At 38.9% G+C, this 72089-nt stretch overlaps 4 protein-coding genes across 5 annotated transcripts in view; 2 read left to right on the top strand and 2 right to left on the bottom strand.

The window, feature by feature from the left end:
* The window catches only part of casr (calcium-sensing receptor), a 13189-nt gene extending 189 nt beyond the window's left edge, over positions 1 to 13000 (bottom strand). The window contains exons 1-6 of the mRNA XM_057820987.1: positions 12816 to 13000; positions 9051 to 9357; positions 5372 to 6211; positions 4410 to 4637; positions 1022 to 1145; positions 1 to 947 (exon numbers count right to left, since the gene is read on the bottom strand). The exon at positions 1 to 947 is cut by the window's left edge and continues 189 nt beyond it. Coding sequence (XP_057676970.1) covers positions 1 to 947; positions 1022 to 1145; positions 4410 to 4637; positions 5372 to 6211; positions 9051 to 9357; positions 12816 to 13000 — 2631 coding nt within the window. The remainder of the gene's footprint in view (positions 948 to 1021; positions 1146 to 4409; positions 4638 to 5371; positions 6212 to 9050; positions 9358 to 12815) is intronic.
* A 7711-nt stretch (positions 13001 to 20711) lies between these two features.
* Positions 20712 to 32256, top strand: zgc:175280 (cationic amino acid transporter 2 family protein). Its single transcript, XM_057820886.1, has 11 exons — positions 20712 to 21081; positions 24685 to 24840; positions 24926 to 25082; positions 25214 to 25347; positions 26718 to 26940; positions 27053 to 27189; positions 27312 to 27414; positions 30415 to 30539; positions 30632 to 30798; positions 31152 to 31260; positions 31348 to 32256. Exons 1-11 carry the CDS (start codon positions 20712 to 20714, stop codon positions 31485 to 31487), a joined length of 1821 nt encoding a protein of 606 aa, XP_057676869.1. The 3' UTR covers positions 31488 to 32256.
* A 3250-nt stretch (positions 32257 to 35506) lies between these two features.
* On the top strand, positions 35507 to 61099 carry kif20a (kinesin family member 20A). 2 transcript variants are annotated; one of them, XM_057821908.1, is made up of 19 exons: positions 35507 to 35584; positions 37304 to 37475; positions 39338 to 39463; positions 39534 to 39653; positions 39811 to 39949; positions 41712 to 41887; positions 41951 to 42044; positions 42112 to 42324; positions 45072 to 45183; positions 45276 to 45350; positions 49733 to 49876; positions 49957 to 50125; positions 50205 to 50354; positions 53319 to 53458; positions 53543 to 53645; positions 56015 to 56207; positions 56299 to 56384; positions 56455 to 56592; positions 60350 to 61099. In XM_057821908.1, exons 2-19 carry the CDS (start codon positions 37308 to 37310, stop codon positions 60713 to 60715), a joined length of 2712 nt encoding a protein of 903 aa, XP_057677891.1. In that variant the 5' UTR covers positions 35507 to 35584; positions 37304 to 37307; the 3' UTR covers positions 60716 to 61099. The 2 variants fall into 2 exon arrangements, with proteins under 2 accessions (XP_057677891.1, XP_057677890.1); XM_057821907.1 differs by having other exon boundaries at positions 35530 to 35754.
* cdc23 (CDC23 (cell division cycle 23, yeast, homolog)) lies at positions 61016 to 70518 on the bottom strand. Its single transcript, XM_057821910.1, has 16 exons — positions 70381 to 70518; positions 66641 to 66713; positions 66314 to 66451; positions 66197 to 66239; positions 66023 to 66128; positions 65820 to 65952; positions 65574 to 65751; positions 65406 to 65503; positions 65251 to 65332; positions 64314 to 64467; positions 64124 to 64243; positions 63966 to 64041; positions 63834 to 63895; positions 61636 to 61714; positions 61444 to 61563; positions 61016 to 61348 (listed from the first exon to the last, which is right to left on the bottom strand). The coding sequence occupies exons 1-16, from the start codon at positions 70491 to 70493 to the stop codon at positions 61190 to 61192; spliced, it is 1734 nt and encodes a 577-aa protein (XP_057677893.1). The 5' UTR covers positions 70494 to 70518; the 3' UTR covers positions 61016 to 61189.
* Between the last annotated feature and the right edge of the window lie 1571 nt (positions 70519 to 72089).

Raw genomic sequence — 72089 nt, 5'->3', positions numbered from 1 at the left:
CACAGTGCCCTGTTTGAGTGTGGCTTTGGCGGCCACTTTGAAGGCGTGGGCTGCCGTGCTGCACCTAACTTCCTCTATGGTGTTCCTGGAAGATTTGAAGAGGATGATGTACACCTTATTGAAGAAAATACAGGCTAGCATCCCAAAGCTGGATGCTAGAATCGCAATGACCTCCACTGCTGAAACAAACTTGCCATATGTACTAAAGTAGGCGGGGATGAAAGAGATCCAAACAATGAAGAATATGAGCATGCTAAATGTAATAAACTTGGCTTCCGTGAAATTTTCTGGAAGTTTGCGGGATTTGAATGCAAAGAAGAAACAGATCGCCGCCAGGAGGCATGTGTAGCCAATGAGAAACGCGAGAGCCATCTCAGAGCCTTCGTTGCAGGTGATGAAAATAATCTCATCGATATCGTGGTTCATATAACTGGAAGGGGGAGCGTTGTAAAGCCACACAACGCATATCATAACTTGGACAAATGTGAAGAGGAACACCAAAAGGAACTGCAGGTTTAATCCCCACCATTTACGGTGGAAACTGGTCGGAATCTTAGCCTCGAAAACCAATAGCACTCTGTTGGTTTTGACTAGAATACAAGAAATGCAAAGAACAAAACTGACACCGAAAGCCGGTTGACGGAGACGACACATCCAATCGTGCGGTTGCCCGATAAAGATAAGTGAGCTGGAGAAGCAACAGATAAGCGAGAAGAGCAGCAAGTATGACAGCTCTCGGTTTGTAGCCTTCACTATGGGAGTGTTGCGGAACTTGACAAACACTCCTATCACAAAAGCTGTCAGGACCACCCCCAATACTGCGCATATGGCCAGTGCTATCCCAAATGGCTCAGTCCAGGACAGAAACTCTATTTCCTTCAAAAAGCAAGAAGTGTGGTTTCCACTTGACCAGGAGTTATTAGGACATTTGGTGCAAATGCTGGCATCTGTAAAAAATAAGATGAAATTGACAACTGCAACTTTTCAAGCATACAATATAAATCTCTGCTTTGAGTTGTACCTTTATGGTTACTGTATTCTCCATCTGAGCATTCAGTGCATTCAAAGCAACATGTGGGCATACTGTCTATAATGCCCTTTCTGGTACCAGGTTCACAATCCTCACTGCAGTTGGAGAACGGCACCTGATTGATTGGAAACAGAAAACAAATTAAGTTGTCAAAAGAGGCAAAAAACGAACAGATCTGAATATTCTATCCAGACCGATATACAGTGAAGAAAATATGTATTCGAACACCCTGGTATTTTGAAAGTTCTGCCTCTTAGAAATAATGGCGGGGTCTGAAATTTTCATCGTAGGTGCATGTCCACTCTGAGAGAGATACATCCATCCAGAAATAACAATGTATGATTTTTTTGTTGTTGTTTTTTACAATTTATTTGTGTGATACAGCTGCAAATAAATATTTGAACACCTGAAAAACGATTGTTAATATTTGGAACAGTTGCCTTTGTTTGCAGTTACAGAGGTCAAACATTTCCTGTAGTTTTTCACCAGGTTTGCACACATTGCAAGAGGGATTTTGGCCCAGCCATCACTCAGGTTTCCGGGCTGTCACTAAGAAACATGGAGTGTTAGCTCCCTCCAAATGTTTTCTATTGGGTTTAGGTCTGGAGACTGGCTAGGCCATGGTAGAACCTTGTTAAGCTTCTTACGGAGCCACTCCTTGGTTTTCCTGGCTGTGTGCTTCAGGTCATTGTCATGTTGTCAGTCACGACCTATCTTCAATGCTCAATCTGAAGGAAGGAGGTCGTTCCCCAGAATGTCACAATACAGGGCCCCAGTCATCCATGCGCAGAAAAAACTCCCAAAGCAAGATGCTACCACCCTCATGATTCACAGTAGGGATGGTGTTCTTGAGTACTTATCATTCTTCTTCCTCCAAACACGGTTAATGGAATTATGACCAAAAAGCTCTATTTTATTCCTATTTGACCACAAAACTTGCTACCATGAGTCCACTGCATCATCCAAATGGTCATAGGCGAACTTTAGACGGGCCTTGACATGTGCTGGTTTAAGCAGGGGGAACCATCTGTGCCATGCATGATTTCAAACCGTGACGTCTAGTGTACTCCCAACAGTAAATTTGGAAACGGTGGTCCCAGCTCTTTTCAGGTCATTGACCAACTCCTGTCGTGTAGTTCTGAGCTGATTCCTCACCTTTCTTCAGATAATTCAGACCCCACGAGGAGACTTACATGGGGCTCCACTCCGATTGAGATTGACCATAATGTTTAGCTTCTTCCATTTTCTAATGATTGCTCCAACAGTGGACCTTTTTTCACCAAGCTGCTTGGCAATTGCTCCGTAGCCCTTTCCAGTCTTGTGGAGGTAAACAATTTTGTCTATGGTGTCTTTGGACAGCTCTTTGGTCATGACTATGTTACAAGTTTGAGTCTTACTGATTGCATGGGGTGGACAGGTGTCTTTATGCTGCCATCGACCTCAAACAAGTGAATCTGATTCAGGATAATACATGGAGTGGAGGTGGACTTTTAATAGGCGGACTAACAGGTCTTTCAAGGTCATAATTCTAGCTCATTGACAGGTGTTCAAATACTTATTTGCAGCTGTATCGTAAAATCATGCATTTTAATTTTTGGATTTTTCTTTTTAAATGATCTCTCTTACAGTGGACATGCACCTACGATAAAAATTTCAGACTCCTCCATGATTTCTAAGTGGGAGAACTTGCAAAATAGCAGGGTGTTCAAATGCTTATTTTCTTGACTGTAAACTATTTTAGCATAAATATACAGTGCCTTGCAAAAGTATTCGGCTCCCTTGAATCTTGCAACCTTTCGCCACATTTCAGGCTTCAAACATAAAGATATGAAATGTAATTTTTTTTGTCAAGAATCAACAACAAGTGGGACACAATCGTGAAGTGGAACAACATTTATTGGATAATTTAAACTTTTTTAACAAATAAAAAACTGAAAAGTGGGGCGTGCAATATTATTCGGCCCCTTTACTTTCAGTGAAGCAAACTCACTCCAGAAGTTCAGCGAGGATCTCTGAATGATTAAATGTTGTCCTAAATGACCGATGATGATAAATAGAATCCACCTGTGTGTAATCAAGTCTCCGTATAAATGCACCTGCTCTGTGATAGTCTCAGGGTTCTGTTTAAAGTGCAGAGAGCATTATGAAAACCAAGGAACACACCAGGCAGGTCCGAGATACTGTTGTGGAGAAGTTTAAAGCCGGATTTGGATACAAAAAGATTTCCCAAGCTTTAAACATCTCAAGGAGCACTGTGCAAGCCATCATATTGAAATGGAAGGAGCATCAGACCACTGCAAATCTACCAAGACCAGGCCATCCTTCCAAACTTTCTTCTCAAACAAGGAGAAAACTGATCAGAGATGCAGCCAAGAGGCTGCAGAGATCTACAGCTGAGGTGGGAGAGTCTGTCCATAGGACAACAATCAGTCGTACACTGCACAAATCTGGCCTTTATGGAAGAGTGGCAAGAAGAAAGCCATTTCTCAAAGATATCCATAAAAAGTCTCGTTTAAAGTTTGCCACAAGCCACCTGGGAGACACACCAAACATGTGGAAGAAGGTGCTCTGGTCAGATGAAACCAAAATTGAACTTATTGGCCACAATGCAAAACAATATGTTTGGCGTAAAAGCAACACAGCTCATCACCCTGAACACACCATCCCCACTGTCAAACATGGTTGGTGGCAGCATCATGGTTTGGGCCTGCTTTTCTTCAGCAGGGACAGGGAAGATGGTTAAAATTGACGGGAAGATGGATGCAGCCAAATACAGGAACATTCTGGAAGAAAACCTGTTGGTATCTGCACAAGACCTGAGACTGGGACGGAGATTTATCTTCCAACAGGACAATGATCCAAAACATAAAGCCAAATCTACAATGGAATGGTTAAAAAATAAACGTATCCAGGTGTTAGAATGGCCGAGTCAAAGTCCAGACCTGAATCCAATCGGGAATCTGCGGAAAGAGCTGAAGACTGCTGTTCACAAACACTCTCCATCCAACCTCACTGAGCTCGAGCTGTTTTGCAAGGAAGAATGGGCAAGAATGTCAGTCTCTCGATGTGCCAAACTGATAGAAACATACCCCAAGCGACTTGCAGCTGTAATTGGAGCAAAAGGTGGCGCTACAAAGTATTAACGCAAGGGGGCCGAATAATATTGCACACCCCACTTTTCAGTTTTTTATTTGTTAAAAAAGTTTAAATTATCCAATAAATTTTGTTCCACTTCACAATTGTGTCCCACTTGTTGTTGATTCTTGACAAAAAATTAAAATTTTATATCTTTATGTTTGAAGCCTGAAATGTGGCGAAAGGTTGCAAGGTTCAAGGGGGCCGAATACTTTTGCAAGGCACTGTAGCTGTTGTCATGTACCTCCAAACTGTATCCATTCCAGAGAATCTTTGTCTTGTCAATGACAAGCTTGGCTCCCCTCTTGGCATGCATATTATAATATCCAACCTCTTCAAACACCACAGAACCATCTTCAGCAGACCTGTGCCAGTTGATTATGGTGTAGTTTGCAGACAAGTCAAAATCATCTAAATGCATCTTTCCTCCAGCACGGTTGGGATATTTCAAATGTCTGAGCTGCTTTAGTACCTGAGGTGCATAAATCACCAGGTTAGGTTGTAATTGGACATACCGTATTGGCCCGAATATAAGACGGCCCTGATTATAAGACGACCCCCTCTTTTTCAAGACTCAAGTTTGAAAAAAGACTTCTTGAACACCAAATTAATTTTCATACAGAAAATAATTACAGTACATCTGAAACAAATGAAAATAACAATATATTTGAGAGAAAAAGCATGTTATTTTGCCTCATTCAAATCTTAATATCTGAACATTTAAATATGTAAACTAAAGTGCCATCACATTCGTAAATGAATGGCTTCTGGTTTTTGAAATGTAAATAAACCAATCTATTGTGATAAAACAACAAAATTGCAATAACTGCATTTACCATCAAAGTGAAGTCTAACTGTAACTATAGTCTTGAAACAAATCTGAATTAGGAAAAACATCGCAATAAAATAATGCAAACTGGTTAAACGAGAGTAGCTGAGATCTGTCATGACAGATCATCGCTTCAATGATATCTGACGCCATCTAGAGTCGTGAATGGGGAGAGTAGCTGAGATCTGTCATGATAGAACATCGCTTCAATGATATCTGGCGCCATCTGGCGTCGTGAATGGGTATAATGTCTAGACCGCGAATATAAGATGACCCCCTCTTTTTTAGTCTTATTTCAATGCAAAAAACACTGTCTTATATTCGGGCCAGTACGGTATTTAGCATGTTTGTCTGTTGAATAAGTCTTAACGTTTTACCTGCCATGCTTCTATTTTCTTTATATCGGCGCAGGAGTTGTTTGCAAAAAGCCCATGTCCAGGTGTACAGGTTAATACGTTCTGCAGGGCCTGTGCAATGGAGTAAACCGCAACGTATACATTGTAGGAGATACGAAGGTGGGTGTAGTCCAGGTATGGTGTCTCCACACTTGTGATGTCTTCGTCACCAGTACACAAAGGCCTAAAACTTGTGCTACCATTGTCACTTTCTTGGAGTCTTGGACTGTCCTTCAGATAACAGTTGAAGGTTTCTTCCCAAAACTCCCTGACAAAGTCATTATGATTATCTTTCTTTGGTTGGACATGCTGCAGGAACTCTTTAAACTCGGGAATATGCCCCGCCTTTAAAGCAAAACCAACAGTACCTGCCACCACATCGAGATATTCAGGTTTAGCAATGAGGGATGAGCTCGCCCAAGCTTCGCTAGCGATCCAAGTACGATCGGTGATGTTTCTCCTGACCATCTCTTTAATTAGAGGCTCCATATCTGGACCACTGGCGAACACCACAATAACTTTGGCGCTGGAGTTTTCAATTCTGTCGGCAAGCGCTTGGATTTCGTGCTCCTCCATGTACTGTGAGATGAGTTCATTTAGATGAATGCAAATATCCCTTTCCTCCATCTCTTTTTCAAACTTCTCAATACCGGGCCGTCCGTAGTCATCATCTGAGGCCACGGCAATGACCCAGTTCCATTGAAAGTACTCAATTACATCGGCCAGTGCCGTAGCCTGGGACTCGTCGGAAGGAATTGTTCTCATGAAGGACTTGTACTGGTTCTTGTTACTTAGAAGGCGACTGGATGAAGCATAGCTTATCTGAAACATGACAGTTATTGATCAATGTTTAGTTTCATAATACTGTATGTTTTTACTCTAAAATTAATTAACCATAGGCGGAGTTTGACTTTTGGGGCAGGGGGGGCACAACATGTTGATGACCTCGAAACGCAGTGTCAGCAATAAAATTAACTTACAAGAATATTTATAATAATAAGTTGACAATGAGTGTTTTTTTGTTCACGATCATTCTTGAAGGGAATTCTAAATCAGGCTGCTTAGGCAATACTTTTAGCCAAGACCGTCATCCATTGAATATGGTACCCCCGCCGGTGTTGTGCCAATGTAGTTACCCCAGTCAAAAATTGTATCGCCTGGGCGGAGCCATATGGAGGAAGATTTGTGTCTTTATTATTCAATCAAAAAAGAGAAGCTTCAATTAAAAACACAAAAAAAAGTTGTTGCAATCCAAAAAATGCAAAAATAATTTTGAAACTCAAAATAATGCATGTGAAAGCTATTTTTCTTTGATTTTTTTTTTTTTTTTTTTTTTTTTTTGATTGGAGTCAAGTTTTTTTTTTTTTTTTTTTTATTGAGCCAACTTTTTTGATTGAAGTAATGTTAATTTGTGTTTGGGCCACATTTTGGCTAGGTTGTTTTTGTCTTTATTATTCAACCAAAAAATAAGTTGCTTCAAAAAAATATATTTTCAAAAAGAAAAATCACTTCAATGAAAAAAAAAAAAGATTTCAATCACAGAAATCGTTTTTGAATGCGAAAAAATATTTGGGATTGAAAAATTTGCATTTGAACACTTGATTTTTCGTTGAAAAAGTTTTCTTTGATTGAAGCAATCCTTTTTGTGTTCGGGCCATATTATGGGTAGGACATTTGTGTCTAAATCATTCAATCCCAAAATAAGTTGCTTCAATCAAAAAAAATATTTTCCATCAAAGAAAAAATAATTTGAAAAATAAAATTGCCCTACCCTTTTTTTTTTTTTTTTTAAATTATATGCAAAGCAAATGATCGCCTAAGGTGCTAGTCACATGATCTGTTCAAAAAAATAATTTTGACCCATTATAAAAATCAGGGCCGGCCCAGCCTATACTCAGACTATGCAGCTGCTTAGGGCCCCTGACCTCTAGGGGGGCCCCAATCTGGCAATTGTTTAATTTATATTCCATTTTGTTTACTACAGTTTGCTTTATTTGAATTTTGTGAGTTTTGATACTTGATTACAAGCTTAAAAAAATAAAAATTCTTCCTTAACCTCTTTCTTTCCTCTTTTAGAAAAAGGTTTGGCGCTATCTACTGTAAGTACTGACAATCATTTGGGGTGAGAAGTTTGAAGTATGCAGTGCAACAAAATCTGATTAATATACAAAATATGGACATATGAGTTGGATTGCATGTATGGGTTTCACAGTACACTGTGACGAAATGGTGGGCCAAAAATATGGGCCCCATTGCATTATTTTGCTTAGGGCCCCCAAATGGCCTGGGCCGGCCCTGATAAAAATGTATTATGTTGTTCATTTCATTCATTATTCTTGCAGTTTTATTGCTTTACAACTTTTATATATATAGGAAAGTCATTTTCATGCAATGACACTTTTCGGCCCCCAGGGGGGAGCTGGCGCCCCTGGCCCCCCCCTTAAAATCCGCTTATGCAATTAACCTAAGAGGACTTCATTTCAAACTCACTTGGTGAGTAAAAATATGCAGTGTACACAAGTCTCACATTTCAAGTTCTTAAATACGAATATTTAAGAGATTTATAGTTACTGATATGATTTTCGCAGTCATAACAGCCCTTAAGGGTAACTCTTAAGATGTGACTTTTTGACTTGCCAAATACAGTGGTACTCTATTTTTGAAATGATTTGGTTCTGGAAGTAGTTTCGTAACTTGACAATTTTGTAATAGAAATGCGTTTTCCATGTATATGCCCTAATCCGTTCCAAGCCCCCCAAACTTCAGACTTAAATCTTTAATAATGCATAAAAGTGCATCCAAACATGTAACAAATACATGTTACTATTAGATTACTGCACAGTAAACATTGAATCGGAGATGTGTTTAATGTAAAATGGGTGGCCGTGGCGCAGTTGGTAGCTTGAGTTGTCCTGGGTTCGATTCCCGGTTACGACTGCCCATTGTCAAAGTGCCCTTGGGCAAGGCACTGAACCCTAATTTGCCCCCAATGGGTTGGCCTTGCATGTCAGCAGCACCTTTGGTGTGTGAATGCTTGCATGAAAGGGTAAATGTGTGCTGTGTGTGAAATACATCCACACACCTAGGAGGAAACAAACCCTGTAAAGAGGGTCCCACAAAAAAGGAGGCGCTACTGAGCTGTGTAGCCACGCCCTTATTCAAAACCAAAACGAATCTTCTAATTTGGCCAGTTCAACCAAGTGTGCCAAATTTCATGGCTCTATCAAATGGCTAAATAAGTCCCTGAAAAAATCTACTTCCTTTAATAGCGAACATAGAGTCGTCACGGCAACAGACATGGGCCTTAAAATGTAGGATTACAAAAGGTCTTGTAACTACGATGAACGACCTGAAAAGAACTGGACATGTATAAGTAAAATAGGTGACTTTCTGTTGCCACTAGTTGGCGCTGCAAAGTTGATACAATAACCCCTTCAGGACCTTTTAGCGTACGACTCTTACTTACTTATCCTGAAATTTCTTCCTAACAAAGGCAATATTTTCCCATTAAGGCGTGTCTTAACCTGAAAATTCTGTATGTCGAGACGTTCGTAAGTAGAGGTACCACTGTATAGATACTAAAACTTTCTACTTTAAAGATCTTTATTTTCAAACTTTGCTCTTATTTTGATAAAACTTGACAGTGCACATGCAGACTCACCTGTGGAATATAAAACAGTCCCAATAGGTTTGCCACTGCTGTGGAGACAGCAGATCCAGCAGCTCCTACCACTGCGATAGTGGATGGGATGTGGTCAGTGCAGTTGCAAAATTCATCCAAATTCAAGGAGTCTATCTTATTCTGGGCTACAAAACTAAGAGTGGCCTCCAGGGCCTTTGATACAGCATTACACGTGTCAAAGATTCTGTAGCCCAAAGTGATGTTGGGCAGGAGAGTGCTGCTGTTGTTGATCTCCTCGATTGCAAATATCATAGCCTGCAGCCAGCGGAAACCTCGGAAGTTAAACCTGTTGGATGAAAATACTCATCAGACACTTGCTTCGGTACACTATGAACATATTGAGAATTGATCTTTCATCGAAATATAAATCTCATAGGTGTACAACTGTAATGTTGTGGCCAGCAGAGGTGGGTGGTAACGCATTACATTTACTCCGTTACATATACCTGGGAAGGTTTTGAAGTAAAATGTACTTCTTAGAGCAATTTTACCACGCCGTACTTTTTACTTTTGAGTAGATTTGTGAAGAAGAAACACTACTCTTACTCCGCTACGTTGAGTTACATTAGAGTCGTTACATTTTTCCTCTTTATTCTACACATTGACTTTATTTTTCCCAGAAATGCCGACAGTGGCTGTCTCAGTTTCACCAATGAGATGTCGCAACAATAACCACATAACCACATAACCACGACTCCATTATAGCAGTTAGAGGTAACAATGTTTTTTCACCACTAGATGGCACTCATATTCTTTGTACAGATGTGGTTTCATAGTGTTTTTCTGGTCAGAATTTGATGATTTTTTGGGGTCATCTTTTTGGCCTATTATGGTCATGTAATAAATAGTACACAGGTATGACGCCGCAGTCTCATCCGCTATTTTGTCTCCAGTCATTATTTTAGACAGTACCTTATTGTACCACACTGTATCTTATTTTTAACTTTATTATCATGACGTGTTCTGTCCTCACTAAACGTGAAGTTGTTCAATTTGACAGACGGCAGACAAGGCAATTGCGGTTTTTGAAGCTTTTTACTTCCTTCATTTCTGACAAGTTGTAAAGCTGTAACACAGATATATACACTGATGTTCAAAACGACAAACCTTTTAACAATAAAACTCCTGATACAAAACAATTAGTGTTCAAACGTCAATCACGTCTGATCAATATGTACATTTAGTAGATTAAATTAGCCTAATTTGCTTATCAAAACTTTGCTTTCCTAAATACTTTGAATGCTAACGTATTTACAATTCTCATAGCAAATCGCTCACACGTAACTCCACAAACTGTAACGCTAAACTTAAATTGCAAATGCATACACAAACATACATTAGCTAAAACAACTTACAGCCTTATGCAGGCCTAACCAGAGGGCAGCTGTCCTATATCCATGTCAGACGAGTCTCGTCCTCAGTCATACTAGCCAAGGCGGCAGTCCAGCCAGACCCAACGCTGCCACCAGAGGGCAATGTATCCTCCATCGTTAAACAAAATACAATACTTTTGGACATTTAGGCTAGTTATTTAGCGATTAAGAGGCATCGTAATGGCCCGAATGTAAGATGGTGTTTTTTGCATTGAAAATAGACTGAAAAAGTGGGGGTCGTCTTATATTCGCGGTCTAGACGTTATTCACGACGTCATTCACGACGCTAGATGGCGCCAGATATCATTGAAGCGATATTCTGTCATGACAGATCTCAGCTACTCTCAAGTTTAACCAGTTTGCATTATTTTATTGCAATGTTTTTTCTTTATTCAGATTTGTTTCAAGACTACAGTTACAGTTAGACTTCACTTTGATGGTTAATGCAATTATTGCAATATTGCTGTTTTATCACAATAGATTGGCTTATTTACATTTCAAAAACCAGAAGCCATTCATTTACGAATGTGATTGCACTTTAGTTTACATATCTAAATGTTCAGATATTAAGATTTGAAAGAGGCAAAATAAAATGCATTTTCTCTCAAATATATTGTTATTAGGGCTGTTAAACGATTAAAAATTTTAATCGAGTTAATCACAGCTTAAAAATGTATTAATCGTAATTAATCACAATTCAAATCATCTCTAAAATATGCCATATTTTTCTGTAAATTATTGTTGGAATGGAAAGATAAGACAAGATGGATATATACACTCAACATACGGTACATAAGTACTGTATTTGTTTATTACAACAATAAATCAACAAGATAGCATTAACATTAACATTCTTTCTGTGAAATTGATCCACGGATAGAAAGACTTGTAATTCTTAAAAGATAAATGTGAGTACAAGTTATAGTAATTTTGATAGTTTGTATATTGTGACTAAATATTGCCATCTAGTGTATTTGTTGAGCTAAACTTAATGTTTGAATAGAGTATTATTTTGCATAGCTGTTTTGATTGAGAATGCCAGATCACTTTGCATTGAGCGCTTTTCTTTTTGTGAACATTATTTTATTTTTGAGAGATAGGAATATTATTTTTGTTGTGCTTTCACTAAATGATACTGTAGCGACTTAAATGTTCTTAACTGCCCAAATGCATGATGGGAATTTGAGCAAGCATGAGTCACAGTGGTTGCTGCAAATGGTATATCTTCTCTGCGTTGAGTACAATACATGGTGTTAAGAAAAAGATCATCTCCAGTTATTCTTCCTCATGTCGCTTGCCACAATAGTTATAACAGTTGCGGAAGAGATGCCACCGCTTATTCCATTAAATAGCGCAGCTCCAACAAATGCCTGCGTTACCAATTCGCCCTTCTTGGAAATTGGCGGTGCTATGGACAGGCGATTCTTGTTGGCTCGTTGTCGTCCATTGGCTCGGTTCGTCCGATTTCTTCCTGAGGAAGATGGCGGCGTGCATATAATCACCGAGAGGCGTTGGATTGCTTTTTGTGGGTACTTTTATTAGCAAAACAAAAGCATGTGGGGGACGCAGTACTTGAGCCTGCGCTAACTGCGCACTTTCTCTACTCTCTCGCTCCCTCTCTTGCTGGACCACTTTCTTCCTGACTGCTCAATCTGACAATGCCGGTCACATTAAAAATAACAGCTGCCCGCTTGGCAGGTGCCGGTAACACCTGCGTCCACTCCACTTGCTTGTCTCTGCCCTAATCTCTCAATATACTTCAAACGACGCAATTGTAGTCTGTTCGCGGCAATGCATGAGTGGGTCGTTCCGCGCATGCGTTAATTGCGTTAAATATTTTAACGTGATTAATTTTAAAAAATTAATTAACGCTTTAATTTTGACAGCCCTAATTGTTATAATCATTTGTTTCAGATATACTGTAATTATTTTCTGTATAGAAATTAATTTGGTGTTCAAAAAGACTTTTTTCAAACTGAGTCTTGAAAAAGAGGGGGTCGTTTTATATTTGGGCCAATACGGTATTTAAAGGGTTAATTCCGATTTACATGGAAATTCGAGTTATGTCGCCAGCATAAGAATGGAACTCGTTCTTAACCAGGGGACTACCTGTATAGATTAAAATGTGCTAAACAAAAATATTCCTTTTTTTTTTTAACTCAGACATTGTAAGTAGTTACTCACAATGTTACTCATTACTTGAGTATTATTTTCAACTAATGCTTTTTTACTTGAACTTGGATAAATTTATAAGTGACTACTTTTACTTTTATTTGAGTAATATTGTTTAGAAGTAACACTACTCTTACTTGAGTCAAATTTTTGGTTACTAAACCCACCTCTGTTAGCCTGTTAATAGTAGGTCAGTCACCTGACGCATTGTGTGGACTCAGGACGTGCTGCCAGATCTTGGTCTTTGGAAGCCACCCCAAAGTGAATGGGGAAGAGCCCTCCCAACAAAATATCGCCGGTCATCTGTGCTCGTTGATAGGGCCCGTAGGTGGACAAGACGCTTGTGCGTCCAAGAAGCAGCAGATAACACAGAACAAATCGCATCTTTTCTCCCACAAGGATTTAGTCTATTGTCAGTCACGCCACTGTAGTTTTATCATTGCTGGTCATCCTGTTGCTTTGTGACCTTCATGTTGACATCAGAGAGCGTCTCTGACTATTAAAGGAAAGAAATGTTAAAGTTGAAGTGGAGACACACTTTAATGAACCTCCTTCCTGCAGCCTTTTGCTGTGTGGCCACTGAACCCAGACATCATGGAGAACAGCCAAAACCGGCTCACCTGCATCCCGCTAATACTGCTGGAAAAATGCTGGAGCATAGACGTGATAATGAAGTCATGGTCGCCACACTAGGTACATCCAACGAACAGTTGTTGTTTAGTGGGAATGTTTGTGTTGCAAAGGCCAATTGTGAAAACACTGCTGAATTTTAAATATTTTCAGTATTTCAAACTTAAGGATTTTTTGTTAACCAGCAATTTGTGTCATGACTATTATGGACGATACTACTAAAAATGATTCGGCTCAATGGCAGTCTTCAGCTTCAGATCCACAAATGATGTATTATGTATAAGCACACAATGTACGTATAAAGAAAGCTTATTGTTAAGAAGGGGTTATACATGGAAAATACATCATAGGCACAAATGCTCAGAGTTCAGAAGTGCATTTTCTCCTTACTGGGATGTCGCAAAAACCTATAAAAAGCATATTACACCAAAAAATATTTCAATTGCATTTCGATTATATTAATATAAGTTTTTTTTTTAAGTGTTTTGTGTGCTCAATGATGTAGATGAATCCGTAAAAACACACCAAAGTACATTATTCTGGATTTAACACTGTTTTCAATAAAAATGGCAGAATGTGGAAACTATACCAAACTGGAACTTACCTCTAAAACTCTTTGTTGTCACTGTAATAAAATTCAGTCAAAATAGTGCAGTCAGTCATTTGAAGGTGTTTAACCAAAATATCCTAAGTGCAGAATGAATTCAGTGGACAATTACTTTGTGAGCCCACTTTGTGGTCCAGATGAATGATTAACAGGGAGAAGGTTTGTCCATTTCCTACAGCTAATAAAGTCTACTCACCCTCCACTCCTCATCTGCATCCAATACACATTTAAAAATGTTTCAATAATAGATGAAAATTATATCATTGAACACAAAAATTCCATTGTTTTATTTGAAATATGATTCAGTCATTTCCGATTAGCATGAATAGATGTTACTGAGAATCCCTGGATGCTTTGGATTGCACCATTAGGTTCCTCAAACAGTGCCCCTTCTGCTCTGATGAACCACACCTCAATTTGTTGCTGAGCAGATGTCTCTGTTAGAAACAATTTTCTTTGAGCGTGTGTTCCTCGAAACATAGGCAAGCATTTGGAAATCGGCAAACTTTTACTACATTTCCAAAAAGCTATGAGTCCTCATGTCCATACAAAAAGCAGTTGTGACTGCAAAAACGTGTGCTAGACACATTCTGAGCCTGACTGGTATTGAAGATTGGGTATCAGTGGCACGAGAGGTGGGTAGAGTAGCCAAATATTTTACTCAAGTAATAGTAGTGTTACTTAAAAATAAATATTACTCAAGAAATAGTAAAAGTAGTTATCCAAAAAAATGTACTCAAGTATGAGTAAAAAAGTATCCAGTGAAAAGAATACTCAAGTAATGAGTAACATTGCGAGTAACTGCTTATATTTTTGCGGGAGTTTTTTTTTTCCTTTTAAACAATGGTATTTTTTTCCCTCAGCACAAACTTATCTATCTGTTGTTATAACGATACCGTACAATAAGCCATTACATAACCACATTAAGCCAAAGAAATAGTAATAAAAATAAAAAAAAACGAGAGAAAAAAAAAATCAAGAGATTTTGAGTGAAAATCTCCTTCCATCAGCAAGGGCATTGAAGATGAGACGTGGCTGGGTGTTTCAGCATGACAATGATCCCAAACACACAGCTAGGGCAACAAAGTAGTGGCTTCGTAAGAAGCATTTCAAGGTGTAATGCAGTCATTTGGTTATTGTTCTGATGTCTCATTGGTGGGACATCAGAACAACAATAGTGGCCTAGCCAGTCTCCAGATCTCAACCCCATAGAAAATCTGTGGAGGGAGTTGAAAGTCAGCGTTGCCCAACGACAGCCCCAAAACATCATTGCTCTGGAGGAGATCTGCATGGAGGAATGGGCCAAAATACCAGCAACAGTGTGTGAAAAGCTTGTGAAGAGTTACAAAAAACGTTTGGCCTCCGTCATTGCCAACAAAGGGTACATAACAAAGTATTGAGATGAACTTTTGGTATTGACCAAATACTTATTTTCCACCATGATTTGCAAATAAATTCTTTAAAAATCAAACAATGTGATTTTCTGTTTTTTTTTTCCACATGCTGTCTCTCATGGTTGAGGTTTACCAATGTTGACAATTACAGGCCTCTCTAATATTTTCAAGAGGGAGAACTTGCACAATTAGTGGTGGACTAAATACTTATTTGCCCCACTGTAATTTACATCTACTGAATCATCTGCATTGTCCCTCTAGGGATGATGAATGATTTTTTTATTTTTCATACGCCAGGAGTAAATTTCCAAAGCCTCCAAACAAACAACATACTATTTACATACTGTTCCTGCACACAATCTGAGACATGCCTCCTCACCACCCCCAAAAGATTGTACTTCATTAATATTCACTTAATTAAATGGATGAATGTTTGACATGCCAGCAGCAAATAATTCTGACCTTCTCTTTCGCCTTTCCCCCCAGAAATGGCACTTATGTCTGAAATGTAACATAATGCATCAAAAATTCCTTGCTATGAAGCGTTCACAGTGAAGAGTTTGACATATCTTCACAAGTGGTGTCGTCTGAAACGCGTTGAAAGTCACTCACATCCCGCAAAGGTAAGGGACTATCTTTTGGTACGAGGAATTCAACGTGATTTATTTTTTTCCATTACAACTAATAATAACTTAGAACCTTCCAAAGGAGTCAAATTTAAGCCATACATTTAAGTAAAAAGAATAATAAGTCGACCAGGTAAATCATGTTAAATGTTCTTCTTTTCATTGTTTTATGGGGACAAAGGCATGCTCGGACAGTGACGCGAGGACCCTAAATCAGGTTCTTAAATGTAAATATCATGTACAGGCCATATTTTGGGAAGAATTCAAATACGGCTGTTCAGCAGGGTATCACAGAACTGTTATATAAATTCAGGGGTGAAAGTGGCTAGAATTTCTTGCCGGAACTCCCCGATGCGAAGGTCACCACGGAGCCAGAAATGTTATTTATGTTTTTATTTTTTTCATTTTTTTTGGGGGGGGTCAAACCTCTTAAACTACTGAAAAGCAAAGAAAACTGTTTTAGCACAGTTATTTCTATAACACATACAAAAACTGATTTTCATTCAAAATTGTATTTTTTCAATGATTTGCAAAATAAAAGTTAACAAAAACAGCAATAACCCCAAACTCCATCTCCTAATTTTTAGGGTTAATCTCAATTTTAACTAATTAAGAACATAAGATATATATAAGATATATTAAAATTGAAGTTAATGTAAACATTTACATTTTTTTAATAATAAAGATATAAGTAACATACAGTGCCTTGCAAAAGTATTCGGCCCCCTTGAACCTTGCAACCTTTCGCCACATTTCAGGCTTCAAACATAAAGATACAAAATTTTAATTTTTTGTCAAGAATCAACAACAAGTGGGACACAATCGTTAAGTGGAACAAAATTTATTGGATAATTTAAACTTTTTTAACAAATAAAAAACTGAAAAGTGGGGCGTGCAATATTATTCGGCCCCCTTGCGTTAATACTTTGTAGCGCCACCTTTTGCTCCAATTACAGCTGCAAGTCGCTTGGGGTATGTTTCTATCAGATTTGCACATCGAGAGACTGACATTCTTGCCCATTCTTCCTTGCAAAACAGCTCGAGCTCAGTGAGGTTGTTGGAGAGTGTTTGTGAACAGCAGTCTTCAGCTCTTTCCACAGATTCTCGATTGGATTCAGGTCTGGACTTTGACTTGGCCATTCTAACACCTGGATACGTTTATTTTTGAACCATTCCATTGTAGATTTGGCTTTATGTTTTGGATCATTGTCCTGTTGGAAGATAAATCTCCTTCCCAGTCTCAGGTCTTGTGCAGATACCAACAGGTTTTCTTCCAGAATGTTCCTGTATTTGGCTGCATCCATCTTCCCGTCAATTTTCACCATCTTCCCTGTCCCTGCTGAAGAAAAGCAGGCCTAAACCATGATGCTGCCACCACCATGTTTGACAGTGGGGATGGTGTGTTCAGGGTGATGAGCTGTGTTGCTTTTACGCCAAACATATCGTTTTGCATTGTGGCCAAAAAGTTCAATTTTGGTTTCATCTGACCAGAGCACCTTCTTCCACATGTTTGGTGTGTGTCCCAGGTGGCTTGTGGCAAACTTTAAACGAGACTTTTTATGGATATCTTTGAGAAATGGCTTTCTTCTTGCCACTCTTCCATAAAGGCCAGATTTGTGCAGTGTACGACTGATTGTTGTCCTATGGACAGACTCTCCCACCTCAGCTGTAGATCTCTGCAGTTCATCCAGAGTGATCATGGGCCTCTTGGCTGCATCTCTGATCAGTTTTCTCCTTGTTTGAGAAGAAAGTTTGGAAGGACGGCCGGGTCTTGGTAGATTTGCAGTGGTCTGACGCTCCTTCCATTTCAATATGATGGCTTGCACAGTGCTCCTTGAGATGTTTAAAGCTTGGGAAATCTTTTTGTATCCAAATCCGGCTTTAAACTTCTCCACAACAGTATCTCGGACCTGCCTGGTGTGTTCCTTGGTTTTCATAATGCTCTCTGCACTTTAAACAGAACCCTGAGACTATCACAGAGCAGGTGCATTTATACAGAGACTTGATTACACACAGGTGGATTCTATTTACCATCATCGGTCATTTAGGACAACATTGGATCATTCAGAGATCCTCACTGAACATCTGGAGTGAGTTTGCTGCACTGAAAGTAAAGGGGCCGAATAATATTGCACGCCCCACTTTTCAGTTTTTTATTTGTTAAAAAAGTTTAAATTATCCAATAAATGTTGTTCCACTTCACGATTGTGTCCCACTTGTTGTTGATTCTTGACAAAAAAATTAAATTTCATATCTGTATGTTTGAAGCCTGAAATGTGGCGAAAGGTTGCAAGATTCAAGGGGGCCGAATACTTTTGCAAGGCACTGTACATTCAGAAATATAAGTAAATGACGCAGAGTGAAATGGAATATATTTTGAAGATATATATTCAAACATTGACTTTTTTAAATCATAAGGAAATGGATAAGTAGCCTAACATAAATGAACAAATAAAACAAACAAAGTTCAAATTGTACATTGACAGCCAAGATGTTCTTAACCTCCCCATCAGAGTAAATAAAACTAAACATGATAAATAAACCTCCTTAACTCTTTCGTTCCTCTTAAAGATTTGATCCATTTTATGTTGCATTGCCCCTTTTTTTGTCGCATCAATTCAACGAGCTGTTTTTTTTTTTTTTTTTTTTTTTTTTTTGGCTGTTCAAGAAATCGTGCACATTTGAACCAATCAGAGCTAACCATCTCTGCTGATCACATGTCAGTATGTCAGCCAATTGAACGGATAAATGAGTCCAGACGTTTTGCTTTGCTGCGTGCATTCGCACACTGACGTGACTCATCATCGTCAGACTCGGATAACTGCAGCAGCTGGGGAAACCTCCATGCCGTCCGTGAAATAAAATCAATAATAAATATTGGTGGGAACGGATTACGCTACTCGAGCACTTAACTATGCTTGTTGTTAACACTTGTGTATAGAGATGTCCCGATCGATCGGCATCTCGGGTCCGATCACGTCATTTTCAAAGTATCGGAATCGGCAAAAAAATATCGGACATGCCCTTTTTTAATATATATATATATTTTAATTAAATCGTTTATTAATTGTATTTACGTTACAGACATAATTTGTTACACTCATCCAGAGTCTTTAGTTTAGGCTTAAGGTAGGGTTATCAAATCTATCCCGATAACGGCGGTAATTAATTTTTTAAAAAATGTATCACGTTAAAATATTTAACGCAATTAATGCATGCGCTGCACGACCCACTCACGCATTGTCGCGCTCATTCTGTAATGGCGCTGTTTTACCTATTTAGAAAGCTAAAAGGCATCGTAAAATGAGTGAATTTTGGCAGCTTTGGAGCCTTTTTTTAATTGGCTAAAGCCTTACAATCCCTCTCCCTATGATTAAAAATAACGTGGGAAGCAATGTGGGGAAGCAAGGTAATAATTGATCATTTTCTTAACACCCTATGTTATTTCCCAACGCAGAGAAGATATATCAATTGGTAGCACTACACACAGTCATGGTTGCACTTCCCATCATGCATTTTGGCATGGCTACAGTATAATTTACTGAAAGCTCAACAAATACACTAAACTAGATGGCAATATTTAGTCACAATATACAAAGTCACAAGTCTTTCTATTCGTGGATCCCTCTCACAGAAAAAATGTTAATAACGTAAATGCCATCTTGAGGATTTATTGTCATAATAAACAAATACAGTACTTATGTATGTTGAATGTATATATTCGTCCGAGTTTTATTCATTTTTTTCTTAATGCATTGCCAAAATGTATATGATCGGGAAAAGTTATCGGGAATGATTGGAATTGAATCGGGAGCAAAAAAAAAAAAGCAATCGGATCGGGAAATATCGGGATCGGCAGATACTCAAACTAAAACGATCGGGATCGGATCCGGAGCAAAAAAACATGATCGGAACAACCCTACTTGTGTATGTAAATCTGATGTTGGTAGATTGTTTTCTTCTTGGAGCTGAAATGCATGCTTTGCATTTTTTTTTTTTTTTTTTTGCATAGCGTTTTGACAGTTGCTGTCATATTTTCGGAATCAAAGCACCGTGTACTGGAACAGCATTCCAGCCCTGAATCTTTTACCGGAACAGCATTCCGGCCCTAATTCTTATACCGGAACTGCGTTCTGGCCCTGAATCTTATACCGGAACTGCGTTCCTGACCGTTCTGGCCCACTTTCACCCCTGTATAAAGTACAGTTTAACAGAATGTACAGAAAAATGTTCATTCAATTGAAATTTGCATCTTCCTAGCATGATGAATCATAATCCTTCTAAGTCATTGTTGTTCAACGTGACCTGGTTTGGTCCAACTATAGTTTTCTCTTTTTGACTTTTAAACACAACTAAGTGACATTTTCAAATATTTGTTTTGCTTTTATATCCCATTTCAGAGTTAGCAAACTTTTTTTTTTTAAATTTTATTCTCTTTGCATGACTGGCTTAGTATGCGGCGTATTTACCAGAGCCCTGGAGGAAATGTGCCGTCTTTTTATAAATTAAAATGTCTTTGATTATTTATGAGCAGACACTCCTAAATTCAAACAAGTCAAGTGTGGATACTTACCCTTAACACCCATTTAAACCAGTCTGTGTCAAACCGTGTGTATTGTCTATTATCGATTCAAACATCCAAACATGATGAAGGTCAGTGGGTTGATTCCAAATGTCATTATAATTTAATAAGGACATGTATAATTCTGTGAAACATTGTGATAATATTTTACTAAATTAACACGGCCAAGTAAAATCAAGCATTGTGCTAGACTGGTTGGCTTTTGTTGTTTACAATCATGACACTATTATATTTTATGTCTTAGTGTCTCACTAGGATGTCTGGTGCAAAGATCCTGCAATTCCTTCAGAGCCTATCACGCAGGAAACCTCTGGAGCCTGAAGGCGAGGTGTCCAATTTCCGCCGCTGCTTGACCACCCTTGACCTTGTGGCTTTGGGAGTGGGAAGCACTTTAGGGGCTGGCGTCTATGTGCTGTCAGGAGAAGTGGCCAGAACTGTGGCCGGGCCCAGTATCATCATCTCCTTCTTGATTGCAGCCGTAGCTTCAGTCTTTGCGGGATTATGCTATGCTGAATTTGGAGCTCGTGTTCCCAAAACTGGTTCGGCCTACCTCTACAGCTATGTGACAGTGGGGGAGATTTGGGCTTTCATCACGGGCTGGAACCTTCTACTGTCTTATGTAATAGGTAAATGCACAGACAGTATTTCGTCATCGTGGGGCTACTTCAGTTTGTCACATGTGAGCTTTTGGAACATTTTTTTATCATCATATCTACTCTCCCTGTGATTGGCCAGCAATCATTCCAATAATTACTGTACAGTGGTATGAAAAAGTATCTGAACCTTCTGGAATTTCTCACATTTCTGCATAAAATCACCATCAAATGTGATTTGAGCTTGTCAAAATCACACAGATGAAAAAATAGTGTCTGCTTTAACTAAAACCACCCAAACAGTTATAGGTTTTCATATTTTAATGAGGACAGTATGCAAACAATGAGAGAAGGAGGAAACATAAGTAATTGAACCATCACATTTAATATTTTGCCCCCCCTTTGGCAGCAATAACTTCAACCAGACGCTTCCTGTAGCTGCAGATCAGTCTGGCTCATCGATCAGGACTAATCTTGGCCTACTCTTCTCAACAAAACTGCTGTAGTTCAATCAGATTCCTGGGATGTCTGGCAGGAATCGCTGTCTTTAGTTTATGCTACAGCATCTCCATGGGGTTCAAGTCTAGACTTTGACTTGTATTTTGTTCTTCTGAAACCATTCTGAAGTTAATTTACTTCTGTGTTTTGGATCATTGTATTGTTGCAGCATCCATCCTCTTTTTAGCTTCAACTATCTGACAGACGGGTCAGGTTTTCCTGCAAAACATCCTCATAAACTATTGAATTCATTTTTCCATTAATGATTGCAAGTTGTCTAGGCCCTGAGGCAGCAAAACAGCCCCAAATCAGGATGCTCCCTCCACCATGCTTCATAGGGGGGATGAGGCGTTGATGTTGGTTCCATTATTCCTCAGCAGTTTTGTGTTCCTCCCAAACAATTCAACTTTGGTTTCGTCAGTCCACAATACATTTTGCCAAAACTTTTGCGGAGTATCCAAGTGCCTTTTTGTGAACATTAAACGAGCAACAATGTTTTTTTTAGACAGCAGTAGCTTCCACCGTGGAGTCCTTCCATGAACACCAGTCTTGGCCATAGTTATACATATAGTATATGTGTGCACAGAGATATTGGACTGTGCCATTGATTTATCTAAGTCTTTAGCAGACACGTAAGGGTTCTTTTTTACGATTCTGAGTATTTTGCTCTGAACTTTTGGCATCATCTTTGGTCGATGGCCACTCCTTGGGAGGACCCAGGTGAGACTTGAATAAAACCCCCAAACGGGGCTCGTTCCTCTGTTCAGAAGGACGTGCGAAACGCCACTGATAGGCTAATTAGCCTTGCTAGCCGCTGGAGCTAAGCCCAGCGCAAGTGTTTGGGGGCTTTTAGTTAAAGCAGACACTTTTTTGTCATCTGTGTGATTTTGACAAAGATCAGATCACATTTGATGTTGATTTTATGCAGAAATGTGAGAAATTCCAAAAAGTTCAGATACTTTTTCATACTGCTGTAGAGCTGAAACGAATACTCGAGCAACTCGAGTAACTCGAGTTTAAAAACTGATCTAAGTAATTTTATTCACCTTGAGTAATCGTTTATTTTGACAGCTCTAAGCATCACGTTTTGCTCGGACTACTTTTAATGCGGGACAATGCGCTGATGTCACTTGCGTAGAGGAAGAAGCATAAAAAAAACTAAAAAAAAAAAAAAAACTTACACCAGCCGACAGCCGCTACAAACGACGCCGACGTTGCTAAATACTAGCCCGCATGATGCTACGTTGATAGCAGGTAGCGTCTGATGAGTCTCATAGAGATCACATGTATGTTGAACTAGATGCGAAATGACAGACTTGGCCGCGTCTGGGCAGCGTTAGTAAACAGCCGCCATCTTAAAGCAGAAGAATAATAAACTAGAATAACTAGAATACTAGAATAACTAATAAACAAGATTAACGTTACTGTCACTAGCTCATGTAATGTTAGCCCTGCGGAGGGCTAGGTTTCTATTAATTATGACAACTGTCGATGCGTGGCTAACGTGTCTTACATACAGGCTTTAACATAACATAGCGTTGTGGAGTGATGAGGGTGTAAAATAAAAACTCAATAATGCTAACTGTCAATTTTAGCTCAGTAGTCATTGCTGGATAAAACACCAAGTAGCACTGGTCCCTAATGTGCTCCAATACAGCCTGTATCATACATTTATTTTGAACACTGCAAAAGCTCGAAATCCTATCAGGACTTACACTTTAGACTAACTTAAAACTTAATGGCCTAATGGCTTGACACAAATAGAAATTCAATTGAAACACGTGGGAAAAAATCCTAACTTTTAAGTGATGTGTGCTATCAAGCGTAACAGCATTTTTAGGTATACATATACATACATATATATACATATATATATATATATATATATATATATATATATATATATATATATATATGTATATATATATATATATATATATATATATATATATATATATATATATATATATATATACATATTAATAAGATCTAAAGGTTTTTTGAGTGAAAGCGAGTTTTTTTTTTAATTCTAGTTACCACTGAGATGTAATTGTTGGCTGTTTTCAACAATATACATCGAAAATAAAGACATTGATTGACTGAAAATGGTTCAAGATTAGATGAAATGTTATGTTTTCTCATGTATATTTATAATTGCTCTTCACCTAAAAATATATTTGTTTTATCCAATTAATCGATTAATCGATAGAATTTTCAGTCGATTACTCGATTACCAAAATATTCAATAGCTGCAGCCCTATACCGCTGTATATTACACTAGCAGTATGGCCCAGGTTGTTGGAGTCATGAATTGCTAAAACGACACGAAAGAAACCTCGAAAATAAGGGCTTTTTTTTTTTACGTATGCGGGTTGGTTTTATCGAGCACTGTGGCCCAACATTGTTCGGGTTTGTGTAACGTGAACGCAACACAATCGAATGGCAGATAAAGATTTTCCACCACTGTGTACAGTATTGTAGTGAGCAACGTGGAGTTTTTATGATTCACACTTGCTGCTCTCGTGCCCTATACGCTGCACGTCTCCATGAGACGGTGCCCTTTTTGAACAGAAAACACCAGATAACAACGGCAATCACCACTCTCAATCATAGTTGCAACAACTACCCATGAACCATTGCGGACGTAACACATAATAAACAACAGTCGCTCCAGTACGAATATCCAGCCGAAATTGATCCCTTAGTGATATAAAATTGTACATTTTTTTGTTGTGGAGTACTCAAAGACACACCGTATCGTCACAGCACATTAAATTTGTGTAAGGTTGAAAACCAACTGCGACATTGCAATTGCAAGAGAATTTTGCCGAAAAGATGGCGCTGTCACCTCCATAGTCAGGTCTCGCATTTTCCATGCTAATTTTTGGAGTTTCAAAAAACTTTCCGAACTAAATTGAGGCCTACAGAGATCAAATCCTTCTTAGAACACTCTCAAACACTTAAAGTACAACTGTGTAAAATTTTGTCAAAATCCACTTAGCCGTTTCAGAGTCCATAGGGAATGAATGCACCCACACAGAAATTCAATTTATGTATGAGTATAGATTACCTTTGAACTAGTTTTAATTTTAAGAGTTTAGTACAATCGTATCCATTTTTTTTTTTTTTTAAATTCAGGGACATCTAGTGTGGCCAGAGCGTGGAGTGGAACCTTTGATGACCTCATTGGAAATGTCATTGCCAATTCCCTGGGGAAAAAAGCTTCCATGGATTTGCCTGGATTAGCTCCCTACCCAGACTTCTTTGCAGCTGGTCTTATTATTCTCTTGGCAGGCACGTTTTAATCGTCCACACACCCAAATATTACAAACACAACATCTTTGAGTATTACTTTTGACCGTGTCTATTTCCCATCTAGGCATTCTTGCATTCGGTGTTAAAGAATCAGCCATTGTGAACAAAGTTTTTACAGCAATTAATATTGTAGTGTTGCTATTTGTTATCCTCACTGGATTCATAAAGGGAGATCTCAACAATTGGTACATTGATGAAGAAACTCTCCAAAATTCACTTGGGTATGTTGTATTTTTTTTACATGACCAAAAGACACTGCAATCAAAATCTGGCAGAAGCTTGTCTTAATGATTTGATTTCCTGTGATTAATAATTGGAATAAGATCAAGCGTGTTATGTTTGTTTGCTGCAGAAACACATCATCACTGAATGAAACCATAGCTTTTGGAAAAGGTGGATTTTTCCCTTTTGGCTTTGAGGGAACACTGGCAGGAGCAGCCACTTGCTTTTATGCATTTGTCGGCTTTGACTGTATTGCCACGACAGGTAAACTTCTGAATTGATATTGAATTTGTACTTATTGAAAAGATTATAATATGAGAGGTAGAGATGTCCGATCGATCGGCATCCCAATCGATCGGGTCCGATCATGTCATTTTCAAAGTATCGGAATTGGCAAAAAAATATCAGACATGCCTTTTTTTTTAAAAATATTTTATATTTTTTATATTTTATATATATTTTTTACTTTTTATATATTATATTATTATATATATGTATATATATATATATATATATATATATATATATATATATATATTTTTTTTTTAATTAAATCATTTTCTAATTGTATTTAACGTTACAGATATAATGCGTTACACTCTTCCAGAGTCTTTAGTATAAGCTTAAGGTAGGGTGATCAATTTTATCGCCTTAACGGCGAAAATTAATATCTTTTAAATTTATCACGTTACAATATTTAACGCAACAAACGCATGCGCTGCACGACCCACTCACGCATTGACGCGTTCAATCAATAGTGGCGCTGTTTTACCCATACAGTATATGGATCTTAAAGGCTGCGTAAAATGGGTAGAGTGAATTTTGGCAGCCTTTGGAACTTTTTTTTAAATGGCCAAAGTCTTACAATCCTTCTCCCAACGATTAGAATAACCGTGGGAAGAAATATGGGGAAGAAGGTAGTAGTTGATCTTTTTCTTAACACCCTATGTTATTTCCCAACGCAGAGAAGATATATCAATTGGTACCACGACGCGCAGTCATGGTTGCACTTCCCATCATGCATTTGGGCAGAAGTTAAATGGCTACAGTATCATTTACTGAAAGCTCAACAAATACACTAGATGGCAATATGTAGTCACAATATACAAAGTCACATTTATCCTTTAAGAATTACAAGTCTTTCTATCCGTGGATCCCTCTCACAGAAAGAATGTTAATAATGCAAATGCCATCTTGAGGATTTATTGTCATAATATACAAATACAGTACTTATGTACTGTATGTTGAATGTATATATTCGTCCGAGTTTTATTCATTTTTTTCTTAATGCATTGCCAAAATGTATATGATCGGGAAAAATTATCGGGAATGATTGGAATTGAATCGGGAGCAAAAAAAAAGCAATTGGATCGGGAAATATCGGGATCGGCAGATACTCAAACTAAAACGATGGGGATCGGATCGGAAGCAAAAAAACATGATCGGAACAACCCTAATGAGAGGTATTAGTGAAACGTTTATTATGGAAGTTGTAATCTGAATCATACTGAGAGCACTTAATAATTAAAAAAAATAAAAATAAAAAAGAGAGAGAGAGAGAATCAGTACATTGGATGTTTTTACACCTTGTGCTGGAGGTTTGAGTGCTTCTATGTTTTTCCTTTTCCCCATAGGGGAGGAGGTTCAGAATCCTCAGAAATCCATCCCAATAGGAATTGTGGCATCCCTCCTCATTTGCTTCCTGGCTTATTTCGGCGTGTCCGCTGCCTTGACGTTAATGATGCCATACTATTTGCTGAGTGTTCATAGCCCATTGCCTGTGGCTTTTACTTATGTGGGCTGGGGCCCTGCAAAGTATGCCGTGGCAGTGGGATCCCTCTGTGCTCTGTCAACAAGGTAGGAGGGCAACGTCCCACTAGCATTAAGTTGTTTGTTAACGTTATTTTATGAGGAGATGTTCTTTTTGATATTTAATTAATTAAACCCGTCTTAATCCACACCCCTTCAGCTTACTGGGATCAATGTTTCCAATGCCCCGAGTCCTTTTTGCCATGGCGAGGGATGGCCTTCTCTTCAGCCATCTAAGCAAAGTGAGTGAGAGACAAAGTCCTGTCATTGCTACACTGGCTTCAGGTGTCGTCGCAGGTAAAATGAATAAATAATTAAATATGTTTTATTATAAGAATCAGAATCATAGCAAAATATTACAAATGTATTACAAATGCATAACTTCATATTTTGACTTAAATTTTTGCTGACTTCGGCAGCCATCATGGCATTATTGTTCGATCTGAAGGCGCTGGTTGACATGATGTCCATTGGAACCCTCTTTGCCTACACTCTTGTTGCCATATGTATTCTCATATTAAGGTATTTTCAGTCTTTTTAGATTTGTTGCCATGCTGGAAGATGTGATTTTATGCTATGTAACACTTTAATCACGAAATCTATCAGTTTGCCTAATCTGATATAATGCTCATTGCAAGGACAGAGGTTTGGTCTCAACGTCGTTAGGGACAATATAACAGCATAACCTCTATGTACACTTTTTGTTGGGGACGGGACTTTAGTAAGACCAAACAGATGATTGAACAGGGGTGAAGGCTACATTTCTGACAAATATGAACTGAATTCATTGATAGGCTAAATCACGGCCGGCCCAGACCATTTGGGAGCCCTAAGCAAAATAATGCAAAGGGGCCCATATTTTTGGCCCACCATTTCGTCACAGTGTACTGTGAAACCCATACATGCAATTCAACCCATACGCCCATATTTTGTATATTAATCACATTTTGTTGCACTGCATACTTCAAACTTCTCACCCCAAATGATTGTCAGTACTTACAGTAGATAGCGCCAAACCTTTTTCTAAAAGAGGAAAGAAAGAACTTAAGGAAGAACTTTTATTTTTTTTAGCTTGTAATCAAGTATCAAAACTCAAACAAATAAACTCAGTCAAATAAAGCAAACTGTAGTAAACAAAATAGAATAAATTAAACAATTGCCAGATTGGGGGCCCCCTAGTGGTCAGGGGCCCTAAGCAGCTGCATATTCTACATATAGACCCTACCCACGTGACGTCACAACTCCGCCCTCCTGACTGGTGCCGCCCAATTGTCCGTCAACACATCGTGTTTGCCTGTTACGGCTACGTACATTCCTCCTATTTACGGCGTGTTTTTCTGCTCGTTAACATTAATAATCAAAATGGTGAAGGCGTGTGTGGCGGTCGGTTGCAATAACAGAGAAGATAGACGGAGAGACTTGAAGTTCTACCGGATTCCGAGAGACCCGGAGAGGAGAGAGCGAGATGGGCTGCTGCAATTCGACGAGAAAACTGGGCTCCAAACGATTACCACAGATTATGTAGTAGTCATTGTATATCTGGTAAGATGCATTTAATATATATTTAGAGGGTTTTGGGCTGACAACCACAATTGAGATCATTGCTAGGCTAATCGCCGACAACATACACGTATGTATGTAGTGAGAGTGCTATCGCTAAACCATATAAACATTAAAAGCCCTAGCTCCATTGACAAATTACATGAAATACATTCGACTTGACAGTGGATGTTAGCAAGAACAAAAGATTTTGAATTGAAAATTTCGTAACTCACCTTTCCAAGCACAAGATAAGATTCCTGCCGAATTTTCGTGGACGAGGACCTGTTTCACCCAACCAGCAACGAAGTATTTATAAGCCTCCAAGCTCTTAAAGTTTTTCAAACTTTCGTGAGAATAGGCTGATTTTGTGTGGACAAGATAGTTGTACATATCAGGGTAGCTAGCAGATGTCATGCAAATACGGCGGAGACAGCGGGTCGAAAAACATCGATTTAGGCATCAAATATGGATCTGGCGAATGGATAAACTGGAGCTTTTCCACATAACGCCTTTTATGCAACGCATCAAGTGAGTTTACTGCATCCGAAAGCACCGGGTCTTCCATGAAATGCATTATAAATTGCTCGATCAATTGAGACCATTAATAATACAGACACAAAATGACGGACAAGGGGGCGGAACAATACAGCGATCACGTGATTTTGTGACGTCGGTGGGTAGGGTCTATAGGCAGGGCCGGCCCTGGGCTAAATGATCAATGCAAAATAAATCTGGATTGACTTATACTAACTTGTTTTCAAAAACCACTAAAGAAACATTTTGAAGAACAAATCCCTTTATTAAAAAAAAAAAAACAAAAAAAAAAAAAACAGGGAGCTGTCCAAAAATGGGTCCACTTCTAGAGGACACTGGAGCACCCCTTGACTCAGATTTAAGTATTGTAATATACAAGTGATTTGGGGAAAAAGATAATGAAAAAAAATCTGAGATATCCAAAGACTGATCCATCTGAGGCATACTAAACTACCCCAAGACCTGAACCTAAGTACTCTCATGAAATTCTGATGTTTGATTTGATTTCACAGATTTTTATTTTCATTTTTATGTCAGTTCATGTTCATGTTCATGTCAGTGTCCACCTGAAGCGGACCCAATCTTGAATAGCTCGCCGTTTTTTTTATTTTTATTTTTTTAAATTAATTAATTAATTAATTAATAAGTCGGAATTTCAGTAGCAAAATTAGTGGTATTTCCTCCACTCCCACAACATTGACGTCTTTTTACATTACTTACAGTGGCTGCTGCTGGCTGAAAAAAAACTTCTAATATCCCTCCTTTTCAAAGGGGGCGGAGCATGTTGTCGACATGAATCTGTCGGGGCTGTGTGAGTGTGCATGTTCGTGTGTGTGTATGGCGGGGCGGGGGCTCAAGTCATCAGCCAATTAAATGTGTGTTTGTGGGGGGCGGGTCTATTCTATCCTTACAACATATGGGAAGAAAATCTAAATTAACTATATAACTGAACTCATTTTATAATGCCAATAAGGTTGCTTACAAGTTGGTGGGGACAATTTGAGCATCCTGAAAAGTTGGTAGTGTTTTGTCCCTACCGTCCCTGTGCAAACCTACCCCTTGCTCATTGTACTCATTGAAATAATGCATTTTCATGACATATAGCAGACTTTAACTGTGATAGTGTAATGACAGTTGCTTAAATGTAGGGTACAACAACAATTACTATAAAGTCCAGGTATTTGGACAAAAGCAAGGCCATCATCATTTGACAACTTTTTGAGCTTTGCAGTTTTTGTAAGCATATCATTGGCTCGCCAACAGTTTCTAGCTCACGTCTATTCAAATGATACCTGAAAAAACATTTGGGGCATCTTACCGAAATTATTTTCCAAGAAATATACAGTATATGAGCCTTATTATGACTTTTTGTGTCATAGTACTCTAAAGTTTGATTTGTTGACCCATGTTAGTTTTTATACAAACAGTTTGTTCTCACTTGTGCAGATATCAAGCAGATATCAATGCTGATAACAAAGAAGAACCATTTACAGTCAGTGCACTATTTTTTCCTCATTCACAATGCACTTCACGGACGTCAAAAAATGTGTCTGTTTTGACAGTTTGTATCAGTAAGTGATCTTAGTCAAATTTTCTATTGGCATGTGTATGTTTTATGTTATTTGTCATTGCTTGAGTGTATTAACATTTTTTTCCCTTTTAGTATTTTTAGCAACTATTCTGAGTCTCTTGATATCCCAAGCGGGGACCTCGTTGCAGTCTTCAGAGTGGTGGAGCATTCTCTGTGTTGTTTTAGTGACAGCCATTCTGAGCCTTACAATCCTCATCATCTGGAGACAACCGCAAAGCACAACAAAAGCTGCTTTCATGGTAGATTACCTCCAATCACTTCCTACTCCAGTCACCTAAAATTTAATATGTCGAAGAATGATTCTCCATCTTCAGTATGAACTACAACAGAGGTCGTAAACTACGTCCTATTTCAGGTCCAACACATGACTTCACAAATGTTCTTCTGGACGAGTAGACAAAATGTTCACCTCCTTAGTTGCAGAAAGGGTTGAACAATTGTTCATTATGTTTTGTTTCTACCTCGTGGACAGTATGTTTATAGGCAAGATTTAAAAAATACTTCCATAGTTTTCCATTATTTTTTTTAACATTAATGCCAATGTTACTACTTTAATTTACAGTTTCACTTTGTTTCTGTTCTATGGTAACAGGTTCCTTTTGTGCCGTTGCTTCCGATCTTGAGCACCTTGATCAATATTTACTTAATGGTTCAACTGGGATCGGATACATGGATACGTTATGCTGTTTGGATGGCAATAGGTGCGTGTAGACTATTGAATAAAACTGTTCATCTGAATGCGTTGACAAACACAATGCAAATAATGCATTTTTTTTTCTTGTAAACAGGTTTGATCATCTACTTTGCCTATGGTGTTCAGCACAGTGTACAGAAGCAAAGGCTGCAAAATTCAGACAACCATGTCAGTATAAACAGAATCACCGCTAATGTGGACGATAACTTGGCTCCTGCACAAGATTTCAGCTAAATTTATTTGGTTTGTTATTATATGAACATGTGATGATCAATAATGGCCAGTATGATTAAACATATATATATAAAAAAAAAAAAAAAAAAAAAAAAAAAAAAACCTCATTACCCTATCTTTGGATGAATACTAGGGCGTAGGTTTGGTCTAAATATTGGTAGGGGCGATATTACCGTAATGCACATAATGTAAACAATGATCCAAATAAGGGACGGCTAGCTTGACTTCGTTGTTCCTTGTGGAGGCTGGCCTGACCGCAGTAGTTTTGCAGGTTAGAAAGTTTAACGTTATGCTTACTCTGATGCAGGTCGAACTTTCAATAGCAAAATTAGTGGTGTTTCCCCCACTGCCACAACATGGACGTCTTTTTACATGACTTGGCCGAAAAAAAAACGTCTAATATCCCTTCTCTCCGAAGGGGGCGGAGGAGGCGGCATGTTGTTGACATGAATGTGTCGGGATGTGTGAGTATATGTATGTGTCTTTGTGGTGGGACGGAGGGCTTCAAGTCATTAGCCAGCCTAACGTTCATTTGGGGGGGATAATTGTAAGTCTGAACATAATGAAAATAAGTCACCTAATAATGTTAGGGTCTATTCTATCATTATCGCGTATGGGTAAATCTAAATCACCTGTATAATTGAACTCTTTATATAATGCAAATAAGGTTGCTTAAAAGTTGGTGGGGACAATTTGAGCACCCTGAAAAGTTGGTAGTGTTATGTCCCTACTGTCCCTATGCAAACCTACGCCCTTGGATGAATATACAGTAGGAAATATTGTCTCAACCACACTTAAGTATTGTTCCTGACAAACATTTATTGTTGTTGTTATTATATTTAATATTTTGTCATTCGTCCCTCTGGATGTTTTTTTTTTTTTTAAATAAATATTGCTAAGACACTGACTTGATGTGAAAGTGCTTTCATACGGCGTGAAACGTTCCCCTTCCATGATGCATGTACAGTTACATTACATTTAGGTTGCGAGCATAAGCGGATTTTAAGGGGGGCCAGGCCCCCGGTGGCCGTAAAATGTCATTGCATGTAATTGACTTTCATAAATATATATGTATATATGTATATATGTATGTATGTATATATATGTATATATATGTGTATATATGTATATGTATATATATATATTGTAATAATTAACATTGTAAAGCAATAAAACTGCAACAAAAATGAATGAAATGAACAAAGAATTTCTATCTATCTATCTATCTATCTATCTATCTATCTATCTATCTATCTATCTATCTATCTATCTATCTATCTATCTATCTATCTATCTATCTATCTATCTATCTATCTATCTATCTATCTATCTATCTATCTATCTATCTATCTATCTAGAATTGGTCAAAATTAGTTTTCGAACAGATCATATGACTAGCAACTTAGACGGTCATTTGATATGCATGTAATTTTCATAAAAATAAAAAGTAGGGGAGGGCAATTTTATTTTTCAAAAATGATTTTTTTCTTTGATTGATAATATTTTTTTTTTATTGAAGCAACTTTTTGGGGGATTAAATGGTTTAGACACAAAAAGGATTGCTTCGATCAAAGAAAACTTTTTCGATGAAAATTTAAGTGTTCAAATGCAAATTTTTAAATCTCCAATATTTTTTCGCATTCAAAACCTTTTTCCATGATTGAAATTTTTCTTTTTTTTTTTGATTGACGTTATTTTTCTTTTTGAAAATATATAAAATAAAAAAAATATATATATATTTTGACGCAACTTATTTTTTTAATTGAATTGTAAAGACAAAAATGTCCCAGCCAAAATGTGGCCCAAACACGAATCAACATTACTTCAATCAAAAAAGTTGCTTCAATCAAGAAAAAACTTGACTTCATTCAAATAAATAAATAAATAAATAAATAGAATTAGCTTTCACATGCATTTTTTTTTTGTTTCAAATTTATTTTTGCATTCAAACACTTTTTTTTTTTTTTTTTTTTTTGGGATTGAAGCGACCTTTTTTTGATTGAAAATATATATTTTAATTGAAGCAACTTTTTTTTTCTATTGAAGCAACTTTTTTTGATTGAATAATAAGTACACAAATCTGCCTCTATATCAGACATGTCCAAAGTCCGGCACGGGGGCCAAATGCGGCCCGTGGTCAAATTTCATCCAGCCCCCAGCCTCTGTCATAAAATCAATAACGTCTGGCCCGCACACAGACTTAATAAATTGGTCAGCAGTACTGCAACCAGCATATGAAGTAGCTTACACACGAAATGCTGCTCCTCATTTACCCACTAAAAGGCAGCAGCACTTTAACCCTTTATCGCCAAATGTATCACATTTGATACACCTAAAATTTCATGATTTTGAGATTAATTTAGAATTTTGACATTTAAAAAAATATATATATATGCATGGCTGCAAGTCAACACATGCATCTGCAGGTTCCATGAGAAAAAAAACATGATTTAGCGTAGGTTATAGATATTAGAGCACTTATTACACATATTCATTTTGACATTTCGTTTTACAAATTTGAAAAAAAGGTTTCATTAGGACCTTATTTTTCAAATTTTGGGATTCTCTGATAATTGCTTCATGTTGCAGGTATTTAAGGGCACATTTGATACACCTAAAATTTCATGATTTTGAGATGAATTTAGAATTTTGACATTTAAAAAAAATATATATATATAGCTGCAAGTCAACACATGCATCTGCAGGTCCCATGAGGAAAAAACATGATTTAGCGTAGGTTATAGATATTAGAGCACTTATTACACATATTCATTTTGACATTTCGTTTTACAAATTAAAAAAAAAAAAGGTTTCATTAGGACCTTATTTTTCAAATTTTGGGATTCTCTGATAATTGCTTCATGTTGCAGGTATTTAAGGGCTAAGCAACATTACTCCGTGTGACCCATTACTTCCATTTTCTAAAATGGCGACAATCAACAAAAAAAAAGAAAGTTGTGACGGCCGACGCTTCAAGGATGGGTGGAAATTGGACTATTTCTTCACTAAAATACGCAACAACAGTGTCTTGCCTCATTTGCAAAGATTTGCAAAGAGACAGTTGCTGTTTTTGAAGATTTCAATGTGAGGCGATATTACCAAACAAGACACGCTGACATGTACAACAAGATTACAGGGAAGATACGCAGTGAGAAATTGAAGCAACTTCAAGCTAGTTTAATTTCACAGCAGTAGTATTTCGCAAGAGCCCGAGAGTCGAAAGAGAATGCCACAAAGGCTAGTTGGGAGATTGTTGAGATTATTCATAAAAAAAAAAATAATAAAGCAAATTTGACACGCTGAATGGCTAGCTAAATTTTGCTTAAATATATTGTTCTACATAAAGGACGTCAGCCAATGTCGGCCCCCGACATTTTTACCACGCCAAATCTGGCCCCCTTTGCAAAAAGTTTGGACACCTCTGCTCTATATGGTTCCGACCAGGGGATACAATTTTTGACTGGGGTAACTACATTGGCACGACACCGGCGGGCATACCATATTCAATGGATGACGATATTGGCAAAAAGTATTGCCCAAGCAGCCTGATTTAGAATTCCCTTCAAGAATGAATGGAACCAAAAACCGCTCATTATCAACTTATTATTATAAATATTCTCGTAAATTAATTTCATTGCTGACACTGCGTTTCGGGGTCATCAACATGTTGTGCCCCCCCCCCCCCCCCCCGCCCCAAAAGTCAAACTCCGCCTATGGTTGTGAGTCGTTTACATTAAAGCAAATGTTTAAATAACTGGTTAGCAGTAACCAGAAAAATGTGTCTGTATTTTAAAGAATCCTTCTGCCATTTGAAAAATACAGCAGTGTAGTAAACAGAAAAATTTTAAAGTAGATAATTTAAATTATAGTAGGCACCATCAACGTTGTTAGTGAAGTATAGGTGACCAGAACTTTAAAAATACCCGACTTGTTCTGGAAGGAATGTTTTTACTTGTAGCACCATCTGAATTCGTAATAACCAATCAGGCCAGAGTGCAAAAATTTCCAGCCAATCAACTAGTAGCGTGCAGCAAGTTCCCATTCAAACTTCAAGCTGTTGCATGAGCTCAACAGTGTGGCTGGCGCTTTGTTCAAAGGTAGAACGATAATACGGAATTTGAATGTTTGACGAGGCCCACAAGGGCTGTAAGTAGTGTTACCTTTTACACAGGATTGCATACTTAAGTATTGTTTTCAATTCATTCGGAGTTACCGATTTTGAGTGGCGACTGGAAAATCAACGTCTTTGAAGGTTTGGTGAACTGAGGTAAGTTCAAAACAACTGAAACGCAAGGTGCTTTGTACACTAATTCAACTAACTGTGCGTATGACATAGCGTCAAATTATGTTTTAAGCGAAAGTGGAGTTTTTAATATTTTGTTGGTCAACGGTTTCTCAGCTGAGTTTAATTTGGAACAGCGCTCACCTAACCGTTTCAACATAGCAGCGCTGAATAGTACACATTACATTAAAGAACTTGTATATGATTTTATTTTACTTGAAATAATTTGCATGTGTAGCAAGAAACTATCAGTGGAATAAAATACATCGATATATGAGTTCATGCAATTTTGGGTCTTGTGAATTTTTTCCCCCACATTATGTGAGACTGGCAGAAGAAACCCATCCTGTTTGGCAACTCAAACCATTCCCAATTTGAAGGGCTTGCTTTATGTCTTTTGACACACCTCCGACCCTTAAACCTTGCAGTGAGCTAGTTACTGTAAAATACTCAATAATTCACTGACATTGAGAGTGACGTTTAATTTATTTGAACTGTTCAAGTGAACTGGACGTCTATCACAGTCAATGGCACTGAAACGGGATCATTCACTGCCAAGCGTCCCAGTTTAAAAGCATGGATTTTTAAAAAGCAATTAACACCTATTGTTCAGTGTTAAATTTTTGTCTTAGTCTTTTGGACGATAATACTTGTTTGTCTTTGTCATGTTTCAAATTGTGTCTTTGTCTAGTTTTTGTTGACGAAAACACCAGACTAATTTTGTCTAGTTTTTGTTGACATTTACTAAAAATGTTTTTGTCTGTAAAATTAAAAATAAATAAATAAATAGAGGTTTCCAACTATTTCGAATGAACATTGACAGACAAGCACATATTGTAGCGTCTACAAGGACAACACCAACTTAGTGATTATAGACACTCAGCAGGAAAACAGTATTATTTATTAACAGTATATTTAGTATTAATAATACCCACCTGGAGAACACGAACTGTATGTAAAAAAAAAAAAATTAAGTTAGCCTACTGCTAACGCGAATGCTATGCTAACGCTACGAGTTACATTTAGTGTGAGAGGATCACTCAGCACAGACCTTTAAAAGCTAAAGCAACATTGCATATTCTTTAAGGCCAAGAAACGAAATCTTACCGTGTGTGCAAGCCTGCATGGAGACCTCGAGACGACACACTGGTGACTTGGGAAGGCAGGTCGCAGCATGTCACGAGTGACACAACTAGACACTGCTACGATGCGTGCTAACTACACATAAAATGTCACACGTTGCCAAAATGTGACGGAAACTTGCGCATTTTCGTCTCGATCTCAACCCTTCAGACGAAAACTGGCATTCGTCTCGTTATGTTTTAGTGTCCCAGAACATATTTTTAGCTCGTTATCGTTTCGTCATCGTCATGAAAAAAGTGTTCGTTGACTAAATATTTTCGTTATTGTCATCATTGACAAAAACGACTCTGGTTCAGATATTTTACAGTATGTAGTGTATGACTGCCCCTCAATGTGCAAATTTTGTTTATCCTCCTAGAAGGCTTGACATGTATTGTTGACTTTGTAACAGGTCAATGGCGTTTTCTTTGTCCTCGCCGTGTGGGCCCCTTTTTGACGAAGGGGAAGACATGGCTGTCTTTGAGTCCACAGCAGCAGACTTCAGAGAATCAAGCAGAGCACGTTTGATTGAGCTCTCGGTCATTTCACCGGGAATCGACCCACGGCCTTCTACCATGGGTCAGGTGAGTGTTGTTTGAACAAGTCTTTCACTTTCCAAATTTATACTAAATTGTAAGGGTGTAACGGTACATGAATTTGTGTTGAACCGTTTCGGTACGTGATGCTCGGTTCGGAACGGTGGCGTACTGAACGAGTTTCTGACGTAATGTAACCCGTACTTTTCGAGGATGTGAGTCGATCGGGTTACAGTTTCTTTGTGTTGACAGTATAGCCCAGAAACATCAACGGCGTGAGAACGTGGCCGCCGCGAGAACGCAGTGAAACGCGGGCGTTAAAGTCAATTAGCCAATGCACAACAGTCGCAGTGCGGCCGCATGTTAAACGCGTCCCAGAAGCGGCTCAACATGACGCACGCGAAAAGAACGGCAGAGTCTATTATTTGATGCGAGACTCGACCCTCCTGTGTCAATACTACAACCGGTTCACCTGGTATACCAGACTCACCGCTGTTCCAGCGATTGAGTCTGGCGACCGTCCGGCGGATCAAATTCCGAGGGCAGAGCAAGCCACAGCAAACAGACAGCGGAGTGGACCAATCTGCGACGGGCAGACGTGACAATGTTAAAGCGACAAGTAATTAGCGTGAGCGGAGAATGGAGAAGTTTATTCAACATGGCTAGCGCGAGCCATGTTGACTGTTGTCAATGACTTGTTTCGATGTGTTTTTGGTCATTTAAAACTGGTTTTACCGCGGATTGGAACATATTGTCGGCTCTCCCGTTCGCCATCTGTGTTGTTGTAGAGACGACTTTCGGCGCGCAAGAGTGACGTTACTCGTTAAGAACACGTCACGCAAATAAACGAATCTGATTGGACGGTTGATTCTGTACCTTGCTCAGGAGGCCGTTAATGGGCTGGGTTCCAGACTATTTCTCACAGTGTTTGAAAAATACAGGGAGAATAGTCAGGCTGTGCCAGGCAAACTACCGGTAGCTAGGATCGGGCAGACCGGAAGTCACTTATGTAAAAATTCGGTGGATCCGGTCGATTTTCAAACTAATATGCAATCGTAACACACTTTTTGAGTCCATCAAATCTCTTGAGTGGTAGATCCGGGGCACAGTTGACTTGTCTTTGTTGATTTACTGCTGTTTTCTCTGCTATAATAATAACCAACATGGCCCCGTGTTCAATACAAAACCCTCCTACCACAACAAAACAAGTAGGAACTAATATTCACATAGGAACTAAAGTTATACAACATAAAAAATACAATATAAATGAATACTACGTCACGTTTGTAAAATATAAACACATAATAAAATAAATAATAGCCCATTTAAAAAAAATAAATTGAAATGAGCTAAAACACCTGTAATTAAATAATAAGAATTATACACAGATCCTGCTTACACAATTAAATTGATTAATTTCTGTGTGGCGCTTTAACTTGAGAAAATCCACCAATAAAGCTTTTGAAAACCGTTAGTAGGAAAAAAAATGATTCATTGAGGCTTTTCATTTGTAAAATACATGTTAAAATCTTTGTCATTGGGATTGCTTTTCTCTTTAGCACAGGACTTCTTTTTTCTTCTTTCTTTCAGAAAGAAAGCTGACCAATACGCGGGGTCTGAAAGGCAAATTGTTGGATTATCTTTAAATACCCGCTACTTTTTGAGCAGAATTCTAGCTTTGTATAGGCTAATGTTCCTATTGTTGAAAGCACAAAGGTGTGTAATAAACAACTAGCACATTTATATCTTGCATTTTGTTTTCTTACTGTACCGAAAAGGAACCGAACCGTGACCTCAAAAACGAGGTACGTACCGAGCCGAGATTTTTGTGTACCATTACATCCCTACTAAATTGATCAATAGTTTACGGACTTCATGAACACGTCTTTACAATATTGTAATTGTTTTAGAAAGTGGCTACGAACCCTGCAATGATGAGTCAAGGCAGCGGTGACAAAGGGGATACGGAGAGGGTGAAAGTCTTCCTCCGCATTCGTCCCCTTACAGAGGTGGAGAGAGAGAGGGGCGAAGATCAGGTCTAGTTGTTGAACAATCCCATTCCTATCATATACCTGTGGTGTCTCTCTAAATGAGTTTCTCTTGCAGGAATGTGTGAACATACAAGATGAAGAGACTTTGCTGCTCAAAGCTCCCAAGTGCTCACAAAACATGAAGATGGCAGAGAAGGGCATCACTCAGAGCATGCACAAGTTCACTTTTTCCAAGGTGGGTTGCTTTTACTAAACAAATTAGTTACACTTTTGAACGAAATAGAATCTGCATTTACCTGGAAAAGTCTGACAATGAAAATTATTCTTTAACAAAAGATTATTTAGCCTTTTTTCCCCTGACCTTTACCTTAACTTTTTCTGTCTTGTTTAAGATTTGTGGACCAGAGACAACCCAGCAACAATTTTATGACTGTACAATGAAGGAGATGGTCAAAAATGTTCTTCAGGGGGAAAATAGACTGCTTTACACTTATGGCGTCACCAATTCTGGAAAGACTTACACTATTCAAGGTGAGATGTTGTTCTTAATGAGCTATATCAAAGAAAAATCCCAGCTAAGAGACGATGTTTAAACGTTTTGTCGGAAATGGAAACACACTGAATATATACTGTAGGAGTGGGAACCTCGTGGTATCTCACGATAGGATTTGCGATACAAAGCTCACGATAAAGATGATCTGACGATATGGCGATACATCGATTATCGATGCATTGGTCAGGAAATCATTCTAGGATTTTCTACAAACAACTAATAAACAGAAGAACAAGCTTCTGCTGTGAATTGGCATGAGTTGATCACTAGTAGACGTCCAATCCATTTGTACTGGGAGGGTGGCAGCGAATGAACATTCCCTCCCACTTCAAACGGATTGAACGTCTATGGACGTCAGTAGCAGCCAATGCCAGGCAACACGGTAATTTTGGGCCATTTAAGGTCATTTACCTGTTGATTTTCAGTTACCGTAATTTCCCGAATATAAGGCGCACCCGTGTATAATGCGCACCCCAAATTTACTTGTAAAATCTAGGGGAAATTATTGTACCCGTTTGTAACGCGCACCCTAATATTAGCACCAATAAATAGAAGAATACAAGAAAACAGAGCTCGTGTACAGATACAGAAATGTCATTATACTGAATGGTGAAACAACACAAGCATAGCATATTGGTAGTTCAAAACATTACCATAAACTGACAATATTTACTGTAATAATATGATTTGACAACTTCTCCAACTTACCAGAATCTAGGAGAAAACAAAACAGATGTGACTTCTTTTAAAGGCTGCTGTATAACTTGCTCGTTTCATCATGATGAATAAGTGTTTCTTCCATGGATTGATACTGTAAAATGAAAGTGAGAATGTAAGTCGTAAATCCGAGAGAGCTCATCGCTGTCGACACGACAGTAACAATAGGAACTATTGTTATTTGGGTTTAGTTTCCCGAGGGACCGATATAGTTGACGGACACACACAGGAAGTCTGTGTTGTTACGTTTGTTATGGTCCGAGTTGCGGAGCTGCAATAAACGTTGACTCACATGAGCTCAACAAACTAAATTCTGTGCTTTATGAAGAGTGAAAAAAGCAGAATTTAAATCATTCGGGCGATCGGGCGAGTATTACTAAAACAAAATGGTGACGTCACGTACCGTAATGGTCGGCAACGGATCGCCGCATACGTTTCTTCAACACAACGTGGCCGTGTCAATAAAAAAAAAAAAAAAATCGGTTTATATATACTGTATATATTTCTGTCTCCATCCATGTACCCGTTTATAATGCGCGCCATGATTTTACAAGTTGATTTTGGGGGGGGGGGGCTGGGAGTGCGCGTTATATTCGGGAAATTACGGTACTTCCTGTTGATTTGGGGGTATTTTAGGGGTCTCTGCCTGTTTATTTTGAGTTACAGAACAGGTAGTGAACTGGGAATCACCCAAATGAATAGGCAGTGACTCGAATGCCCTGAAAATCGGACAGAATGACTATGAAAGCTCTGGTTTCGAATGAATGAACGTGTAGTCTAAATGGATTGGGCGTCGTGCACCGTCAATGCAGTCGTCGAGTTAACTCAGACACTATTATGGTGGAAGATTTTGGTAGCAACTTGTTGGTTCCTTTTTTATTTATTTTTTTCAACATTGACACCTTTTTAAAACGATATCTCGATTCTTGGCAGGAGCATATCGATAACCTTTGGGCATACAAAGTATCGCGATATTTCACCATTTCGATATTTTGTCACACCCCTAATTTACTGTTTTTGCAGGGACCGGTCGCGATGCAGGCCTCTTACCCCGTGCCATAGTGTCCCTGTTCAGAACATTGCAAGGTCGTCTCTATGACGCCATGGACCTGAAGCCCGTCTTGTACCACGATGTGAGACATCTTGAGCCATCTGAGATCAGAGTGGAGGAAATGCGCAGAAACTCTCTGCTCAAAGAGGTAATGAAAATATCTCCGATATGGAAGAATATCACTAAACCCTAATCCACTCGTGCATTAAAGGATGAGAACTCTCATCGTGCTGGTAATACGTCAACATGGGATAGTGGTGTTGGAGGACTCTCTACTACCAGTCACATTGCTACACAACTAGAAGGTGAGGAACATTACTGTAGTTTTCATAAACATTCAGCCTCCATGTGTAAACATTGTCAAATGCGCAGACTGTGACAGCGTGTGTCTGGAGCCAAACAGCCTGTCACATAGCAGTGGAGACAACCTGGAGGCAGGACTGCAGTTCTCCATTTGGGTGTCCTTCTATGAGATCTACAACGAGTTCCTGTATGACTTACTCGACGTTGCGCCCTCGATGCAGCCCAGAAAGAGGGTCACACTTCGGCTGAGCGACGATAAACACGGGAATCCTTATGTGAAGGGTAATTGGCTGACGAGACATTTAGGCTATGCTGGGTTGTTTGTGGCAGCCCTCTTAATTTTCATCTTAGTCTTTTGGATGAGAATACTTATTAGTCTAAGTCACATTTTAGTGATCTCAAAATGTGACTTAGTCAAGTTTTAGTCGACAATCCTTTGAAGGCTAAAGCAACTTAGCTTATTTTCTCTGTCCAAGATAAGAAAGCAAACCTTACCGTGTGTGCATATATGGAAGACTGGAGAGCAGCAGCATGTTACATGACACAACCAGACACTGCTACGATGCAGGCTAACCACACATAAAATGTCACATAATGAACATGTGCCTGGAAACTATTGCGAATTTTCTTCTAGCCTCGTCAGATGAAAAACTGGCATTCGTCTCGTTATGGTGTCCCAAAACATGTTTTTAGCTTGTTATCGTCTCGTTGTCGTAATGAAAAAATGTTTTTTGACGAAATGTTTTCGTTATCGTCATTGTTGACGAAAACAACGCTAAGGGTGTGCAAATGGGATGAAAAAAAATGCAAAGACATTAAAGTAATATATGTTTAGTCTTTACGTTTGCAGCATGTACGTTGTTTACAGAATAACATGATTGGAAGCAATATGATGAGTTCAGTGTCAAAATTTAAAATAAGAGTGCCATGTACCTGCATTTAATTAAAACAAACATATTTTTCGGACTATAAGTCGAACCAGCCAAAGAATGCTCAATGAAGATAAAGATGAAGAAGCTGAATAGAGATACTCCAGTGAGACTTGTAAAAACAGTGGGGCAAATAAGTACTGTATTTAGTCAACCACCAATTGTGCAAGTTCTCCTACTTGAAAAGATGAGAGAGGCCTGTAATTGTCAACATGGGTAAACCTCAACCATGAGAGACAATGTGGAGAAAAAAAAAACAGAATCACATTGTTTGATTTTTAAAGAATTTATTTCCAAATTAGAGTGGAAAATAAGTATTTGGTCTCCTACAAACAAGCAAGATTTCTGGCTGTCAAAGAGGTCTAAATTCTTCTAACAAGGTCTAACGAGGCTCCACTCGTTACCTGTATTAATGGCACCTGTTTTAACTCATTATCGGTATAAAAGACATTTGTCCACAACTCAGTCAGTCACACTCCAAACTCCACTATGGCCAAGAGCAAAAAGCTGTCGAAGGACACCAGAAACAAAATTGTAGACTTGCACCAGGCTGGGAAGACTGAATCTGCAATAGGTGAAACGCTTGGTGTAAAGAAATCAACTGTGGGAGCAATTATTAGAAAATGGAAGACATACAAGACCACTGATAATCTCCCTCGATCTGGGGCTCCATGCGAGATCTCACCCCGTGGCGTCAAAATGATAACAAGAACGGTGAGCAACAATCCCAGAACCACACGGGGGGACCTAGTGAATGGCCTACAGAGAGCTGGGACCACAGTAACAAAGGCTACTATCAGTAACACAATGCCCCGCAAGGGACTCAAATCCTGCACTGCCAGACGTGTCCCCCTGCTGAAGAAAGTACACATCCAGGCCCGTCTGTGGTTCGCTAGAGAGCATTTGGATGATCCAGAAGAGGACTGGGAGAATGTGTTATGGTCAGATGAAGCCAAAATAGAACTTTTTGGTAGAAACGCAGGTTCTCGTGTTTGAAGGAGAAAGAATACTGAATTGCATCCGAAGAACACCATTCCCACTGTCCAGCATGGGGGTGGAAACATAATGCTTTGGGGCTGTTTTTCTGCAGAGAGACCAGGACGACTGATCTGTGTAAAGGAAATAATGAATGGGGCCATGTATTGAGAGATTTTGAGTGAAAATCTCCTTCCATCAGCAAGGGCATTGAAGATGAGATGTGGCTGGGTCTTTCAGCATGACAATGATCCCAAACACACAGCCAGGGCAACAAAGGAGTGGCTTCGTAAGAAGCATTTCAAGGTCCTGGAGTGGCCTAGCCAGTCTCCAGATCTCAACCCCCCAAAAAAACTGTGGAGGGATTTGAAAGTCCGTGTTGCCCGACGACAGCCCCAAAACATCACTGGTCTAGAAAAGATCTGCATGGAGGAATGGGCCAAAATACTAGCAACAGCGTGAAAAGCCTGTGAAGAGTTACAGAAAACGTTTGGCCTCCGTTATTGCCAACAAAGGGTACATAACAAAGTATTGAGATGAACTTTTGGTATTGACCAAATACTTATTTTCCAACATGATTTGCAAATAAATTCTTTAAAAATCAAACAATGTTATTTTCTGGGTTTTTGTTCCACATTCTGTCTCTCATGGTTGAGGTTTACCCATGTTGACAATTACAGGCCTCTAATATTTTCAAGTGGGAGAACTTGCACAATTAGTGGTTGACCATATACTTATTTGCCCCAGTGTAGGTCGTATTTTGGGGGGGCATTTCATTTATCAGAAACAAAGAACAAACATCATAAGTTAACGTAATAATTGTGAAATGGAGAGCAACAGGTTGAATAGGCATCTGTTTAGGTAACATATTATTTAGATAACTATGTTCTAAAAAACAACAGATTGTTGGGGGTCAGAGTGGAAAAAAACATAGGTCATAGTTGTGTATAAGTCGCAGGCATAGCCAAACTGAAAAAAGTGCGACTTACAGTCTGTAAAATAGGACATTTTAAAGATGGACTGATGTTGCTCGTCATATTTTGGTCATTAAGTTGTTATTTTTTTGGGCGTATTTTGTAAATATTGTCATTTATAAACCTTTTCTGCATCCTTTGCTCGTGTCAGACCTCACTTGGGTCCAGATCCGCAGTGCAGAGGAAGCTTGGAAGATAGTGAGAGCCGGACGTCGTAACCAAAGTTTTGCTAGGACCCACCTTAACCAAAATTCCAGTCGTAGGTAAGGGTATTTCAAATTTTTGTCAAGTTACTGGTTCCCAATTTTTCTTTGTTCTTAAAATGTGGTCTTTTTTTTTTTTTTACCCTTCTCAGTCACAGCATTTTTTCCATCCGTGTCCTGCACATTCGCCCAGAAGCTGATTCTGGTCAGAATATGCGCATCAGCGAGTAAGTAAACCAACTGAAATTTCATTCATTTTAATTAGGGCTGCAGCTATCAATTATTTAAATAGTCGATTAATCTATCAATTAGTTGAAATAATCGGATTCGAAACATTTAAAGGGTATTAAAACACTAAGGGGCTGTGAGATGTCAATAGAACTGTTATGTGGCAAGATAACAAATATTAATAAGTTAACAAAAAAATAAATCGCATTCATGAGCAATTATCGAAAATAGATCGAAAATTACGAACATTTCCGAAAGTATTCCGGAAACAGCCGAATGGGGCGGAGACGTCATAACAAGGAAACGAAAGGTCGAGGCAGGTGCAATCGTTGTTTATCGACGAGAGAGTTGCGTTCGTGTTTTATCAAAAAATCGCTAAAATGGTTCAAACCTGTCATGCTATGTGGTCTACAAATAGCCATTTGTCGCAATGTAGCACCCATGAGTTCCCGAACGTGAGAAAAAGAGCTGGACTACGCAGACAATGAGTAGAGTTCGTCCGTGCTAAGAGGGCTAATTTTGCAGACCCAGCCTCCGGCACGGTTTTATGTGGTGCGCATTTTACACCTGAAAGCTATTCGAACTATGGAAAAATGAAATCAGGTTTTGCTAAGAAATTGCTGATGAAATCAGATGCGGTGCCCACCATACACGCGCAGCCACCTAAATGTCCCGAGATATCAAGAAAGAGGACGATGACTGGTTCTGATGAGACCACCCCAGGCTAACAAAGGAGCGGAGCAGCCAAGCTCGAAATGGCCAGAGTGAGTGCTCTTTTATAATAAAAACATATCACGCATTGGATATAGGAGTGGCCACATGTATAAATTATCGCCCATAAAACATATAGAACAAATCCTCTAATCTCATTCATATTTGTGTCTGCTGGCAGAGCGAAAACCTGTGATAGCACAATAAATGATAATTATTCTATACATTACATTATTTTGCGGTCACGGTGTATCAGCTTCACAAAAAGAAATGCAAAACAAACCATTCAGTGTTTCCCAAAAGATATGTTGCCGGTGTTTCATCAGTGTGATTGCTCCCCTCAATGATCCTTTCATTAGGCTGCAATGGCTTTCGTTTGGGCTCAAATTGGTAACCCAAAACACCAAAGAAATGTTCATAACCCTCCTCGTCACCATTAGAAGAATGTTCGTTACGTCGGATTCGTCGCTGCAACTAGAAACAAAATCATCCGCCATCATCGCCGCCATTCAGTACTAAGCACTGAGCCGGTTGTTTCCTTGTAGTGACGTCACGCACACAATATGCTAGATTTTCGGGATCTCGGGGGCGGGTCCTTTTAGCTTGAAAATCGATCCAAATTTCTATCATTTTCTTGGTGTTGCGATGTGTGTAATTACACGAATTGGCATGATATCAATCCAAAAGGCATGCGTTTATGGATAAATGATGGAATATTAGCATTTCCCCAGGTGTTGTCATACCCTTTAATGCGTTGCAAAATTTGAGGAGATTTAAAACGCGCGCAAGTCCCTCGTCCTGCCCTCGTCGTTTTACTAATGTCACGTCTGCCCGTCGCTGATTGGTCCACTCCGCTGTCTGTTTGCTGTGGCTTGCTCCGCCCTGGAAATTGTATCCGCTGAATGGTGGCCAGACTCAATAGCTGGAACAGCGGTGAATCTGGTGTACCAGGCAACAAAAATTCATAAATGAGGATCAAAGTACAATAGAACAATTGGCTAACTTGCATAGCAAAAGTCCATTAGCGTAAATGCTATAAAATGCTAATGTTTAAAAATATATTTTTTTAACATTGCTCTTAACAAATCTTTCAAACACATTTCCACAGAAATTGCTAAATATAGCTCTAAACCAGGTGTCGCGTTAACCGAATATTTTCCGTCGTTGACCGGTTTTTTACAACGGTGACGGAAAAAACTGGAGTCCATGTCATTTTGACAGGTTGCAATTCACACCCCAGACCACAGGGTGGCGAGTGAGCATATTAATTAGCTATTGTCTCTCTTGATGCATGACGTCGTTGGCCTTACTCGGAAAAATATCAAGGCAACTGAGTGTCCCAAGTTTCTTCAAAAAGCCCCAAAACGATGATGGTGTTGATAAAAGAGGTGAAAAAAGAGGGACTGATGCAGTGAAGGATGACAACGCATCAAGTGAATCGCCGGTTCACTCCTCACTGCGCCGAGCAGTTGAAAACGCTGCCAATTACCAAAAAGGGCAGAATTGGTAACACGGTGAAAGCGGCATAAAGCCAAAAAAGCGGACCAGACTAGCCAGAGCCTGAAATGATTTCAAGGAAAATATGGAGGGTGCCACCACTGTGTGTACTGTTTTTGCTAAGCTGAGCTCGCATACCACGGTAGCACGTCGGCTATGAACGAACACTTGACGCGCCGTCACCCAGGTGTATTTCGGAAGACAACAGGAAAAAACAAGTTAGCGGATTGTAAATCCATACAACTTTCTAACGATTTTTTTTAAAAATTGGAAGTTGCCTTTATGTGCGTTGTATCAACGTGCATTTTTATTTAATAATAATAATAATGAATAAATTAAAAAAAAAAAAAAATATATATATATATATATATATAATGGAATAATATAATATTTTATTATTATTGAATGTATTAGGATCATGGAAGGTCCCACTTGGGGGGAAAAAAAAAACTATATATGTATATATATATACAGTGCTGCTCGAAAGTTTGTGAACCCCACAGCGATGGTCAGATTTTTTGTAATAAAAACTAAAATAACCTTATTAAATGTTAAGTTATACCCAAATCCACAATACTGACATTCCAAATAATGGACTGAAACAAAAGAAATAGTTATATTGTCATTCTTTATTTAACAAAAGTGGTTGATTTAAGAAAAACTCAGATATCATGTGTGCAAAAGTATGTGAACCCCTTCAGTTAATAGGATATTGCGCCTCCTTTTGCAGAGAGTACCTCAACCAAACGGTTTCTGTAGTGACTAATCAGCCTCTCACATCTACTTTGGGGGATTTTTGCCCATTCTTCCTTGCAGAACGCAGTCAGTTGAGAGAGGTTTGATGGGCGTCTGGCATGAACTGCTCGCTTCAGGTCCCGCCACAGCATTTCAATGGGATTTAGGTCAGGACTTTGACTGGGCCAGTCCAGAACACGAATCTTCTTCTTTTTCAGCCATTCCTTGGTTGTATTGCTGGAATGCTTTGGATCATTATCATGTTGCATGATCCACCTTCTGCCAAGCTTTAACTTCAAAACAGATGGCGTCAGGTTATGTTCTAGGATTTGACAATATTCCTCAGAATTCATGATTCCCTGGACTATGTGGAGTTGTCCAGGTCCTGAGGATGAAAAGCAAGCCCAGATCTTGACATTCCCACCTCCATGCTTCACTGTTGGGAGAAGGTTCTTTTGGTGGTATGCAGTGTTGACTTTTCGCCAGACATGGCGGTTTTGGTTGTGACCAAACAGTTCAATTTTGCACCTACATCAGTTGATGAAAACTCTTTTTAATTTAGTCTCGACAACACAACTGTTAAAAAAACAAAAAAAAACTACTGAATTGATTGATTAGGAAATCAGGTTGAAATAATAGAAAATTCCAAAATGTTGAGGGGGTTCACAAACTTTTGAGCAGCACTGTATATATAGGATATATATATATATATATATATATATATATATATATATATATATCCTGTATATACATAATAAAAATATACAGTGGGGAGAACAAGTATTTGATACACTGCAAACCCATTGGCAGTGTATCAAATACTTGTTCTCCCCACTGTATATGGAAACACAGTACTAGCCTGCTTACTGTAATCCATGACTGCACTAATGTTAGTTACTTTATATTATAAAGTATTATTGTATTATTGTGTACATACATATAGTGACTGCATCAAGATATAGTCATTTTAAAAATTTAAGTGACGGGTAAAAATAGATTATGACCGGATTTTTATGACCCTGTCAGTCAAAATGACAGACAACAAAAAAGTCTAGCGCAACCTCTGCTCTAAACTAAATTATGCATGCATAAACAATCATATTAGCTCAAACAAAAACTTACAACCTTATGTTGGTCTTAACAGGGAGCTGCTGGATCCAGCCATGTTAGATGAGTTATGTCATATTCACTGTTGCCAATAGAATGCAGTGTATCCACCCAAATTAATAAAACTAAATGCAAACACTTTCAAAACAAACCATTACAACTCCACTCTATTTACATGAATTCTCGAAGCAGCAAATTTGATTCAAAGCTGTTTTTTTTTTTTAATCAAATTACTCAGGTTAATAGATTAATTGTTGCAGCACTAATTATAATAGATTGATTGTGTAGAATTAGTTGTTTTGCTTACCTGGTCACATTTGGACTTTTGCAGACTGACCCTCTGCGATCTTGCTGGGTCAGAACGCTGCAAAGAGCAGCGAAATGCTGAACGGATGAAAGAAGCTAACAACATCAACACCTCTCTCCTTACCCTGGGGCGCTGTATTTCTGCTCTAAGGCACAACCAGATCAACAAGTACGTCCTTACATACATCAAAACCATTGGTATATAATTTTTTGGGAGGAACTGTTCCAATGTTTGAATGACATCCCCAGGTCACGTCCCCCTGAAGTGGTCCCCTTCAGGGACAGCAAGCTAACACGCGTACTCCAGGGGTTCTTCTGTGGCCGAGGAACATCCTGCATGGTGGTCAACATCAACACATGCGCCTCCATTTATGACGAGACTCTCCAAGCCCTCAAATTCTCGGCTATTGCTTCCCAAGTAATCATTTACATTCATAATGACTTAGACCTTTATTATTCAACTGAAGACTTTTTTTTTTCAATGGTTTCCTTTCTAGCTGGTGCACGCGCCCTCCACAAAAACTAGAGTGGCCTATATTTTGTCTCTGCTGCGTGAGCCGGCCGCCAAGAACGACAGTATTGTGTTAGAAGAGGATGCTGATGAAAGCGATATGGAAGAGGCCGATATCACTATGTTGGATACCGAGGTTGGTCAATGCACAAGGGACATTATTACTAGAATGCCGTAATTTTCGGACTATAAACCACTTTTTTTCCTTAATTTTGAATCCTGCGGCTTATAGTCCCAGGCATGAAAATCATTCACCTTTTGGCGAAATTCGCCTTTTTGAAGTAAAAAAGGGTGACCTACGTGAATTTTGTAGCTCCGAGGAGAAAGCTTTTAGGGGGTCTTAGGTCTAACTAACTAACGACATGTTTTATTGAAATTGCTAAGCCTGTCGCGATATGCAATGAGTCCATTTATCGCAAGGTAAATGAAAATGAGGGCGCTAATTTTCACGCTGCGTTTTATCACTGCGTGCATGCGTGTATACATTTGTGCGTGTAGATGACATATGAGACTCCAGTTGTGTCCAGATGTTTACTGGTCAACAACACGCCGTAGTATTACAGTTCACACATATAAAATACGGAAACACGTCCGTAGTAAACACTATAAACATTAGCATTGCTACATTCAGACTAATGTGGAAAAAGACAACCTACTTTAGCCTGCTATAAAACATTGGCGGTCCTTTCCAAAACGCAAACTTGCGGTTAAAAGGTGAAACTTCAAACATGAAAAATCGCTGGTTAACATCATTTGCAAACGAAAAAAATGGGGGGAAAAAAATCTATTAGTGACACCACAAGCAATGACAAAAAGTGCTTTTTGTGGAGTGTAAAGTTGTTAGCGGTTTAGCGAACGTACTTCTGGTGAACATTTCAAAATAAAAGCACGTCACTTTTGTCATATAAATAACGATTTCTGGAGTTAATCCAACATACTTCAAAGTCCAGTGTGGCTTATTTGTTGACTTATTTGGGTTAATAGGTAACACTTGATTTGACAGCGGCGTCAGAAGACTCATGGGCATTACGGAATGCTTATGACGGACGTCATTAAGTGTCATCAGGCAAATTATGTCACTAACTCCATTTATGTCCATCTCGGATCTTATACATCCATTCAAAAGTGAAATAATTTTTGCTCATGGCAGTGTCATAATCAGGACGGTCTAATGACAGTCTTATGGCGCCACTGTCAAATAAAGTGTTGCCAAATACCATAACTAGTAATTAATGAAACTGGAGCAGTAACTGAAGAAATAATTAGCACAGAACATGAATTGTGATTGTTATTTACATATGTAGCGCTGCAATGCATGCTAGGAGGCATGTTGGACTAAAACAGTGTTGCCAGCAGGTGGCATCAGAGGTTGACTGACTCCCCTAAGGGAGCAGTGATGGCTAAATGAAGCTTCTTGAAGAAATGAAGCTTTGCAGCCAATTGGTTCAAAGCTTCACAATGGCTCATTTGGTCTTATGACAGTCGTATGCTACCGCTATCAAATGGTTATCGGTTAATATCTTTTGGTGTAAATATCTCATAATACAGTGAGGACAGCTTCGGTTTATGGTCTGATGCAGCTTATCTATGAACAAATGTCGTTTTCGTGTCAAATTTGGTGGATGGCGGCTTATAGTCAGGTGCGCCTTATAGTGTGAAAATTACAGTAGTTGGTTATTGAAAACCCGCATCAATCTGGAATGGTTACTTAGCAATAGTTAGTAATTCGATTGAATGAAAAAGAAACAGTGATTCATTTTGGTGCCCGAGTTTTATAATATTTAATGTGACAATATGTAATTTAAATTGATTTTAGGGATGCACCAAATCTTTTTTTTTTTTTTTTTTTTTTTTTTTTTAACTTCTGATCCCGAAACGTGAATTAGGATGAGGGGTGGGAACCTCTGGGTACCTCACGATATGATTTTTGATTCAAACTTTTGCTGTGAATATGAATGTGTTTATCACTAGTAGACGTCAGTCGTATGGCCGTTAGTGGCAGGCCATGAGTTAATTTTGGGGCATTTCACGTCATTTCCTGTTGATTTTCGATCACTTCCTTTTCCATTTGAGGCATTTACAGGTGACTTCCTGTTGATTTTGGGTAACTGAAAAGAAAATGACTAAAAAATGTCTCCAAAAGAATTAGGAAGTGACTCAAAATCAACACAGTTACATGTAAATGCTCTAAAATGAACAGGATGTGGCCTGTAAATGCCCACAATAGACTGGCTGTGATTGCTCTGGTTTCAGTGTCATTGACTGCGCTAGGCGTACAATTCACTCAGAATGAATTGGATGTCTAGCGACTTCATTAGCAGCCAGTGAACTAACACACTGCAAATTTCTAACTTTTTAATCAGAATATTTTTCTTAGATATAGTCAAATAATTTTCTCCATCTTGTTTTGAGTGTTAAAGACTAGTTAACAGATTATTGCGTCAGATTATTGTACCCTGCCTACTGCCCGTAGTTAGCTGGGAAAGGCTCCAGCACCTCCGCGATCCTCATGAGGAAAAGCGGCATAGAAAATGAATGAAAATGGCTAAATATTACAATTTGTTTTTATTAAACCCATGCATCTAAAAGTTGACCATTTTTCACTTACAGTAAATCAAGAAAAAAATGCTTTCTAATAATGTTTGAACAATCTCTCTTCTTGAATTATGACCATTTCTGACTATCTTTTTTTTAAGATTAAATATTCAAATTTATTGCTTAAAATAAGTCTGTTAAGTTTATTTTCAGCAGGCTATTTATTTTTCTTATTTCAAGGAATTGGAGTAAAATCTACTTGAAGCACGGACAGATAATTTCACGTATTTCTAGTAGAGTTACACTGAAAACAAGGGAACTTAACTAGTTTTAAGGAGGTGTGTTTTTACAGGGCATAGACACTATTCTCATGGGAGATTTTGGTAGCAACTTGTTCTGTTTTGTTTTGTTTTTGGGGCAATTTACTCTTCAGGGTTTAGTTCGCTGTCTGGCGTGGACTAAAGATGCACTAATGATGTCTAAGCGGGACTCAACTTCCACAGTTCATACATTTTATGAGATATTCACTTTGAAAAACTGTCTAATTGTCAGTTTTTTTTAATAGTCTTTGCTGCGGGCCATTGAGATCCTGGAGCGAGAGGTGAAGCGTCAAAGGGAAGAAAAAGAAGTGCTCGAGGCTAACGTGAGAGAGCAAGTCATCTCTGAGATGATGGCTGTCATTACCAAAATGCAAGATGATTTCAGGTATGTTGAGGACATACCATCAAGCCCGGTTGACTTCATTTAATTTGTGTTTAGTAAAAGTAACCTACTCTTTCTATCTTGTAGTGAAACCTTAGAGGTCCAGAAGGCTCTCATTGAAGAACGCTGCGAGGACAAAATAAACAACCTGCAGAAACATTTGAAGCAGTTCTACTTGCAAGAGTTAAAGGTGACTGTTGCAAACTTGCGCTTAAAGCATCTCTTGCTTAAAGAGAATGATAATACTAAGTGGCTGTGAGATATCAATAGAACCATTCTGTGGCAAAATAACAAATATTAATAAAGTTAACAAAAAAATAAAGCACATTCATGAGCAATTATCGAAAATAGATCGAAAATTACAAACATTTCCGAAAGTATTCGGGAAACAGCCGAATGGGGCTTTGACGTCACAGCCAGGAGGTCGAGGCAGTTGCCTTCGTTGTTTATCGACGAGAGAGTTGCGTTCGTGTTTTATCAAAAAAATCGCTAATATGGTTCAAACCTGTCGTGCTATGTGGTGTACAAATAGCCATTTGACGCAATGTAGTACCCATGAGTTCCCGAACGCGAGAAAAAGAGCTGGACTACGCAGACAATGAGTAAAGGTCGTCGGTGCAAAAATAGGGCTGATTTTGCAGACCCAGCCTCCGGCACGGTTTTGTGTGGTGCCCATTTAACACCTGAAAGCTATTCGAACTATGGACAAGTGAAATTAGGTTTTGCTAAGAAATTGCTGCTGAAAGCAAATGCGGTGCCCACCATACACGCGCAGCCACCTAAATGTCCTGAGATATCAAGAAAGAAGACGATGACCACCCCGCCACCCCAGGCTAAGCAAAGAAGAGGAGCAGCCAAGCTCGAAATGGCCAGAGTGAGTACTCTTTTATAATAAAAAACATCACGCATTGGATATAGGACTGGACACATGTATAAATTATCGCTTGTAAAATATATACAACAAATCCTCTAATCCCATTCATATTTGTGTCGGCAGAGCAAAACCTATGATAGCAAAATAAATGATAATTATTCTGTACATTATTTTGCGGTCATGGTGTATCAGCTTCACAAAAAGAAATGCAAAACAAACCGTTTGGTGTTTCCCACACGATCTGTTGCCGGTGTTTCATCAGTGTGATTGCTCCCCTCAATGATCCTTTCATTAGGCTGCATTGGCTTTCGTTTGGGCTCAAATTGATAACCCAAAACACCAAAGAGAGGTTCATAACTCTCCTCGTCACCATTAGAAGAATGTTCGTTACGTCGGATTTGTCGCTGCAACTAGAAACAAAATTGTCCGCCGCCATTCAGTACCAAGCACTTAGCCGGGTGTTTCCTAGTTGTGACGTCACACACACAATATGCTAGATTTCCAGGATCTCAGGCGCCGGTCATTTTAACTTGACAATCGATCCAAATTTCTATCATTTTCTTGGTGTTGCAATGTGTGTAATTACGCGAAGTGGCATGATATGAATCCAAAAAGGCACGCGTATATGGAGAAATGATGGAATATTAGCATTTCCCCAGGTGTTTTCATACTCTTTAAAGCAGGGGTGTCCAAACTTTTTGCAAAGGGGCCCAGATTTGGTGTGGTAAAAATGTGGGGGCTGACCTTGGCTGACGTCCTTTACGTAGAACAGTATATTTAAGCAAATTTTAGCAAGCCATTCAGTGCGTCACATTTGCTTAATTATTTTTTTCTCTTTCGACTCTCGGGCTTTTGCGAAATACTGCTGCTGTGACATTAAACTAGCTTCAAGTTGCTTATATTTCTCGCTGCGTATCTTCCCTGTAATCTTGTTTTACATGTCAGAGTGTCCTGTTTGGTAATATCGCCTCACATTGAAATCTTTCAAAACAGCGACGTCTCTTTGCAAATGAGGCAGACACAGTTTTTGCGTATTTTTGTGAAGAAATGGTCTAATTTCCACCTATCCTTGAAGCGTCTGCGTCACAGTCAACTTTCTTTTTTTTTTTTTTTTGTTGATTGTCACCATTTTAGAAAATGGAAGTAATGGGTTGCTTAGCCCTTAAATACCTCCAACATGAAGCAATTATCAGAGAATCTCTAAATTTGAAAAAATTTCAAATTTGTAAAAACAAAAGTCAAAATGAATGTCTAATAAGCGCTCTATATCTATAACCCATGCTAAATCATGTTTTTTTTTTTTCATGGAACCTGCAGTTGCATGTGTTGACTTGCATCCATCACTTTTTTTTTCAAAAAGAAATGTCAAAATTCTAAATTAATCTCAAAATCATGAAATTTTAGTTGTATCAAATCTGATACATTTGGCAATAAAGGGTTAAAGTGCTGCTGCCTTTTAGTGGGTAAATGAGGGGCAGCATTTTTTGTGTAAGCTACTTCATATGCTGTTTGCAGTCCTGCTGACCAATTCATTAAGTCTGTGTTCGGGCCAGACGTTATTGATTTTATGACAGAGGCTGGGGGCCGGATGAAATTTGACCACGGGCCGCATTTGGCCCCCGGGCCGGACTTTGGACATGTCTGCTTTAAAGCCATCTGATCTGGAAATTCATGTCATGACATAGGAGCGAGATGAAGAAATTGAAGAACTGGCTGGTGCCCTGAAGAAGAAGATGGCTGCTGAGGCGTGCACCAGCTCTGCACCCCAGGAAGACCAGGAGGGGCTGCGGCGGTCTCATCGCCTCAGCACACAGAAAGAACACACCCTGCGCGCAGAGCTCGAACAGTGTCGTGCGCAGCTACTTAGCAAGACGCATGGTACGTTAGCTTGAATTTACGCGCCTGTGAAAATCAGTTATGTTGCGAGACCCTTTAAGATGTCATTGTCTACTCTACTCTGCTTTGGCAGAAGTGTCACGGCTGATGATCCAGTTGAAAGCGCCAGGCTCGGCGGGCACCAATGCTGCCAACCGCAAGCTGGAAGAAGGACAAAGAGTAAGGAGCCGGCCGTCTGTTTAATCCACTGTTGTCTGCCACCGTTCATTTTCGCATCTCCTTCCAACAGAATCTGCGTCAGCTGCGCTTGGATCTACAGAAGCTCGGCTCAGACCTGCAGTCTGGCGAGCGGGCTTGTTGCCGGAACACAGGAGGTGAGAGGTTGCGGCAGGCTTTGGCTACGGCAGATGAAACTCTAATCAAACAGGTATACTTTTCTGTCTTGTCACGTTTCTATATGAAGTAATCTTTCTCTATCACGGTCCTGCTAAATTGTAGTGTTTTTCAATGGTCACGTTTACATGAGTGTTGATGTCTGTCCAAACTCAGTCTCTACATTTCTGTATTGATCAGTTTGTAATGAGAAATATAGATGGATGGCATAGACTTCATAATATATTGACGGGGCGCAGGGCCGATTAATAGGGCACCTATCTACGTCAAAGCTGACAAAGTGGAAACACAAAGAGCTTTTTACGTTGAAAATTCCTGTGGATAAATGCTTAAATCCCTGAATTCTTTATTGATATGGACGGAAAACAGTCTCGATTCTTGGTTAAAAGCAAAAAACAAAGCGAGCAGTTAGCATTTATTTTACGTTAATATGGTGAATTATGACGCCAATGCCGTAGCGTTTAATTTCTCGCATTATTTTTTTTCACGTTTCAAAATGCACGCATGGTACGAAAAATATAATACCTTGAATCCTCGAACAAATCAGTCCTGCAAAATCCTTCCTGCTTGTATGCTGTACGGCTTTCATACTTTTTCAACCTAAATCCGGTGTTGGATCGCTGCAAGTGAGAATAACTGCGACCGACTGAAACTGAGTGTGGGATAACCCCATACTTGAAGGTGTGGCGCAGTGTCTGGGGAACTTGTCCCGTCAATATCATTATGCCGTTTAAAAATTTGTCAGTTTAAAGTAGTGATGTCCTGATAACGTGATCAGAAATCGGGCCGATCGCGCCATTTTCAGAGGATTGGGATCGCGTGAAAAGGATCGGATTTTAATTAAAAAACTATTCTTATGTGTTTATCTCTCTCGCACTCCTTCATGCTAAGTAGTGCAGCCAAACTGTCCACCTTGCGTTTGGTACTTAAAGTTAACGATGATTGACAGCTTTGTAGCTTTGATCTTGCCAGAGAAGCTTGGTAGCTCTACGATCAGTCACAAATGTGTCAATCATCGTTAAACTTGCATAAGTGTGTTGCAGCAACTTATTGTGTAAGAGGCTGTTTTCAGCAGCGTGAGTGAACTCACGCAATGAAGCATTTAATAAAGTTAAATAAATTTTTCTACGTTATTCTTGTTTAAAAATAATTCACATTATGAAAGCTACGATCCAAATACAAATAGATTTTTGATGCAACCCCCACCCCTCGTTACTAGCTGCTTTTAAGGTTTCGTACATTAGTTACAAAAATTGAAGAAAAATCCTCTGAAGCTTAAATAAACCACTATTTCAGTGTCAAGTTAACAGTTCAAAACAGTAAATACAATACTCAAGTCCCCATTCTGTATCAGCAGCATTAAACTACATTCAATTAATTTAATGTTGTGAATCAACCGTTAAAGTTGTTAAAATTGCTCCTATTATTCCATAATTTCCCTTGTGTCTACTTTTGACATGTGAAAGTTTTAAAACTGTTTCATCATTTAGATTCGAGTCAAGATTTTGCCGATTTAGGAGTATTTTGGATAAAAAGTTAATTAGGTTCGCTCGGATGGTTCTAGAGCTGAAACGAATACTCGAGCAACTCGAATTTAAAAACTGATCCGAGTAATTTTATTCAACTCGAGGAATCGTTTAATTTTGCCAGCTCTAAGCATCGTTTTACCCGGACTAATTTTAATGCGGGACAACGCGCTGACGTCACATGCGTAGAGGAAGAAGCAATTAAAAAAAAAAAACCTTACTGCAGCCGACGGCCGCTACAAACTACGCCGACATTGCTAAAAATTACGCCCGCATGATGCTAGTGTGATACAGGTAGTGTCCGATGCGCCTCATAGATATCGCATGCATTTAGGACTACGTAGATGCGAAATGACACTCGGCCGCGTCTGGGCAGCGTTAGTAAACAGCCGCCATCTTTAAGCAGTAGACTTCTCAGCACTAATAAATATAACGTTACTGTCACTCGCTCAGGTAACGTTAGCCCTTAGGAGGGCTAGGTTTCTATTGATTATGACCACTGTCGATGTGTGGCTGACGTGTCTTACATACAGGCTTTATTTAATCTGTAAAAACACAGCGTTGTAGAGTGATGAGGATGTAAAATTAAAACATAATGACGCTAACTGTCAGTTTTAGCTCAGTAATCATTGCTGAATAAAACACCAAGTAGCACTGGTCCATAATGTGCTCCAATATAGCAGGTATCATACATTTATTTTGAACACTGCAACTACTCAAAATCCTATCAGCACTTACAGTTTAGACTTAAACTTAAAACTTAACTAGAACTTAAAAATAGCTTGACACAAATGGAAATTCAATTGAGACACGTGAGGAAAAACACATAGCTTTCAAGTGATGTGTGTTATCAAGCGCAGTTACATTTTTAGGTAAGAAATATGTTATTTTTTAATAAGATCTAGAAGTTTTTTGAGTGAAAGCAGTGAATTTTTTTCCAGTCACATCTGAGATGCAATTGTTGGTTGTTTTCAACAATGTACATTGAAAATAGACATTTTCAGTCAGACACAGATTGACTGAAAATGGTTCAATATTGGATTAAATGTCTTTTTTTCTCATTTATATTTATAATTTCTAATTACCTAAAAAAATGTTTTATCCGATTACTCGATTACTAAAATATTCGATAGCTGCAGCCCTACATGGTTCGCTACAGTAGAGCCTTCCCGAGTTGTCTACTGCCGTTTACTAACGCCGTCGAGTCCATTATTTCGTATGTAGTTCTTTATACATGTGATATCTACCGTAGCATTATGTATGGCTTGTAGCGGCTGTGGCCGCAGTCAGGTATTATTGGTTTTTTTATCTAGCGGCATGAGTTGAGCATGATGTTTACTCTGAGTTTACTCTTGGTCCCTTCCTCATTGCGTCCTGAGGACCGCGCTGACTTTGTTTTAGCTCCGCTTTACTTGGCATATTTTAATAATCAGGATTTGGATGTTTGTGAATCGTTCTCGAATCTTCAACGACCAAATAGCGAATAATCTAAGAATCGGAAATTTCGCACACCTCTATTTGGATCGTTTGTTTAAAAAAACAAACTTTTTTCGGGATCGGATCGGCACATTCTCAAAATCAGGTGACTCTGACTCTGGTGCAAAAATAGATGATCGGTACATCCCTAGCTTAAAGAAAAAAAAAAAAAGCAAAGAAAAAACAGTAAGTTGCTATTAAAATGTTCCACTACAATAGTTTCCCTGTTAATTCAATGGCTTCCATTGACCGCTGGACACCCAATCCATTTAGATTTAGACAGGGAGGGGCGAATTAACGTGCGTTCATTCGAAACCAGAGCATTCACAGCAAGTCTTTCCGATCTACGGGGCATTTACAGGTCTCTTCCTATTCATTTGGGGAGTTTCCAAGGTCACTTCCTGTCCTGTAACCCAAAATCAACAGGAAGTGACCCAGAAATGCCCCAAAATTGAAGTCATTGGTTGCCATGGACGTCTACCAGGGATAAAGTTTTTTCTGTTTATTCCTTGTTCAGTAAAATATCGTAGAATTGTGAGCCTTGTATTGTATCGTGAGTTACCCATCCTTTTGTATGAGTAATCTTTTTTTCCCCCCCCTTCTCTCCCTCTCATTTTCAATAACATCTTTACCTGCATAACCAGCTTTAATATGGATTAATTAAATACTTACACGGGGTGATTTGTGTGCTGAAGCATGTGGAGGGTTTCCTGTCCTCACTCCATGGGATGGCTCACACCTCACTGTGCTCTCGGCTGCACCTAACCCTGTCGACTCACTTCCTCTTAGGACCAGATCCTGGTGGAGCTGCAGAACGGCTTGACGCTCGTCAAGGCCGACTTGAGGCGTAAGGCCGAGACTCCGACTCAGCCACAGAGTGGCCAGCCTCTTCCCCGCCTTGGCTTTGCCACACCGGGTTCTTGCAAGAAGCGGGGATGTGGCAACATGATGGCTAATGACTCTGAAAATAGGGTTCCTCAGAAAAAGCCCTTTTATCACGCTTTGTTCCCCACTTGCACACCGGGCCGGAAATACAACACACGCAATGCCGCAGACACCAACTTAACCCCTTACTCTCGAATCCTGAGGTCACGCCAGCAGTCTCCGCCTCGGAGCCCGATCCTCACTCCTCGCACGCGTCGCGGCAAGTATTGAGTTTGTTGATCCTTTCGCAAGAGCTGCTCCAGCAAAGCCTCTGCCTATTTTTTTATTCAATATATTTTGCGAATATTTACAGTTAAGTGATTCAGATACTTTTTCTTCTTTGGCTTCTTTTGCTGTATACGTTTTCTGTAACAAGGTTCTGTCTTAGAATACTGTTTAAGGGTTTTTGTATCAGAAAGAAAGGGTTACTTACCTCACATTTCAGTTCATTTCTGAAACGGTCAATTTTTTTTCTGTTGTATAAAAGAACCTTTTATATTCTTTATTTAAATACAGTATATTTTCTGTTCACTGTTTGCTTGATTGCAGGAATATGTTCAGTATTCATCACAAGGTTTTTGTTTTCTCAAGAAATTAAAGATTTCAGAACATATAAACAAGTGTGGTTTTAATATCAAATATTGGAAGCATGACCAAGTAAATATTTTTAACAGGATCTGTTATTTCAGCCAATCATATGGTAGGTCAGGGTGTAAAGGAGATGAGATTAAGTGGTGACACTCTCCTCACAGGAGTCGTGTTATTGTTGTTGGAGAGTGGTGCAAAAAGATCGCATGACGGCGTCTCTGCCTGATCTCTCACCTGAGAGATTTGCCGCAGTAGAGCTTTCCCTTCTTCTCGTGCCTGTAAAAGTATCAAAAATATGTTTCCCACAATATCTATAATAAATACGAATCACAATATATCCAGGCTGTTCGAAAAATCCACTATACACTCACGTCATTGTAGTCGCAACAACGCTGGGCACAGAGTGACGCCTCGTCGTATAGTTTGTTCTTGAAATAGTACTGACCGAGGTATTTGAGTGCTGTGCTCACTTCAGTGTGTTCTAACTGTTCCTGTGTTGAAAACACACAAAGTGGTTGGAGCTTGAGGCGATGCAAAAGAGCATACATAATCAAAACACTTACTCTACAGGAGAAGACGTCTTCTGTGTAAAGCATGTAACTCTGGGCTGCGTCGTCATGTTCGTTCAGCTGTTCATGAAGCCTTAACAAGACAAAAATTCACATTTAGCCTTTTGCCAATAGCACATGAGAAAGAAAGTACCATCCAAACACTTCAATAGATATAACAGCAACGAGACCCCTAGAGCTGTGTCAGATTTGATGGGGGAAAAAATATTTTATGCTAACAGCACTCGTATTTATTGTGGCGTTCAAACCAATTTGTTAATTAAGGGAGGGAACCTGCGGGTACCTAACCATAGTATAGAATTTGCGGTACAAGGCTGATAGCGATATCGTGATATAACAGTTATGGATACATTGTTCAGGAAGTCATTCTAGGATTTTCTACAAAATAACTACCGGTAATACACAGAAAAACAAGCTATTTTCATTTTTCTGTGAATTGGAATAATTTATCACTAGTAGATAGAGCTTGGAATCTTTGGGCACCTAACGATTCGATTATAAAACGATTATTGATGCACCCCCCCCTTTTTTTTTTTTTTAATGTTTGTACATTAGTTCCAAAATTGTTCAAAAATCCTCTCAGGCCAAACCAAACTACTATTTCAGTATCAAGTTAACATATAACAGTAAACAAATATACAAAAATAACAGTAAATAAAAAAACTCCAGTCCCCATTCTGTATCAGCAGCTTTAAGATACATTCAATTAATTTAATGTTGTGAATCAACTGTTACAGTTGTTAAAATTGCTCCCGTTATTCCATAATTTCCCTTCTGTCTACTTTTGTCAAAGTTTTAAAACTATTTCATCGTTTAAAGATAGTCAAGACAAGATTCTGCCAATTTAGGAGTATTTTAGATAAAAAGTTAATTAGGTTCGCTACAACAGAGCCTTCTAGAGAGGTCTACTGCTTTAAGATGGCGGCTGTTTACTTAAGTCGGAAAGTCTGTCATTTCGCATCTCTGTTCAATTATACATGTTCTAACACCGACGTCTGTCATTTTGCATCTAGTTCTACATATATATATCTACTGTAGCCGTATGTTTGTAGCAACTAGCAACTGGGCGTTGTTTGTAGCGGCTGTCAGCCGCAGTCAGGTATGATTGTTTTTTTGTCTAGCGGCGTGAGTTGAACATGATATTTACTCTCTGTCCATTCCTCATTGCGTCCCAAAGACCGCACTGACTGTGTTTTACTTCTGCTTTACCTGGTATAATTCAATAATCGGAATTTGGATATTTGTGAATTGTTCTCGGATCTTCCACAGCCCAATCGCGAATAATCTAAGAATCGGAAATTTAGCACACCTCTACTAGTAGATGTCCAATCCATCCCTTCCACTTCAAATATATTGGACGTCTGTGGCCGTAAGTGGCAGCCAATGAGTTCATTTTGTAGCATTTCACGTCATTTCCTGCTGATTTTCGGTCACTTTTTCTTTCTTGGGCATTTATGGGTCACTTCCTTTTGATTTGGGGGCATTTTACAGGTCACTGTGGCTGTTGATTTGGGCTTACTGAAAAGTGACCCAATCAACAGTAACCTGTAAATGCCCACAAGAGACTATGTGAATTTCAGTGCCTTGGACGTCTAGCGCCGTCAAATCTAGTCAAAATGAATTGGATGTCTAACGCCGTCAGTGGCAGCCAGTGAGCCACCGTAGACGCTATTCTAATAGAAGATTTTGATAGCAACCTGTTGGTTACTTTTTAAAACAATATATCATATCTTGGTGGGAGCGTACCGATAACCTTTTGGGCTACAAAGTGTCGCGATATCAACTTTTTGATGTATTGTGACACCCCTGTTCTTCATGCTTTATCGTAAAGTCTTTTTTAAATTTGAAACCACACCAGTAATGATTTTTAAAAAATCCATTTACAAAATTGTAATACAAGTACAAGTAGTCCCCAGGTTACGAAGTACCCGACTCGCGTGATTTCGACTGTACGACGCCGGATATAACGTCATTCAACACAACGTACCTCACAGTATCCTACTTTTTACTTTACCTTTTTAATATGACATAAAATACATGTTTTTGGACAGTTATTTTGAGGTTTAAGGGGTATTTTGGGGTCCTTACAAGGTTAATTACGATTTACGCGGAAATACTGGTTACGTCGCCAGCCTAGGAACTCATTTATAATCCGGGGACTACCCGTATATTCTGAAGCAAGTGTTACTTACTTTGCCAGTTTAAGTAAAGCCATTTTCTCTACATCTCCAACCGAGTATGCCCTCCAGTAACACTAGGGGGAAAAAAAACACATTATAATAGAATAAAGGCTTTTTTTTTTCTTTCAAAAAGTGATATACTACCTTTTTTGCTTCAGCTGTCTGGGATAGCTTTTCATAGCTTTCACCCAGTGCAACCAACATGCGTGAGTCATTGGGCCTGCAAGGTGTCACATTAGGTCAAGTATGATCATATGACAACCCAAACCCCTTTCAACAATATACAAAAGTAAGATGCATACCTGAGTTGGTGAGCCTTTCGATAATAGTAAAGACAATAGAAGGGCATCTTGAGAATTTCATAAGTCTGACCTAAGCCGTACCAGGCCCGATAGTCCCGCTTGTTCACTTCAATGGCGTGTCTGACAGAAAAACGCATACTTGCACCTGCGCCCATTGTGACGGTGGTCATCGAGACAGCCGGGGACTGACCTGTAAGCTTGGATGGCTGCTGACGTGTTCTTTAACTCCATGTACTCGTGGCCCATGAGAGTCCAGGCGCTTAGGCAGCGAGGATTTAGTTTGAGGGCCCGTTGAAAATACAAGGCCGCTTTTTCGTGCTGTGAGCGCAAGCTGTAGTAGTTACCTAGATTAATAGTAGATGTGTTACCACACTTTGGACACAACAGATCTAATTTGGGCTGCAGCTATCGATTATTTTAGTACTCGATTAATCGATGAACTAGTTAGTTCGAATAATCGAGTAATCGGATAAGGAACATAAAAAATTAAAATGCCTGAGCTGAGCCTTAAACGATATTAAAAAAAAAAAAAAAGATCTATGTATCTATCTATCAATCTATAACAAAAGAACATTTAGCTATCTTACATAGCAACAGGCAGCTATCTTAAATGCTATAAAACGTTAACTTTTTTTTTTTTACAATGCTCATAACAAATAGTTCAGAGACATATTCTCACAAAAAACGGCTAAATATACCCATAAACTACTTTACGAATGCATTAAAAAAAACATTAGTTCAAACAAAAACTTAGCTTATGTTGGTCTTAACAAGGAGCAGCTGGATTCAGTCACGTGAAATGAGGCAGACTAGGGGGCAGTGTATCCACCCAAATCAGTAAAACTAAATGCAAACACTTTCAAAACAAACCATTGGAATGCCACTTTAATTAAACGACTACTCAAAGCAGCAAATTTTAATTCGAATAATTTTTTTTTTAATCGATTAATCGTTGCAGCACTAGATCTAATATTCCGTCTTATAAAAGTAATTTCCCTTCATTTGTATTACTGCAGCATGACTCAGTCTTGTTTAAATTTCTTTTCATAATGACCATAGAGTCAGTTTTGAACGTGATTAAAATCTGATAGCTAAATTAAGACAGATCTGTCTGTCAAATTACTTACCAATAACACAGCATGTCTCCACTCTGTATTTGTCGATCTCCACCAACGTGTGAGCCAAGTAACTCAACTCTGGTTTCATAATCTGTGGAGAGAAATGACATTTTGACCTTGAACTCATCAAAATTCCGGATTCTCTTTCACTTCAAAGCCCTCACTTTGACATAAAGCAGGTTGGAAAAGGTGTCCATGTTGTCAATCCTGTAAGGATCTTCTATCCTCAACTTGTTGAACAGAGCCACTGCCTGGTCAATATCTGCAATGACATTATAAATAATGCAGTTGCACATGAAGCTGGATTTTAATCAAATTAAATGATATAAGACCTCGGATATTGTGGTAGGCCACGGCCATCTGCGAGATGATGTAAGTGCTCTTGGTGAAACCAGCGTCCATGAGGTTCTGGTACTTCTGCAGCGCCTCCTTGATCATTTGAAGTTCTGTGTACATGTGGGCCAGGAAGAAGTCCTTCATCCAGCTGTCGGTCAAAGACAGGGACTTCAACTAAAAAGAAAGAGATAGGATTTTGAGGCTATTCTTACTAGCAACAGAACAATTTTGCTTCATTGAACCATTTCGATGTTGGTGACGAGGTTGCTCAGCTCCAGCCATGCCCCCCAGTGAAGAGGAAGTGCTTGAATAGCCTCGACAAAAACTTCCACTGCCTCCTTTAGTAGATCCAGCTTTCGAAGCACCACTCCATACCTGTCATTTCACACACATGTTCATTGTTTCCATGTTTCTGCAGAAAAAAAGATGCATGGCTATTACTTACAGGTATAAGGCAAAACCATCCAGCTCTCCTGCATTGTGCTTTTTACTCAGCTCCACCCTCAATTCTCGCAAAGCTTCGTTGCGCACTTGGCCCTTCTCCAAAGGACCTAAAACAAGTATTTTGATCTCAATCACTAAATCAATACGTAAGAAAAAAGTCCTATTATATCCTTACCCAGGCTGTCAACTGTTTCATCATCCTTCTTTTTCTCTCCAGACTGCAAACAAAAAAGATGCTTACAATTCAAAACAGTGGTTAAATGTATAGAATTTTTCTCCTTATGAGTGTTACCAGATAACGCGAATACATGTAGAGGAAATAAGCCTTCTGACTGGTGCAGCCCTTCAAAAAGTAGGCAGCGCGGTCATACTCTTTCAAATCGAAGTAGGATTTAGCCAGCGTGAGTGCATCAAGGTCTTGTATATCATCCTGTATATGAGAAAATAAAATATAAAAACTTATATTTACACTTATAGGTTTCGGTGATGTTTATTATTCCTCCAACATGAAGGTTTCTTTTTGGATTGATATCTTAACATGGCAAATGCAGTGTAACATACAGAAAAGGTGCCAATATTGCTCACCTTTATCAACCAAGGACAAGTAGTTTGTACAAACCTCTGAAAAAGGGTTCGGGAGTGGCAAGGCATCTTTGGGAAGAGGATCCAAAGCAAAGGCCAACTCAGAAGCCCTAAAATGACAAAGATAGAAAACATAACAGTTGTTTAGGTGTGCCCCAGTTAATAATCCAGTTTCGCTTCACTCATTGGCTGACATTGATGGCTATGGACGTCCAATCTATTTAAACTAGGAAGGCAGCAAGGGATTATTCTTGTATGGGGATGGACGCAAACGTGCAGTTATAAAAATTAAGCTATGATGTGGTGTGTGAATACATATTACTATATATATATTTTATCTTTGATAGATTTCAGCATTGTAAAATACCTAAAAAAAGATCAATTTAAAAGAAAGTTATTTGGAATTAGTAAAATAAAGTTGCAGATATTACAATTTGGCCTAAAGGTGACAATCTATTTTCGGGATGTCCCGCTCGCACATTTTTGCAACAGAGTCCGACTACCGATTTTGGGAATGTGCCGATAGAGTCCTGATCAGACACTGAAAAAAATTTCTAAACATTACAGGACTGCCCTTTTTACATTACTTCCTCCTCCGCTTTTTCCAAGAGTGTTGCAGAGTATAAAACGTATATATTTTGTATCTTTTTCAATGCCATTGTATTTCTGGATTATTTTGTTCTGTTTTAGACGTGATGTAGTGAGGCGCGCCGAGCCTTCGAAGCGTGTGTCAAGTAATGACGGGACATTTCCGCAAAGCGCGTATAGAGGCTCGCTCCATTTAGGGGAGGTTCCGAAAACAATGACGTCCGAAGCCTCGCTGCCCAACTGTACCACGTGATTGCTTCAGAGACTGCTTTAGATTTTACCGCACAGTATTTCAACACCTCTGACTACATTCAAAATGTGTGTGTTTGAAGGAGAGTTGCGAACAGGTGAGTGTCTGGATAGTTTGGTGGTGGTCTGGAGAGTTAAGGAGTGTACAGTAGTAGATAGGATGGAGCCAGCAAGAAAGAGGACTTTCCCCGGTGTGGAAAAACTTGTTTTGAAAAATGAAATGAAAATGAATGAACCCCACCCACTCCCCATGCTGTACATCTATGTTCAAGACTCAAGTTACACTTTTACTGTTCTCTGCCTGATTACACTCATGTCAGTTTCAGAAAAAAAGCATTGCACAACCTGTCATATTATGATAATACCATTTGTGGAATCATTTTCAAACGCACACACTATAGACCCTACCCACCGACGTCACAAAATCACGTGCTCGCTGTATGGTTCCGCCCCCTTGTCCGTCATTTTGTGTCTGTATTATCAATGGTCTCAATTGATCGAGCAATTTATAATGCATTTCATGGAAGACCCGGTGCTTTCGGATGCCGTAAACTCACTTGATGCGTTGCATAAAAGGCGTTATGTGGAAAAGCTTCAGTTTATCCATTCGCCAGATCCATATTTGATGCCTAAATCGATGTTTTTCGACCCGCTGTCTCCGCCGTATTTGCCTGACATCTGCTAGCTACCCTGATATGTACAACTATCTTGTCCACACAAAATCAGCCTATTCTCACAAAAGTTTGAAAAACTTTAAGAGCTTGGAGGCTTATAAATACTTCGTTGCTGGTTGGGTGAAACAGGTCCTTGTCCACGAAAATTCGGCAGGAATCTATCTTGTGCTTGGAAAGGTGAGTTACGAAATTTTCAATTCAAAATCTTTTGTTATTGCTAACATCCACTGTCAAGTCTAATGTATTTCATGTCGTTTGTCAATGGAGTTAGGGCTTTTAATGTTTATATGGTTTAGCGATAGCACTCTCACTACATACATACGTGTATGTTGTCGGCGATTAGCCTAGCAATGATCTTAATTGTGGTTGTCAGCCCAAAACCCTCTAAATATATATTAAATGCATCTTACCAGATATAAAATGACTACTACATAATCTGTGGTAATCGTTTGGAGCCCAGTTTTCTCGTCGAATTGCAGCAGCCCATCTCGCTCTCTTCTCTCCGGGTCTCTCGGAATCCGGTAGAACTTCCAAGTCTCTCCGTCTATCTTCTCTGTTATTGCAACCGACCGCCACACACGCCTTCACCATTTTGATTATTAATGTTAACGAGCAGAAAAACACGTCGTAAATAGGAGGAATGTACGTAGCCGTAACAGGTAAACATGATGTGTTGACGGACAATTGGGCGGCACCAGTCAGGAGGAAGGAGTTGTGACGTCACGTGGGTAGGGTCTATACACTATTTATAACAGTAATCCCTCGCTACTTCGTGACTCCACTTTCACACAGTCAGTGCATCGCAGATTTTTTAATCTTGTTATAAGTATATTGTTATAGGAATAAATGAGTTCTAAAAACATATTTATGTCCACTTGATATTCATCTACTTAATCATCTACACTTACATACACCCACACACATGTATCATAAGAGAATGAGTAAAGTATTGTTTATACTTTATTTTATGTATGTTATTTATATTAATCATATTTTATTTACATTTCAAACTATTCTTGAATGTTCTTATGATAACATGCATTCAATGATTGTATATACATTGATATTATATATACACAAAAAAGTATGTTAAAAATGCGTTGGGGGGGGGGGGGGGGGGGGTTACCCTATTTAGGTTTTTCCACTTCACGCGGTTGGTTCCGGTCCCCATTAATAGTAATAAGTGAGGGATCACTGTATATACGTATGTGATAATCTATGTATGTAGATGATTTGGCACAAACATATTTTTTTTGATAATACACTTAACCAGTAGGTGGTACCGTGCTCACATGAAGCTTCGAGAAATGAACCCTTTCTCGAACCAATTGGCTCAAGTGGTTCAATGCCTCACGAGGCTTCATCTCACCATCACTACTTTTTAGCTCTTATAAAGTAAAAAAAAATATATTAAAAATTAGGCGATATATATTGCCACGGCTCCACACTTACTTTTTGCATTGGTTGCACTGATGCGCCTAACTTTTTTCTTAAGCTGCACCAGCACAAAATGTAGGTGCAAACACATTTTTCATTGCATCACCTTTTTACGGCATACTTTTCATCACTCTCCAAAACATTCATCTAATTCATGAGTGATTCCCTTCAAATTCACTCACGCTGCCTACAACAGTCACATTAATGCATTTGATCAAAGAGCTACAGCGCCTTTAATTGCCAGATCAAAACTACAAACCTGTCAATCATCCTTAACTTTAAGTACCAAACGCAAGCTGCACTGCTTAGAAGGAGGAAGGGTGAGAGACTGTACAAGCATGATGCAGAAAAACATTTTTTTTCTTCTTAAAATTAAAAACCCGATCCTTTTCAAACGATTCCGATCCTCTGAAAAATGGAACGATCGTCCCAATTTCCGATCACGTGGTCGGATAGGGACATCTCGTTTTCTCTTTGGTTAACAACGTGCACATTTTGACTGTAAACTCGTGTCGTACTTAATTGAAGTTAAAACCGAATTCAGTCAAGTTTCATGATATTTTCAATACATTATACCTGGACAAGTGATTGGATCATATTCTAGGCTTTTATTTTACTGCGTGAATGTAATTGTTTGCTAGCTGTATTTATCCACCTAAACCGTAAGCCAACTATTCATTCAGTGAGTCGTTTGTTACGATTGTACTACATATTAAATGTAAATACGTCAATGCTAACATAGCGACCACCGAGGTAAACAACCTTGAAATAGCGTCATTGGGCACGATAAATAGTCAGTGCCTCGTCAGTTCTAAAACGTCAGTCTTACCACTTGGCGCTATGTAGAAGTCCTCTTTCTTTGCATAGCCACGTAACAGAAAGTAGCTGTTTTTTTATTTGCACCAGATCCCCAAACTCGCTGTGGAGCGCCGCCATGTTCATACTCGACAAAGAAGCTTCGCTATTGGTGGACGTTTCACGTTTTAGACACGCCTACTTCAGGCGTCACTTCCGTTTACTTCATTTCGTTTCCTGTTGTCAATTTCATTATCATCTTTATTCATTTAGTCCCTGATATTTTTTCCGTTGCAGGGCTAGACTGACAATTGTTTATCTATAAATATGGAAATAGGAAATTTCATTGAACTGGCACATTTGGGATGTATTTCGTTTTTAACTGTCTGGCTGACTAACATGATTATTGCCAAAAATGTGTGCACCACAAACACATGTGTGGTATCCAGTTACGATAGAAGAGCCAATGCTTTCTTTTAGTCTGTTTTAGTTTAGCACATGCTGGTAAAATACCATCTAGCTTTTTTCACTCAACTACATCGAAGACTTGAACCATTAAAGTGCAAGTCAACTTAAACCTAATTTATAGTCGCACTATAATGTACATTCACTTGCACTGACTTATGATCAATAACTCAGCTCTGTGTTTTGAAGGAACATGCACGTTTTGACTCATGCTTGTACCAAGAACTTGTATTTTTTTAATGACCTGTCCAGCTGTTGTCATTGGCCTCCACACAGTCTTGCTTCTCTGGAGCAGAGCTCATCATGTTTCTGTCTTTCAACATCAGGCTCATCACAGCCTTTGTTTGGCATTCTCATCTTTGCATAGAGGTGAGAAAACAGTTTCTTCACTACACATAGTAGATATTTCATAAACATAAAAAAATTGTGAATATGTAGTCAGCACCTTAAGACAACATTGCACAGGTGCACATCGCGAGCAAATCCCCTGGTGACAGCTGCGTAGTGCAATTTAGCAAAGGTCGTAGGCCACATTGAAAATAGTGCGTGGTCAAAATGTTTATGTTGAAAGTCTCTGAGCAGCAAAACAGCATATAGAATTACGGAATACCTTTCAAACTGTAGTACAGGCCTGCATTGCATTCATTAAAAATAAGATATATTGTTTTACCAAACAAAGAGAGTTTTTCTTGAAGTAAAGAGTATTAAGCACTTGGATTATTTGGCTTTGTACACCAGCACAATTATTATTTCGAGCAGAATTTGCGATTTTAAAATATAGGTATACACTGCTGGCCAAAAGTCTTGGCACCCCTGCAATTCTGTCAGATAATGCTCAATTTCTCCCAGAAAATGATTGCAATTACAAATGCTTTGTTTGTAATATCTTCATCTATTTTGCATGCAATGAAAAAACACAAAAGAGAATGAAAAAAAAAAACAAAAACAAAAAAACATTATTTACCACGTTATCATTTTACACAAAACTCCAAAAATTGGCTGGACAAAAGTATTGACACCCTCAGCCTAATACTTGGTAGCACAACCATTAGACAAAATAACTGCGAACAACCGCTTCGGGTATCCATCAATGAGTTTCTTATAATGCTCTGATGAAAATTTTGACCATTTTTCTTTGGCCAATTGCTCCAGGTCTCTGAGATTTGAAGGGTGCCTGAGATTTGAAGGGTGCCTTCTCCAAACTGCCATTTTCAGATCTCTCCACAGGTCTTCAATAGGATTCAGGTCTGGACTCATTGCTGGCCACGTTAGAAGTCT

Source organism: Corythoichthys intestinalis, chromosome 18 (assembly GCF_030265065.1).
Source record: "Corythoichthys intestinalis isolate RoL2023-P3 chromosome 18, ASM3026506v1, whole genome shotgun sequence".
Classification (NCBI taxonomy): domain Eukaryota; kingdom Metazoa; phylum Chordata; class Actinopteri; order Syngnathiformes; family Syngnathidae; genus Corythoichthys; species Corythoichthys intestinalis.
The sequence above is the reverse complement of the archived record's forward strand: the minus strand, read 5'-3'. Positions and strand labels throughout refer to the sequence as shown.

Coding starts and splice junctions, on each gene's coding strand:
- kif20a (XM_057821908.1), top strand. CDS start 37,308: ATGGCGTTTTCTTTGTCCTCGCCGTGTGGGCCCCTTTTTGACGAAGGG. Junction 39,654..39,810: donor ACAAGTTCACTTTTTCCAAG/GTGGGTTGCTTT, acceptor GTCTTGTTTAAG/ATTTGTGGACCAGAGACAAC. Junction 39,950..41,711: donor AAAGACTTACACTATTCAAG/GTGAGATGTTGT, acceptor CTGTTTTTGCAG/GGACCGGTCGCGATGCAGGC.
- cdc23 (XM_057821910.1), bottom strand. CDS start 70,493: ATGAACATGGCGGCGCTCCACAGCGAGTTTGGGGATCTGGTGCAAATA. Junction 65,504..65,573: donor GGCCTACCACAATATCCGAG/GTCTTATATCAT, acceptor ATGTCATTGCAG/ATATTGACCAGGCAGTGGCT. Junction 61,715..63,833: donor GCTTTACTTAAACTGGCAAA/GTAAGTAACACT, acceptor TGTCTTGTTAAG/GCTTCATGAACAGCTGAACG.
- zgc:175280 (XM_057820886.1), top strand. CDS start 20,712: ATGTCTGGTGCAAAGATCCTGCAATTCCTTCAGAGCCTATCACGCAGG. Junction 25,348..26,717: donor TGACTGTATTGCCACGACAG/GTAAACTTCTGA, acceptor TTTTCCCCATAG/GGGAGGAGGTTCAGAATCCT. Junction 27,415..30,414: donor ATATGTATTCTCATATTAAG/GTATTTTCAGTC, acceptor TCACTTGTGCAG/ATATCAAGCAGATATCAATG.